General features: G+C 40.9%; 2 protein-coding genes across 3 annotated transcripts in view; one reads left to right on the top strand and one right to left on the bottom strand.

Moving 5' to 3' along the window:
• The window catches only part of SNX24 (sorting nexin 24), a 181,366-nt gene extending 153,884 nt beyond the window's left edge, over nucleotides 1-27,482 (top strand). For both annotated transcript variants that reach the window (XM_032629033.1, XM_032629034.1), the window contains 4 exons: nucleotides 18,485-18,579; nucleotides 19,951-19,983; nucleotides 20,507-20,571; nucleotides 25,946-27,482. In XM_032629033.1, the coding sequence (XP_032484924.1) occupies nucleotides 18,485-18,579; nucleotides 19,951-19,983; nucleotides 20,507-20,571; nucleotides 25,946-26,013 (261 nt within the window). In that variant the 3' untranslated portion in view covers nucleotides 26,014-27,482. The remainder of the gene's footprint in view (nucleotides 1-18,484; nucleotides 18,580-19,950; nucleotides 19,984-20,506; nucleotides 20,572-25,945) is intronic.
• Nucleotides 27,483-46,844: 19,362 nt separating this feature from the next.
• On the bottom strand, nucleotides 46,845-60,031 carry PPIC (peptidylprolyl isomerase C). Its single transcript, XM_032628324.1, has 5 exons — nucleotides 59,823-60,031; nucleotides 53,366-53,479; nucleotides 52,810-52,903; nucleotides 49,747-49,931; nucleotides 46,845-48,091 (listed from the first exon to the last, which is right to left on the bottom strand). The coding sequence occupies exons 1-5, from the start codon at nucleotides 59,937-59,939 to the stop codon at nucleotides 47,963-47,965; spliced, it is 639 nt and encodes a 212-aa protein (XP_032484215.1). The 5' UTR covers nucleotides 59,940-60,031; the 3' UTR covers nucleotides 46,845-47,962.
• Between the last annotated feature and the right edge of the window lie 12,058 nt (nucleotides 60,032-72,089).

Raw genomic sequence — 72,089 nt, 5'->3', positions numbered from 1 at the left:
TTGTTTATTTATTTGTTTGTTTGTTTATTTAATTTTGACTGTGTTGGGTCTTCGTTGCTGCCCACGGGCTTTCCTTAGTTGCGGTGAGTGGGGGCTACCCTTCATTGAGGTGCGCGGGCTTCTCATCGTGGTGGCTTCTCTTGTTGCAGAGCACGGGCTCTAGGTGCGGGCTTCAGAAGTTGTGGCACACGGGCTTAGTTGCTCCTCGGCATGTCGGATCTACCCAGGACTAGGACCCGTGTTCCCTGCATTGGCAGGTGGATTCTTAACCACCGTGCCACCAGGGAAGCCCACATGTCTACTCTTAATAAGGGATTCAAGTGAACTTCCCTGACGTTGTTGTTTGCAAGTGCAATAATAAGGTTGTATTTTGATTGTTCTTTAAATTCCATTCCTTTATTTTTTTCTCTTAAATATTACTTAAATTTTGCATGTCTTATTGACTTCTGTGTAACTAAAGGGCATCTTATAGTTTTTCTTCTCTTTTGTTCTTTGCCTGCCTTAAGGCAATTAGAACCTGTGATTTTTAAGCACTGTTGAATGTTTGGCTCTACCCTGTACGATATACATAAAATATAAATAATTTTCCTTAGATTCTGTTCATCTCAAAGTCAAATTCATTTGAGTCATTGATCAGAACAGACTTTCAGGCCAAGATCAGGAGTTAGCTTACAGCATTAGCATGACTGGTCACTCAGACTTCATCATGATCCTTCAAATACAAGCAGCAAAGTAATGCACAGTTATTTTAAAACTATGATTGTATTGCTTCTATTTTTATTTATAGTGAAGTAGGTATACTTGAAAAGGTATACTTTGGGGTTTGCTAAAATTTCTTATTAATTGTGGTAGTCATTCATCAAATTAATAACAGAAGGCCACTGAAAAATCATTGAGATCCGTTGGTTTGGTATAGCATCAGCATCAGTGTTTTTTCTAGAGTATCCCTCTTTGCATTAATTAGTGAAGAAATGCCTATTCTATCAAAACTGGGTTTACTGGTAGAAAGTTCAAACACAGATACAGATCCATCACCCTTCTCTCTGCAGCCTGTTCCCACCTTACACGTATATGATCATTGCAGCAATCTGTTGAAAGTCTCAACTAGAAAGGGAGGTTTTCCCTGAAAATATAATTAGTCAATTAGTTTTTAAGCACTTAAACATTTCAGAGTGTATTCTAAGATCAGCTACCGTACAGCAAAAAAAATTGCATTTTTTTCCATTCCCCCCCCACCAATTTATCAGATTGATCCTTCTTTTATCTCTGCACAAATGACACCGTTAGTGGAGCTGGGGATATCTAAGCTTAAAGAAGCTCCTAAAAGATGAGAACATTAACCTCAAGTGCACTGAATTCCCGGAATGTCTTGCATTCTCCTGCTCAGTCTTGAAGTGGGCACCTGCTGTTTAAAGTAATTAGTTTCAAAGGGAATGTCAGATCAGTCCTCAGGAGTTTACTCTGACCCAAAAACCCTCGTAAGAAAATATCAGTGAGACAAAACAAGAAAAGTTATCACAGTTGGGACGCTCCCTCTCACTGTGTTATTCGTTATTCAGGGGCATGTTTTAAGAGTCCTATTTGCTGTCTCGCTCAGTTATTTTCTGGTTGCAAAATTGTGCTCAAGGCAGAATTGCTCTAGCAGGTAGCTGTTTTCCTCTTCTCAAAATGAAGACGTGGTGGGCTGAGTACAAAAAAAATTAGAAAACATTTGAAATTTTAACAATAGTTTTTAGTATTTCTTATGATAATATTTAAAAATTAGAGACCAATTAAGCTTGTTAATTTTCAACTTACATTTTCCCATTAAAAAGTGTACTGAACAAGGCTATTTCCAGTTTCTCTTTTTATCCTTATTGATGTTCAGCATTATGAGCTGTAATAAAGAGGTTGAAAAGGGTCTCATTTGAGTAGCAGGATAAGTCTGACAACAAACGGCAGCATCACGATTCCGTTTGGTTTATTTTCCCTAAGACTTAGGTGAGCAATTGCTTAATTTGTTGGTGATTTGTAAGCCGCTAGTCTCATGACTCTCTTTGTTTATTTCCCTCTGTCATCCACCTTGGTTGAGTCTTGCTGATACATTCAGCCACACCCTGGCTGAGCTCCAGAGCTTAAGGGAGGGGCTACGGGCCCCCTTCTTGCCAGAGGGTGAGAGGGGAGCAGCTGACCCTTGAAGGACCAGAAGGTTATTAAAGAAGGAACTGCAAGTACCCTTTAGGGAGACAGTGCAACTGGGAACCAGTACAAGGCCTGGATGCTCAACTCACCTACCTCAAGGGGCACACTCTCCACCTTAGAGGACCTGGGCTTGGTGTTATTAACAGCTAGTCATTTAACATCACAGAATTAGTTTTCCCATAAAATGCTCTTGATCTTATCTACCTCAAAGGTGGTGATGAGAATTAGGTGACCCAGTATATGTGGGGACATTTGGCAATCCATAAAATATTATGCTGATACCAGATATTACTGTGTTTTTTAAAATTAATTAATTAATTTCTATGTTTGGCTGCGTTGGGTCTTCGTTGCTGCGCACGGGCTTCTCATTGCGGTGGCTTCTCTTGTTGCAGGGCACAGGCTCTAGGTGCACGGGCTTCAGTAGTTGTGGCTCACGGGCTTAGTTGCTCTGTGGCATGTGGGATCTTCCCGGACCAGGGCTCGAACCCATGTCCCCTGCATTGGCAGGCGGATTCTTAACCACTGCACCACCAGGGAAGCCCCAGTATTACTGTTTTTCTTAGCAAATACCTTGCTTAATTTCCTGACTGTCTATAAATTCTTGCTACAACATCCTGTAGCAGCTGGGCCTCAACTACTTTTGGTAAAGTATTTGCTGGGGTGGTACTTGTTATCTCCCAAAGTATAACCTTCCATCAGAGACTTCAGTTACAAAGTTTCTCTTTATATTAAGCCAAAATTTGCCTCCTCAGTATTTGCCTGTGTTGGGTTCTGCCTCTGGAGTAACCCTCATGCATGCAAAACACAGTTTTGGATGCAGAGGTAAAGGATGAATAAAGCAGGCTCAGTCCTGCCATCTTGGAGCTGGAGTTGAAGGGACAAAACCCAAGTAACCTTATAAATAAAATAATTGCAAGCGCTATAAGGGGAACAAAAAATAAGGGAGCAAGAAAAAGATGATCTGGGAGTGAGAGCAAGTGCTTGAGTTTGAGTGGTCAGGGAGGGCACCTCTGAGGCGACATTTAGACCAAGACCTAAGACCGAGGAAAGTTAACCATGTCGAGTATGAGAAGAAGGCTAAGGGAACAGCAGATGGAGAGGCTGTGGGAAGGAGCATAGGCCCACCGGTGGCTCTGAAGACAGCTCCGTCTGTAGCTTTATGAGCGAGTGGGAGAGGAGCTCCAGGTGACGTTGATGATAGGCTGAATGTGAAAGGTGAAGGGAAGGAAGCTTTCAGCTTTGGCAGCTGGGTGGGTGGTGCTCTCATTTGCTGAGGTGAAGAAGGTGGTGGAGAAGGGGATGGCAGGTTTTTTGTTTCTTTTTTAAGGAAACAGCAATTTCTGCTTTGCACATTTTGAATTGAAGATATCTTTAAGAAGCTCAAGTGGAGATGTTAAATAGGTATTTAGTTCTATGCGTCTGGAACCCAGAAGAAAGTTCCAGCCTGGAGATATGAATATGCATCTCATCAGCATAAAGGTTTTAAAATCCATGGCAGTTGGTACGTTCAGATAAGACTGGGAGACAAGAGGGCACTGGCTAAGACTTGAAAAATCCCAACATTAGGTCAGGTGGGAAAGGAAGAGGTAACAAAGGAGAGTGAAAACAAGATAGGAGGAAACTGGAGGGTTGCAAAAGCAGAGTATTTCAGGAAGTGGGAGAGGGGTTGTTTGGCTGAATGCTGGCTACTCAGAAGTTGAGTATGTTAAGGACAAAAGTGGCCATTGAATTTAGCAACACAGAAGAGATCTGTGACCTTGACAGGCTGAAAATGGTGGAAACCAAAGCCATTTTTGTAGAGGGTTGAGTAATGGATGAACTGGAGATAAGAAAAAGAAACAGCATCTGTAGAACAGTCATGAGAACGTATGCCATGAAAAGAAGCAGAGAAGTAAGCTGTGTTCTCTGAGAGATTTTTTCGATTTGCTTATTTTGTTCTGTGAGATACTAGAGCATATTTGTAAGCTGATAGGAATGATTCAGCAGAGGTGATAGAAAGATGGATGAATGGATGGAAGGAAGGAGGGCCGGAAGGAATTAGATAGTGAATAGGCAGAGGAGATAAGCGTTATAACTAAAGAAATATTTGAGAAAGTCAAGAGGTGGGCCGAGAGCCAGAGTATAACTAGAGGAATTGACCTCTGAGAGAAGGAGTGGCACTTCCTCCACTATAGCAGAAGAAGGAAGAGAGGATGATGGAAGGGTAATGTAGATAGAGATGGGTGAAGATAAGGGACATCAAGTCTGGTGGCTTCTGTATTCTCACTGAAGTGTGAAGACTGTTTCTCAGCTTAGGGGGAGGGTGGAGGAAGGGGTAAGGGAGACTCAAAGAGAAGAGGAGGAGGTATGAAATGGATGATGGTGGTTCCTCTAGAGCAGTGGTTCTCAAAGAGTGGTTCCTGGACCAGTAGCATCAGCATCACCTGGGAACCTGAGAATTTTTCAGAAATGCAATTTCTAAGGTCCCATACCAGACCTACTGGATCAGAAACTTGGGAGGTGGAACCCAGCAATCTGTGTTTTAACAAGCCCTCTAGGTGATTCTGCTGCTGGCTAAAGTTGGAGAACCATTGTTCTAGAGAAGAGTAGCAAGACAATATTTTGTAGATAAGACCTTGAATTTAATGTGAATCCAGTTTCTTTGTACTGTGTGGTTTTCTTGTGGTGTTTAACAGCTGGGGTTGAGGCATGGATAAGAGATGCCAGGATTCAGCCAGAACTGAGGGATTCTGAGCACACAGAGAGGGGGGCCTGATGGGGTTGGAGGCATTTCAGGGAACTGATTATGATGGTCAGTCATGGAATCTGAAGCTGGACAAGGAGGACTGACAAGTCAAAGGGGGCTGATGGAAGTGAGAAATCTCCAGATCAATGGTTTGGATGTTTCACTGATAGGGCCGCAGCACCATTGCAAAGAAGGGCTCTGTATAGCACAGCTAGGTCATGTCTAACCTCATTGGTCCACAGAGATAGTGCTTTAAAGATCTGACTAAAGGAGTTCTGTGTAAAAAATTCCATAAAACAGATACTTTGGCCTGTGTGCATGCATTAGTGTATGCATTAAGAGGCCAGGAAGTTACGAGATAGTTGGATCTTATGCAAAGCACAAGCTTTTTTAAAAAAATTAACAATGACACAAGTAAAACCATATAGGAAAATGTTTACTTTCTTTAAATCAGCTTTTTAAATTATTCAGCTTCTGTGATAGATTATTTTTGTTCATCTTAAATTACTGCTACTACTAAGAATCATAATAATAAATAATATTTATTAGGTACTTACAGTCCAGTAGGCACTGTAGCAGTTTCTTTATAGGCATGAGTCTTATTTCATCACGACTACAACCTCTGAGGTAGATAATATTATTGACCTTGTTGAAGCACGGAGGACCTAAGAAACTTACCTATGATTAATTTTAAACAATTTAAGTGAATAAATGTTCAAAAGTGCATAAAATTCTTATAAACAGAAACAACGTATTTACCATTTCTCCGTAACTATAAGATAATAAGGTGTAGTGTTCACTTGATCAGTGGCCACCCCCAGGTGATGACACCCAGCAAATGAAAAAGATTTGCTGGCAGAAAATAGGAGCTTGCCTGTCAGGTGCTCCCTGGTGCCTCCCTGGATCCCTCCCTGGGGCATAGCTGGGCCAGGGTGGGGGTAAACATGGTTGAGTAGACCACTACCTGGGATGGTTGGTCTGGTAGACTAGTATGGTTAGTGTGTAGGTCTGACAAGGTGTCCAGGCTGTGCATTGGTCCCTCTGTTGTATTTGTACCCTTGTGTTTCTCCTGTATCTCTGCCTAGCCCCAGTGATGTCTGGCTTCTCAGCAGGCTGTGTACCAGGGACAGTCATGAGCAGGAAGCAGAAGTGAATCCAAAAATGTTATCTTCAGAAGAGGCACATCTTCCAGGTTTTTCTTCTTCTTCTTTTTTAATAAATTAGTGTTTTACCCTCAAACTGCTAAGATCTTCAAAATATAAAACTTCTGCTTGAAAATGTATATAGTCATTTTAACTTGCTAGAGTATCAGCGTAAATCTTTGCTGTCTCCCTTTAATTGCTCTTAATAGAAAGCTGTTGAAAGATCATAAAATTTGTGATTAAAAAGTTAAAGTAGAATTGTATTTTCTTCCACCAGCCAATGCCAAATTATTCTCTCTGGGTCATTTTACAGTGATTTGGACAATTGTTTGTAAAATAAGTTTAATGAAACACTTTCCATTTCCGTAGGGATACTGTCTCTGATTTGGTAGGATATTTTTCTGGATAATCAGCTCACATTTTTATTTGTTTAGTCTCATTACCTATATGCTTGATTTCTTTACTATTTGGTAATGTGTGTTCTTGGCACCCGCTGTGTTAGGCAGACGAGTTTTTCATGTATTTGTCCTTTTCTTGCTTTTTATAGACACTGCAATGTATGTGTGAATCTAATGGCTTTTTGATTTTTCGTAGACTATTCTTTATGTTGTGGACTTTTTTAAAGTAGTAAGTTAAAAATAAAAATATCAGGGTTGGTTCTTTCCTCCCTTCCCCCCTTCCCTCTCCCCTTCCTTCCCCCCTTCCCTCTCCCCTTCCTTCCCCCCTTCCCTCTCCGCTTCCTTCCCCCCTTCCTTCCCTTCTTCCTCCCTCCCTCCCTCCCTCCCTCCCTCCCTCCCTCCCTCCCTTCCTCCCTTCCTCCCTTCCTCCCTTCATTCCTTCTTAAAGTATTCTACCCAGTACTAAAATAGTGAATTAAAAGTAAATAGCAGAGTTGGGTTTTTCCTTTTCTTCTCTCTATTTGTTAACATATTCTACCCAGTACTCTGCTCTTTGGGCCAAAAATTAGACTTTATGATCTGCAGAGGCAAGAAGTCTGTATCAGCAGGGGTTTGTGTTCTACCACAGGTAACAGTCCAAATAAAAGGACTTAACTAAAAGTGGGGTTTCTCTTTCTCAGGCATATTATTTCCTCAAGTGTTACCGGTGGTGGGTAATTGTGGGGTTTGTTTCCGTAGCTCAAGATCGTCAGGGATTGGATCTCTTTGATTCTTTTGGCCTTTCCCTTATGATCACAAGGTAACATATGAACTCAGAAGCTACACTCATGTTCCAGGAAAGAGGGGAGGGGAAAAGGGTGAATAGATGAGGAAAAAGATGAGGGCCAGCGGAGCCTGACTGTTCACTTTTAGGGAACTTTTTGGGTCTTTCCCATCCGGTGACCTCCACTGACATCTTAGTGCCCAGGTCTGCAACACGTGGCAGGGGAATCCGGGTAATGTGGGAGGGGTGTTATTGTCATTGTTTTTTGTTATTCCCGTTTGCTTTTTTTAGCTTGGCAATTTGCCAGAACCACCACCACCACCACCACCAAAACTTGGTGCTCCATTAATAAGGAAGAAGAGGAGCATGGATTTTGGGTAGGCAACCAACAGTCTGTGCCACAGCCTCCAGTGGCAGCAGGCAGGCAGAGAATTCAAGCTTAAGTGTAGAGTAGCTTTCGCTGCAGTCATTCTCTGCCTACTTCCTGGGAAACCTGGGAGCCTATCGGAAGAAGGCTGGTATAATCTGGAACCCCCGAGAAAAGGGTCCATGTTCACTGTTGAGTGTAAATCCCTAAATAGACATCGATAATTTAACTCCAAGTTATGGGAGGACTTATTTCAGCATCAGATTTGGGGGAAGGACCAGAGTAGGTGTGTTCTTCTTTCCATGGACTGAGAGCACAGGCTCCTGCTTGGACGTGATGCGGTGACTAGCAGCCAGGTGCATATAGACTCACACTCTCTTCTTTCATGCTGTCGTATTCCATCTCCCTTGGTGTAGTCCTTTTGGGCTACTGTTAACCCACCTGCGTATTTTATGTGAACAATTTCATTAACTGCATTTTTTGTTGCAGCCAAGAGGTCAAGGACCTCTTCCCCACTTCCTTTATTATTTCCTATATAGACTTGTTTTTAACTTTAGACCTATGAACCATCTCCACAAGGGCCACTTTTCATTTTTGGTACATTTCTCTGAGGACTTGCTACTGCATCTCAGAATAAGTCTCTGTCTCACTCTCTAGCTGCTTCCCACTAAGCGTTCCCACTGAGTACCATGCACTATGAACTTTCAAGTTCAGCCTCATTCAAGGTTCTTAAATTCATGTAAAACATTAGTTGCATAACTTTAGCATATAAACAGGAGACTCAATGCAGTGCTTATACCTGGACAAATATAAAATACTGTTGGTGGTCTTTATTCAAAATTTTAAAAAGATATTTGCCCAGTACACTATGTCTTAGCTATAGTGCAGTGAGAATGTGTATACCTCGGAAGGCCTAATTGATCTAAACTACAGCTCTTGAAACTCAGCTGTGCTGGAGCTGTGTCAAAGTGCACAGTATGTGAAGAAAGAGAATGCTAAATAAATCAGAGGAATAAAGTAGATAGTTGGGAGCATGTTTAAGGGACTTGAGAGAGCAAATTGTTTTCAAGCACTTTAAACACTTTAAAAACATCAATTCCTCAACACACATAGGCTATGCTAATTGTAAATCTTTCATTAAAAACCAATCTCCAGAGGCTCTCTCCAGGCAACATCTTACAAGCCTAGTTCTGATTTCTATTTCTTCTTTAAAGTAAAAAGATAGCGCTCCCATAAGCATATTCTATAATTTGTACTTCAATTGGTGTCTTACCATATTGTTTGAATAACTAAGTCAGTTTTGGTTTGCTTTGTAATACATGATTTTATTCAAATGTATTAGTCCCCTGATTTTAGTTTTGACTTATAGGTAAGTAGCTAGTTTATTATTGCTTTTAGAATGTTTTTCTCTCTATTTGAAGATCAAGAAAATGCCTCATAAATCTGGTGTTATCTATAATGTGTAATTGAGCCACATTGTTCTTCAACATATAGTTAGGTAATTTAAATGGATCAAAAGTATGTAAAATATGGCTTTAAAGCATTTTACCCAGTCAAAGAAGAATTGAACAGGTCAGAAGTTGCCAAATAGGTTTTGAAATGTTGTGAGGCCAGATAATTTTGGTCTTTGCTTTTGCTTTATCCTCAATTTTTTTTTTTTAATGTAGGACAGAAATTAATGGAATTTATTGTTCTTCTTCTTGGAGTCTTTATATACTTATAAGAATTAGTTGCGATGTTAAGCAAAAATTTAAATCCAAAGAAAATTAGAAATGTATTTTAAGGGAGCTAAATTTCAGTAGTTCCATTAAATTTATCTATGGGTTCCATTAAATTTATAAATACAGTAGAAATATGTATATTGGAAAAGATAAAGGATTCCAATAAAATTTACTAAGAAAAGAATTAAACTATGTAGCCCAGTGCTGTTGTGCATGCATAAACATGAGTAAATATTTATGGAATGAATGAATGACTCAGTGAATAGGTACATCTGTAGATCTGTACATCTGTACATCTGTTTTAGAGCTAGGGAGACCTAGGTTCCAGTCCTGCCTGAACCCTTACCCTTTAAGAAACCTTGTACAGGTGATTTAGACTTTCTGAGCCCCAAATTCTTCATAGGTAGAATGTGGATAATGAAAGTATGTCATTGTTTTGTGAAAATTAAATAAGATAAAGAGCCCAGCACAGACCAGGTGTTAAATAAATATTGTTGTGATAAACTATATGAAAACTGCCCTTTGTGGTAGGTTAAAATTGTTGAAAGTTAATATGATTCAGTCCAGTATTAATCATCACATCACATAAAATGATTCTTTTATTTCACACATAAAAAATGATAACTTAGCCCAACCTGAGGGTCTCAGGAATGTTTTCTAAGGGAGGTAACACTTGAGCTGAAACTTGAAGGAGAAGTAGGAGTTGGCCTGTTGAGAAGAGGTGGGAAGGGCATTTCTTATAATAGAGCTATACCCTAGTAAAAGGATAACCAAGGCTAAGGTAGACTATTTCAGTAGTGTTGTTTCGATAGATTGGGCCTTACTGGCTCTTATAAACTCTTTATGCACTGTAGTCAGAGTAATAGTCTATTGACCTAGGACTATATATCCTTATCAAAAAATAGTTGAGCATAATACTTCAATATATGCATATTTAATAATGTAGCATAATTTATAATGCTATAAACCCATTAAAATTAGAAAAGATAGGTTTTTTTCATTATTTTTTATTTTAAATCTTTTTCTTATATATTTTGAATCTTTTTTAACATTTGTTTTCCTGAATCACAATTAATTAACTTATTTAACTCTCCACATCTCTGTAACCCACTTTGGAGACCATTGGCCTATGAAAATCCGTTGAATATGGACAAAAGTTTTCCTAACAAAGTTTCTCAACCATGTTTCATGAGAGTTTAGGGTTTATAGTTTCTGTATCTGCATGATCTCATGCCTCCAATCTAGAAAATTAATATATCATTTCACAAAGCTGACTACATCTCATTCAGCGCTGTACTTCCTCAGAGCAGAAGCAAAACCACTTGTTGGGGTGGGGAGGGGCATTCCCTGAACCTGGCCTAGCCTTTCCCACAGATAAAGCCCTGCAGAAGATGAGCTCATGAACCTAAACTACAAAACAGAAGAAAATGAACAGCTATGAGTGAGAGACACAAAAACAGGATTAAATCCCAAGAAGTTCAAGTAAAAGGACAATTGAATGGAAACCCCAAATTAAAATGTCTAAAATAATTGAAAGCATAAGAAAAGATCATGAGCCTAAGAAAAACAGAACAGGCAGATTTGAAAAGGAACCAAATATGAAATGAAAATCTAATGGTTAAAATTAACTCAGTAGATTAAGAAGCTGTTTAGAGACAGCCAAAGAGAGGCTATAATGCAGTCACTGGATCCAAGGAACACCACTGCTGGTCCAGTTGTAGTCAAAATACAAGTCAGCCTTCACATAACGCAGAAGTCCTGCCCCACCTCTCCAGCTCAGGCTCTCCTACTTTATTGCTCAGCTTCATTGTTTCCTCAGGCACAGCCTCACTGGCCTTTCAGTTTTCCTAATGCCACGCTTCCACCTTCCACAAGTCTTTGAACACATTGTGTTTTGAACAGTGTGCTGTGCTTTGCATCTGAAATACCCCACTCCCTTTATCCTATTAGCTCATTCAACTCCCAGCCCAAGGGTCACTTTCCCGGGGAAGCTTTGTTAGTACTTCACAGGTTAATAGGGTGCTTTTTTTTTTACTGTTGCTTAAAGAAGGGATTTACTTCCCTTTAAGGTACTTATATCAGTTTGTAATCTCACATTCATCACTGTGATTATTTGAAAACCATCCATCTCCCCCACTAGATTGTAAGTCCTGGGAGGACAAGACCATGTTTGTTTGGTTCCCCATTGTGCCAGTGGTTGTACTTAGTACCTGGTAAACAAATGTCTTTTTTGTGAATAGATATTCCAGAAACACAGAGGACATAAATTTTGGTATTAAAATACTTCAAAAGATGGTTGGTTTTCCAGTTGCTATTGTTCCATGGTTAGTTTTATCTTTTTAGCCATATTATCAGAAATTAGATTTCTTCTGTCAAATCTTTCTGAAGCCAAATGACTTTGTTTCTTTGCACAGATTCTTTACCGTTTTAAATGGGCCCTTGTCAGCAGCCTTCAGCTTTTAGTGCAAGTCCTCAGATTTCTTGCAAGATAGTCTGTAAAGCCCTGTGAAATGATAGCAGATATCTATTTGAATCTGTGAATGGTGCAGTTTTCACCAGACACCGAGGAGACGTGTCTTGGGAAGGGTGGCACACACAAAGAAGGATGCGTGGTACACTGGGTTCTTCCAGAGCACATCTGATTTTTATTTTTTAGGTGGTCATGAGCCTTCGTTAGATCCATTTACCAGCTGACTTTTTTAAAAAGTGTTCCTTTGGTAACCTTACTGTGGTTCATTTCGTGAAATTGTGAGCAAGCAAGTGCTGGGGAAGGGTAAGTGGAGGACTGAGGACGGCAAAGCCTCTGTGAGCTGGTAGGTTTTGTTCCCAGAGGACAGGGACACGGCAGCCCACTTACTGCCGTGAGGAGGTATTGATTTTTCTCCCTCCCTGTTCTTAGCTGCACCTCAGAAGCAGGTGTGGTGTGAAGCATCTTTCCTGGTGAAGAGAGGAAAAACTGTCATGAACTTTGTCACCTCAACCGTCGGGCATTTCAAACCAAACAAGGGGGAATAGGAAAAGAGCTTTCAGGACTCTTGGAAACCTCCCCACTTAGTTCAATACCCTGGCTTTTGTGACTGAGAGGTTCCTTGCAGTTGTTAAAAAACCTTGATAGACAATGGGAAGAAATGTGGTGGGTTTTTTTTTTTTAATGTTTTGAAGAGAGAATAAAAGGATCAAATCAGTGAAAACAGCGCAGCTTTGTGCAGTGATCTTGGAAGGTTAGCAAAGTGGTCTTGTCCAAGTTTTCAGCAAGATGTTCCGTTCCTGTTATAATTGGCTGCTGGGTAGGTTTGGACCTAACTAGAATGCCAGCGTTCGATTTCACCGTGTCCTCGGTGGAGATATGTCACCGTTTATGCTAGCCTTAGTGACAATTTTCTAAAATGGAAACTCATGGGAAATCATTACAGTGTTTATATGTCTCCCTTTTCGGACGGCGTTATCCTGTGATATTTTACCAGTGTTTTCCACTGCATGATGGCATCTAGCGAAGGTTAAGGCAGAACAGGTCCCTCTGTAATTTTGTGACTACATTTTACTTACTGAAGGAGAAAAGATAACTGACAATTAAGTATTTGGGATGTCACAGAAAGAACATGTGCAACTAATCAATGGTATCCTTTGGGAACATGATTTTATAAAGCTGATAATGTAGAAAAATCGGGATTTTGTGATTTCTGTTACATGATGATAATTGCACCTTTTCAATAAAAGAGACATTTCTCCTGGAGTAAACATTGAGCTGGAGGAGGATGCTGCTATCAATGCTATTGTTTTTCTGCTCCCTTTAGGCAATTTTTTGGTAAATATTTTCATATTCTTTTTCTATTCTTTTTTTAGAGTGATATTTCTGGTCTATAATAAGGAAAGTTATTTATTCTTCTGTAACTGAGTAACATGGTTGTAAAGAGTAATAATTATTTTTTTCTTCTTACAAGGTACATTCAATTGCCCATTTTAATATTTATCAGAGTTGGATATAGTCTTAGCAAAGTGTGTTACATAATATATCACACACTTGTTACAGTTCTTTGATTTAGCCCCATTTCCTTTGTGCATCTTAATAACAACCTGATTTTCAACCTGTGTACTTCCTAAGTGGTAAATTGGCTGGAAATTACTGTGGTTTTCTGTTAATTCTGTAGCATCTCCAGTCTGCATGTGTATGAAAGAGCAACTAAAAGATGTTCAGAACCCAGATATTTAGAAGCTCTTATGATTCCTACTCTTCCCATGCATGTGCCACTTTTCCTAGTTTTATGGCACAGGCTTCAGCTAGAGATAGATTCCTTCTCTGCTGGTTTGGACAGTAGTTTCTTCTTGTTCCAGCAGCTTTGGAAACTGCCACCCTCCTTAACAGAATGGTTAGTTAACTTAAAGACCACATTATCTCCTTGGTCCTCCACCACCTCATTCCATGCTTGGTACCCACTGTTGAGTGACTTCTTCATATGGACACTATTTTAATCTTTTAGCCATTTTCATTGCTTGCCTCTAGCTCTTCCTGAGTTTATTCTTATTTCCCTTTACTTGGGGATTAAATAATATTGCTTTCAGTGGAGTGAGAGGATTGCTCAGCTCATTTTACACCTTTGTGGAAGCAGGACTTTCTTGCTGACCTACCACTTGTGACCTACTCTCCAACTTGCATCTGGAGATTAATTAATTCTGCCTCTTACAGTATTTGACTCAGTACTTTAACCTGTAAGATTTAATGGGATTATTTCCAACTTTTTCTTCAACTTGTTATGCTCATTTTGAATTCTGACGTTTTACTGTGTAAATTAGCTACCCAGCCATGCATTCCAACTTGCATGCAGTGTCAGGACTCTACCATCAGAGTAATTAGTTAATCAGTTAGAAAGCACCAGGCCTGGGACCTATCACTGCCCAGTGGTTCAAAATGCCCATCTCGTAACAGGTGTGGCGTACTAGTGCTTCATCAGCTGTACTCTGTAGAACTAGAGTTTAAATCTTACTTTCCCTCCTTTTTTGCTAACTTTGGGAACCTTCAACACCACAGCTTATTGAATTCTAGAGTTATATTTAGAAGACGTAGAAGCCATAAATATGAACTGCTTTCTAAATCCGGTACAGCAGTAGATTTTGGACTTTCAGAAAAAAATCCTTCACCAGACACGGCCAGACAAATATTTTCAACCACAGCCTAAAGCTGAAAGCACTCATGAATTCTAATGGCAAAGCAGCACACACTCCAGCGGGGTTCTAATTGACAAAGAGGTAGAAAACTGAAACAAGAAGGCTAGCGTGTCCTTTGGGGAGCTGGCATCCAGCACGGGCCCAGCAGTGCTTCAGGCTCCAGGCCAAATGAAAAGTGTGCCCAGCAGCGTTGCTGCCACATCAGAGCTACAAGCAGGCATCTTTGGCTGGGCTGTCAGGGGCCTATTGGACCCCCTACCAGTGGCAGCACAATTATATGTGTGTATTTTTCAGCAAGCAAGATTCTCAGCTTTCATCATTTTCAAAGGGATCCACGAATCGTAGAGGACTAAGAAACTCTGTTTGTTAGATAGACAATAATCCAAACCTCCAAAACCAAGAAAATAGATGGTTGAGAGTTGATACAACAAAAAAATTCAAAGGAAACATAATTAACATTTATCGAATGCTAATTGCATGCCAGAGACTCTTGGAGACATCACCTAATCCTCACAATGACCTTTAAGGTAAACAGAGGAGATACTCAAACCCAGGTCTTGCTCTAAAACTACATATTCCCACTACACCACTTGCCTCTGTAAAGAATGAAAATGACCATTCAATTTACCATTGAAGATAAATCAAAAATAAAGATAAGCAAGCTAAAACAACAGGGAAATATTATTTGATATTTAAAATGTTTATATATATATATATATATATTTTTTTTTTTAATCAAAAGCTTATCTAGTGAATAGGTCCGGTGATTTAGACCAGACTGGGGTCCCAAGCATGTGGGATGGCCCAGGGTGCAGCGTCAAGGAGTGGTTCTTCTTGAGCGGAAGCTTTTCAAGAAACTGAAGAGGATTTAAATGAAACAGTCGTGAGGCCCCACTTCACTGATGGGTCACTCATGGAACGTGGTCATGTGTTTCTGAACCAAAAGATTTGGTTGACCTAATACATTTTCTCTGTTGCATCTCTGTACTAACTAATGACAGTCATTTCACTTATACATATGTATTAAATTAGGTAAATTCTACTCTATTATACTCTGTCTCTGGGCTTAAGTATTAATTATTTTCTTACAAGCCTTCTTAGCTCAGTTTAGGAGATATTCCCTCCGCATAACCAAAAGCTTGACTAACACCCTCCCCCCGCCAGTGCTGCTTTCTTACAACTGTAAATCCTGAAATCCACATTGGTCATTGTTTTATAGAAACTATTATTTGAGAATAATAATTTAACAAAAATGCTCACAAATTTTTGAAGTTTTCGATATTCTTTTTTTCTAGTATATCTGACCTAAAACAACATGATCATCTATTTGGAGTACTCTGGGGAGGCTGAGCAGGATTAATTCCTGTCCTGGTGTTGCAGTGTAAACAGCTTTTTGCCTGTCTTTTGTCATTAATGATCACGCTGTAGATGTAGTCAGTGCATTGTAAGCCAATCTGTCAAGGCAAATAAACAATTCACCTTGTTAAAATTCCCTAAATCTTGCATTAATAAAACGAAAGTTAACCACCCCCCCCCCCCCCGAACACTCAAGAGATGTCTTCCTCCATGCTGCAGTGATGGATGACATGTCTAAAGATCCTGGAAATTAAGTAGTTCAGGTCATTAAAAGTGTCCCACACTTGTTATTGATTTAATTTATTTTAAAAGATGGGGGTGGAGATAATGGTTACCCCCTCCCCTGTTTTTTTTAATCTGAAAGCTACCACTTGTTCACATAATTAAAACTATTGCCAGGGTGAACAGGTCTGTATTTGTTACAACATTAAGCTTTATTATTCAAATAGGTATTATCCTCTTAAATAGATATCTACAAGTACAAGCTGATAATCACTGCAACTTGTATTATGGCAAAAAAAAATTCCTTGGAACTTCATATGTATCATGATTCCTAGAACCTTTGATTTTGGACACTGAAATAATGACCTTCTGGGCACCCCAAAAATATTCTCGGAGAGATAAAAGTTTAGATGAAAGCCAAATGGATTGAAGGGAAGAAACAGAAATAGTAATGGAAGAATGCCCCTGGATAGGGGAGGGTTTTTTTTTCTCTCCATTTTATGAATTTTTCATTTTTCTACTTTATAATCAAGAAAAAATAAACATTTTAGAAAGATGGAGGGATGGATGCGAAGGCATTTAGAGAGTACAGATTCTGTGTCACTGTATTCTAAGGCAAGTCTGACTTATGTGTGTGTTTACTTGTTTATCACTAATTTTCTCCACCAGCCCACATTCTACTGACCTGTAGTATTCACTGCCATATCCCAGTGCCTAACATAATAGGTGCTCCGTAAATATTTGTTTAACGAATAAAGTATTACCCCAAATATCTTTATTTTCCTCTTTTTTATTTCTTAAACTTCAGTGGGCACAATGGCCATGTAAGGAATAGTAAGAGCCCCAGACAAGGCTGGATCTCCAGATTACCCCTCTCCAGGGACTGAACAGCAGGACGGTTGAGCTCTAGTATAGTACAGAGGTCAGTGTGCTAGCACTGGTGATCTCTGTAGTAGCTTATTCCATTTATATGTCCTGAACTGGGTAACAGAATTCCAAAACATGGTAAGAAATGGGGCAGCTCCAGATGTAAATTATGGCTAAAAACAATACATTATATAGAATTATGTGTATACAAGAAACACACAATTTGACCTTTTTCACGTGTTATGTATCTTTTGCATCACCTTGCATAGCTGTTCCTGATCAGCTGAGTGAATGACATTTCAGCATCAATTCTTATTGGGTTTTCTTTTGTTTTTTTTTAACATTTTTATTGGAGTATAATTGCTTTACAATGGTGTGTTAGTTTCTGCTTTATAACAAAGTGAATCAGTTATACATACACATATATCCCCATATCTCTTCCCTCTTGCGTCTCCCTCCCACCCTCCCTATCCCACCCCTCTAGGTGGTCACAAAGCACCGGGCTGATCTCCCTGTGCTATGCGGCTGCTTCCCACTAGCTATCTGTTTTACATTTGGTAGTGTATATATGTCCATCAATTCTCATTGTTTTTTAAATAATATGTACTTACTGGGGGAAAAAAAGCCATGGTAAATTATAAAAATGACCCTTAAGAATAGTTACATTAATTTTAGAGATTATTGCACAACGTCTGATGCTTTTCCCGTGGTCTTTGTAAAAAAAAAAGGACAGGGGGAGCAAAGGTACAATCATTGCTCTGGCAGACTCTTTCAAAACTAAATATATATGAAAATGCACTCTTACAGTTCTCTATTAGATTTCTCCTTGAAATTGCATAATTTGGATATCTGAGAACTGGCATGGTTATGCCATTATGGCAGCTGTTTAGCAGAGCTCCCTAAATGGAAGAACTCTATAGATTTTTTTTTCAGCATATACACTGATTTACACTTAGTGGTGAAACTGTTACTGACCCTTTAAGTGGAGCTGTCCAAATAGCAATAAATGTCAGTTGATCCTATTGCTGAAACAGGTGTTAGCTGAAGAATCTTGACTAAATCTTCCAGTTAAAAAAGCCATGTATAGTATTTCCTGAACAGTAGTGGTTTCTTGTAGATAGACACACACACACACACACACACACACACACACACACACACACACACACACAATTTCAGATCACTTTATCACTAAATAAGGAAAACTTGATGTAACTGTCTTAGCAGTATTATTGATTTTCCCAGGTTTTTTAAATACTCATTCTGGATTAGTACCTCCATGAAGGCAGGAACCGTGTCTACCTGGTGCCTGGCTGTCTTGCCCCCCGTCAGCATCTGAGGTATATATAGTAGATGCTCCGTAAATGCTGCTTGGGTGAAAGAATAGATAAAATGGAGCATTTGCTGACACTGAATAACGTGTGTGTTGGCCTAAATTCTTGGTGGGTGAAATGGGTAATTTTGCTTTGGGGTAATAATGCTGGTAAGAACTTTGATGGATGGTTATGACTTTTCAAAATAGTTTATTTGATTGATTGCCTAGCAAACTTCACTTTCTAATTGTTTTCTGCTTTCACAGGCTGTCATTTTAGAAAATGAAGAACTTCCCAAACTGTTTCTTGATTTCCTAAATGTGCGACATTTGCCCTCTCTACCAAAGGCAGAGAGCTGTGGGTGAGTTGTTTACCTATTGGACGTGTATCTTAAGTTACTCTTCAATCACTTATTGGCCTAACAGATAACACAGGTGGTGCGGAGGGCCAACCTGGCCACACCCATTCTTTTGGCTTGGGACAGCACTCGCTCTCCCCCTGCTTGTAGTCAAAGGAATTGCTCCTGAGTCTTGTGGCCAGGTGACCAACACTCATTAATTCAGGTTTAAACTTGAAGAATTGACTTTTTAAATTATACTTTTATATGGAATGGTGTTACATGATGGGAACTATAAATCTAGATAGCTTATTTAGAGACTAATGTTTATTTGTGAATACTTGTGCCAAGTCTGTATCCCCTTGGCACATTTATTCATATAATTTTTAAAGCTGTAAATGATCTTAGAAGTGATTTTATCCAACTCGCTTCATTTTAGAGTTGAGCAAACTGAGACACAGGAATAAAGTGCCTTTCCTAAGGTCGCTTACCTTGTAGCTGGCAGAGCCCAGGCCTCTGGTGTAAGCTCTTTCCCCACTGTCCTGCTGCCTCTCCCTCAGGAACTTCTAAATGGGGGGGCTGCAGATCCTAATCCCTCTCTACCAAGAAACCAGACATCTGATATCAGCAGCAACTGGGAAAAGTTCTTCTGAAGAATTAACTCTGAAACAAGCCACTCGCCCAGCTCTGGGCACCTGTGTTGATCTGGCCTCCAAAGGCAGTCGGCAACATCTCTTACATGTTAAATCTATTTACAAAGAACCACGTCATCACAAAGTCTCTGCAGATCCAAGTTGGGGAGGGGGTGCTATCCATTTTCTTGCTGCCTCCAGACCTGCCTGAATGACTCACACTAACTACAAGATGTTCAAGCTAACCACACCCAAAGCTGTGTTAAAACCCAGCCATCCGCTGGATGAGAGGCTAACACCTGTCACAGCTCCCTCACCAGCAGTGTTTACTCGGGGCCACTTTTCAGTCACCTCAGAACAAGAATCGTACACCGCACTCACCAAGTCATGTGTATGGTCAGTGCTTCCTGTTCCAGCTTGGTGCATTTGCTGGGAGGTTGGGCTTCATATGTAGTTGTGTATTTTTTAAGAAGAGATAGTGGGAATGAAATGAGTGAAATCTTTTCGCCATTATATAAGTCCAAAAGCAAAACCATAGGATTTCTGAGTCATCTCCAGGAAAATTGAAATTCAAGAATATTGCAGCCTTGGGGTTCCTTAGAATGAGGCATCAGCCACGCTGTGACTCTGTGAAAATACCTAAGTCTCTTTTCAAAATGTCTCCCAATTCAGAGCTGTAAGAATACTGGCTCTTTCTTCCTTTGTTGACATAAATACTGACCCAACTTTTATGGTCTTCTTTTCTTTTTAAAAAAAAATTTAGATCTTTTGACGAGACAGAATCTGAAGAGTCAAGGTAAGAACAAACACCAGTCAGTCAGGAGTTATACAAACCAAGAATAAGACTAAGGTTTTGTTAAACATTTACTTACCATCATCTAATTGTTTCAAGTCAAGGTTTTCTTGAAAACCTTTGCTAGAGAATTGATTTTAAGATGATAAATATTTGATGGGAAGTTACAGAAGTAACCGTTCTATTTAAGGCTAGAGGAATAAAGTCCTACATTATTTCATACAAGTAATAAGAATACATTTCATCAATAATCGTACTACAAGATTTAAAAAAAAAATCACTTTGCAGCAGTGATTTATGGTATAGATTGTCTATCTGCTTCGAATTCCACAAAGACATGTTTGGAAGATGAGCGCACTGCTGGTTTGTCCCTCCAGCTCTGCTTGCTATTATTCACCCGTACCGTTAGATACATAAACCTTGAGGTGTCCCCGCACAGCAGTTTGATCCCCTCAAAGCTAGTTTGTAGTGTTTTCTGTTTACCATCGTCCCCTGATGCTGACATGCCTGTTCTTGACCTTTCCAGCAAACTGTCCCACCAGCCGGTGCTGCTGTTCCTCAGGGATCCATACGTCTTGCCTGCAGCCAGCGGTAATCAAACCTGTCATCTGCTAACAGCTCTTTACTGATCTGACCCTACACCACATAAACCACGTTTTTAATACAGGTCTAACAGAGTGACATTGGCCAGGGCTTAATAATCTGCCAATAAACCAGTGCTCTTGGTGTAAGAGACATTCAGAATTTTAATTGGGGCAGGCCTTTCAGGAGGAAATGTAATTTTTCTTTCTCTTGCCAGGCTGTTTTGAATTAGAGTAATAAGAGGGAAAGGGATTTATTGTCCTTAATTTTGGGGGTGATGTTATTTTGGCTTCTGCTGGTTTTTATCTAGGGTTTGAATCCAAGGTTCCAGTCCTTTTTTTAAATGCTTCTTTCCTCAAGCTGTGTATATACGTTGCATGCGTATCTCCATTTCCATTTAGATTACAGCATCTTTGAGAGTCAGATACACATTTTCAAAGTTGTATCTTTAAGTATAATGAATTAATTTAAGCGTACATGTAATTTGGTATTTTAGCCCGAGTCCTTTCTTTGTGCCAAGAAATTTAAATGATTCGGAGTCCCTCTCAAAGTGTTCTGATATGCAGCTCTCCATGAGTACGTTCTCAGACATTAGCTCATTTAATTTCCTTAACAACCTCATGAAATAGGCAGGGCAGATATCATCATTCACTCCTGAGCAAACCGGGGCTCAGGGAGGTCCCTGATTTGCCCAGTCTCACAGGTCTGGTGGGTGGATCCCTTTTTGCCTAATCTCTCCTTCTGTGCTCTTTGCATATAGTGAATTTTCAGCCTTTGTTTCTGAGGGTAACTAAATAGCATAGCAGCTAAATAGCAATAGATAAATTATCTATGGACACCATTCCTACGTTCTGACAATAAAACCTTATCACCAGCAAGAGAGAGGGGACTGTTCTCTGTGGCAGGGATGCTTGTGTGCTCAGATCACCCACTTAGCTATCAGTTTAAAGAAGGCCGACTAGGACGCAGCCCCGCTCTGTTGAGGGACCGTTCTAGAAGAAAGCTGCCTTTGCTATACAACCACACATGAATATGGCCTCGTAGTATTTTCTCTATAAAATCCCTTCAGTGAGGAATAATCCCCTTTCTTTAACATTTGCTTCCCATGTGTAAGAAATATACCTGGTGTGTTAGTTGATATTATGTTAATAAGATGTTACATTTAACAAATATTCATGATGTAACCTAGTCTAGATTAAGTGGGCGGTGGTCTTTTTTTCTCAACCAAATGAACTTCCTTTTTTTTTTTTAATACAGCAGGTTCTTATTAGTCATCAATTTTATACACATCAGTATATACATGTCAATCCCAATCTCCCAGTTCATCACACCACCACCTCCACCCACCGCCCACCGCTTTCCCCCCTTGGTGTCCATACGTTTGTTCTCTACATCTGTGTCTCAATTTCTGCTCTGCAAGCTGGTTCATCTGTACCATTTTTCTAGGTTCCACATATATGCGTTAATATATGATACTTGTTTTTCTCTTTCTGACTTACTTCACTCTGTATGGGGCAGTGTTTTATGAAGTATTCTTACTAGCTTTTAAAAATGGTTCCACAAGTACTTTCTCCAGGTATTGTTTCTGCTCAGATATTTTAAGCATTTGACTGAAATTCCTATAAAAGTGTAGAGAGTAGAACGATCACTGTGGACTGGAGTAGCCAGGATGCTTCCTGGAAGAGGGCAGATATTTTATGATCCTTAAATCCGATTCATCCACCTTCTTAAGCAGCATGTGCTGTGCACTTGGCTTGACCATGAAGAACGGGAGGAACTTTCTGGGAAAGAGCCTCAGGGGCAAATGTCTGGAGTTAGAAAGAATAAGAGGTATGGATCATTGGTAGGATATTGATGTAGTTGAACAACTTGCACAGAAAGGGGATTCCTCCTTGAGAGTAAATGTCAGTCATGAATTTAATGTAAAGGACGGAACGAAGTATGAGAGAGCCAGCCACTACATCTCCTTTTGTGGAACTTTGGCTGAGCCCATGTCATAAATCAGATTCCTATTGTCTTAGAAGTATTATACTAGTGATACATTATTGCAACTCTTTAGCATTTAATTTAAAGATAAATTTTACTTGCATCACATGTTCGTGTTCTAAGCCCTCTTAACAAAATGTTGAGGTTTCTGTTCCAGGTACAGAATCTGGAAGTACCTTCACAGATACACTGACACCCATAAAAATCAGAGGAGTGTCTGTCTTTAAAATTCTGACAGTTAAACACTATCCTCATATAAAATGCTAAAAATAAAACATTATTCTCTTAGCATATGCTTTTTGGCCTTCGTTTTGAGTTTTCTGGGGAATTCAAAATAACTTTGGCTCAGGTCCCCAGCGACTGCAGTGTGGCTAAACTCCGTGGACTTTTCTCAGTCCTCCTCCTTGACCTCTCATTAACTTTAGCCACTGCTGACCACTTTCCCCTCCTTCAGACACCATTTCCCCTTGGCTTTCCCACCTTCCTGCTTTTCTTCCAGGCTCTGGCAGCTCTCCTGAAGGCTGTCTGTCCTAGACCCTCTGCTCTTCTCATTTTACTTTCTTTGGAACAATCTCCTTGCTGTGGCCTTGATGGCCTTGAGTATACAGCTGAGTCACAATACTATTTTTCTATCCCAACCCTCTCTGTGAGCCCCAGACTCTCACCGTGGTTGAAAAGGCCCCCCGTGGGCTGGCCCTGGCCCACATGTCTGCCGGGACCCCCTCACACACTCTGGTCCAGCCACACTGCAGTTCTTTCTGGGCCTCAGATGCGCTGAACTCATTTCCCGCAGGGCACTTGCTGTTTCCTCCTCCTGGAACCCTCTTGTCCTCACACATTGTTGGCCCTCTCCTCTTTCAGGTGCATCTTCAGGGAGCCTTTGCTGGCTCTCCTTTCAAGTAGCCTCCAAGAGCCCCTCCACCCCCTTACTTTTTTTTTTTTAAGCTTCACAATAAATGTTTATAAAAATAAATGAAAACCAACAAAACCTTTCCCAAATCACATTCCTTCTCATCACCTCTCAAAGGGAAGCAAAGGCAAGGGCAGTTTTCTGAGTAATTTAAGCAGTGATGGACATTGTATCAAATGATACATGGAATGAAGCCAAAATCCAGTTTAGAGTGGAGTAAACTGTAACAGATGAGAAAAAAAAAAAGACCTCTGACTATCTCATCAGTTACTAGTTGGGGGACCTCATTATAAAATATCTCTATTCCATTCACTTTTATCAGAGCGCCCTATTTGCTTCCTTTAGAACAATGATCACAAATTGTGTTGCCTTCTCTCTCTCTCTCCTTCTGTCACCTTCACCCTCTAAATCTCCAGCATCTAGCATATGCTTAGCGCTTGCTGGACGGTGAGCACAGGGCCTGGGCATGCTCTGCTCCCTCTGTGGGATTGCTCTTCATCCAGACACCCTCACAGCTGGCTGCTACACCGCTTTACTCAAATGGCATCTTTGCACAAAGGTCCTTCTTCACCTTCCCGTCCCCTATCACTCTCTGGCCCCGTGCCCTGCTTTATTTTTTCTCCTTGCCTTTAAACCACTGCTTGACCTATTAGAGTGCTGTAGAATTACCCAAAGTATTTCATGTTATTTTCCTTTTTGTCCTTTTTGCTGAACTTACTGATTTGGATCAAAATGTTTACACTAAATAAGCTTATGATATCACTAACCTTAAGCAGACTCTTATATTTTGAGTGGTAAAGGATAAATGCATATATGCTGATGCATGTAATATGTCTAATTTGGGCATTTTATTGAAAATTAATCAACAGTTTCATTTATGGCTATTGGTATCAATACACGTCTGCGTGTGAGAAATGTGTTTGGAATTAAAATTAACTTAGCTGAGTCATGGCTTTTGATCGGTATCTAAGCATGTAGGTATAAGTCCACTGCAAACTTTTAAAGATATGTTTTATTAAAAATTATGTGACTTAATGTTGGGTAAAAGCAAACATTAAGAAATCAAGTGAGTGTCATCAACCAAAAGTAATTGAGTACTTGCGTATCGGAGATATTTTAAAAACACATTTTATTTGTTTATTCACTTGTCTCCCTGACTAGCATGTAAGTTCCATGGCAGGCACTGTTACTTACTTATATTCCCAGTAATTAGGCAGTGCTTGGTATGTGATAATAGCTGGTACTTACCATGTGCCAAGTTCAGGTCCAAGCACTTTGTTTCATTTATTTAATTTTTACAACAGCCTGTTAAGTAGGTACTGTTATGAAATCCCTCACTACTACCATGGAATCCATCACCACTCTGAACTTGCTCCAGTCGCTCTTTGAATGGCAGCCACAGTCATCTTTTCAAAACAATTCATTGCTGTCTCACTCTGCTTGAAATCCCTCAGTAGCTTCTCATTGCTTTTCATATAAAGCCAGAATTCCTGTCCATTCTTACCAGGCTTGAATTGCCCCCCTGCCCTTACAGCCACTCCACTTGCTACACTAGCCTCAGGCTCCTGCCTGCCACAGACTTTCCACCTCGTCAGCGCCCTCTCCTGAGCCCTCTCCTCCAAGAGCCCGATGAGGTCCAATCCCCTTGCAAGTGGTTTTATGTAGTAGGCACTCTGTAGAGGTTGAATTAATCCGTGAACATATTATTTGGAAGCTCAAAGTATTGGGCCACTTAATTTCCTTATATATTAACTATATCTATTTAAATCCTAGATATAATTATGTGCAGACTAAAGTTTATAAATGAAAATTCTGAACCGTGTGATAGATTGGTTCTCCCGTTCAAGTTATCTGTTCATATTTTACCTGCTGTGATGACTAAACTGAGATACAACATAACATACGCCTCTGAATTTCCTTTGCATTTCCTGTAAAAACGTAGCTGATTTTTCAACTTTGACAAGTGTGGCTTTTGTCAGGAATCTGCCCTTTTACGTTAGGAAGGCAGGCCCCTGTCCTCCTGCTCTCTAGAAGCTAGTATAATAGAACAAGCATACTCAAGACCACTTGGACTAAAGGCCACTGTAAACCACAGCGGAAAAACTGCAGCAAAGTATTCCCAGTAGAAATCTTGGAATTCCTTCAAGTATATTGAGATTTTGTTAGAAATTGAATTGCCAGTGTAATCCATCTTCCTTGGGAGAAAACATTCAGATAAAGAGCTGGGGCCTAGCAGCATTAACCATTAGAACATCCCTTAAATCAATAAGCTACAAATCTGGCCGTGTATTCCTGCAGCGCCTGGTGGTACACTCAAGTGGCTCGAGGCCGAAGCAGCATGACTGATGGCACATCCGAAACAAGGGCAAACTGTATGGTGATGCAGATCCCTGAGTTATGCCTAGGCCTTACCTTGTTTCGTTCTACGAGATGCACGTATGTTTTATTGATGTACATAAGAACAGCAGTTTTACTTTTGTTTTTCAGATTTTCCAAATGTGGTTATTGAAGGCGTTCTCCATGGGATATTTTACCCTCATCTACAGCCCAGGTAGAAATCCTCCATGGCTAGAAGAAGCTGAAGCAAGTTTCGAAGTCGTAGTCAAGGAAATCGATACCTACCAAATTAACCTAAACTCTATGACATCATGGCTCTCGCTAGTGGTAAAATTCACAGCAGCAGCTTAATTCAGAGCAGGGACATTTCCATTAGAATGGTGCTTTTAAAAATAGAAACTGAACCAGGGCGGTGCTGAGGTTAAGGCCAAGTGTTTAAGAAGTAGAATGTAGCTGCCAATTTAGAAACCCAGGAAAAGAAAGCTAAAGAAGATCTTTGGGAGCTCCGAGTGTAGCAAAACAGTTACTCTCTGCTTCAGTCACACCATTTGCTAATTGAAAATCTTATCCCGAATCATAGTGAGACTGATCAACTTTGGTGGCTGTTTTGTTCAGATTTTATGACACACTAATCTTTTCATCATGAGATTTTTCTCTGCCAGTGATGGATAACATTCTGAAGTGCTGGCACCAGGAGAGCATCACAGAAACACACTGTGCCAAATGTGAGGAAGGGACTAAACTGGAAATGAAATTATACTGACAATATTAGGGCATTTTTTAAATCATGGCATTTTAATTTACATTATAGTGGAGCTGCGTCATATCCAGGGGTTAGCTTCTAATGTCGGCACATAAGATAAAATGGGGTCTCAAGATTGTCCTTGAAAGCCCTTTAGAATGGTGCCATATTGGAAATCCCCATCCACGACAGCCGGTTTTTCCTCCAGTGTTGGAAGAGGTAGCTCTTTCTTCCGTTGAAGACCAATTGAAGTTGTTGGTGTTTAGGGGCTATTTTGTAGGAAAAAACACATAACTTTAAACACTAGAATGATACTTAGCCTTGCAAGATGCTTGCCCTCTAAGAGACAGATATGAACTTACAGTGACTGAGGGAACACCAGACTGACAACACTCATCTTGGTTTACTTGAGGGCATCCATTCATTGAATAGGTGGTATATAATTGCCAGATTGATTGTTATTTTCCTTATTCCTTATCGTTTCCTTTTCACTGATCTCATGTACTGAATTAAATTAAATGTGTTTATGATATAACTCCACTGTACATCTTACAGACATTCAGATTTTGAGTAGTAAAGGATAAAAGCATATATGCAGCCTGTATATATGTGCCATATTTGGACATTTCCTTGAAAACCAGTTAATAGCTAGACTATTTATGGTTATTAGTTAATAAGCTTCTGTGCGGGAGAAAAATATTTAGATATAAAACTAATAATTAAATCATGGTTTTTGATTAGGATCTAAATATACAGGTTTAAAGCTTGCTGCAGACTCTTAGAGATTTATTTATGATAGATGTGTTACTACATGCTGGAAATAAGCAAGAACTAAATAATCAAGTGTCATCAACCAAAAATGACTGAATAGTCAAGTGTTGGAGATATTTTTTAAATGTTTTTGTTATTAGCTATTTTGAGTTAAATAAAAATGAAGAACAAGAAGTGTTTGGATATGTCTTGTACTGCCAGGATTTTATTGGAAACATAAATTGTGGCTTGTCTCTTTATACACACACACACACACACACACACACACACACACACCTTCTCACATATTCATATAGACATTTACTTCTAATCTGACAAGGTAACTGTTAAATTACCTCATCTATTAAGCCAATAGGTACTCATTAAGTAGTTGATTTACCAAGATAGATAGTGAGGGTTTTTAAAAAAAATAAAGCCCAAGAATCTTTGGTAGCACACTGCTCAAGAACTTTGGTGGCACTACTACTCTTCTTTGAGAATTGAATTTTTTTTTTTTAGTGATGACTTTCTAATTTTTATTTAAATGTTTAATATTCCATTTCAATTCCATTGCAGGAAATAGAAACCACAATAAGTATTTTAAGCAGAATGGAATAATAAAAAGCAGTGCTTACAGAATCTTTTGGAAGGATGAGGGGAATGAACTCCTGGTGGGTCTCTAGGCACGACTTCCAGAATGCTCCAGCAATTTCCAATACCCGCCTGCCAGGGGAGCTACAGCCTCTGTCTTTAGCAGGAATTCAGGGAACTGGGAGGCTGCTACTGAAGGTATTGAAGTCAAAAACGGCACATGTAGCTTCGGTCCAGGGATCAGCACGTAGGATCAGGAGGTAACTTACTACCATAACTACCTCATGGCAGCACCCAGGAAGCTGGTGACTGGGCACTAGAACAAAGTGTTCAGCTGTCACCACCTATACCACAGTTGCCTCTCAACGCCCATGACTTTGCTTGTCGGCAACCGCAGCCTAAAGCAGCAGGAAGATGGCATTCATCCACTTCCATCTTTTACAGCTCATGAAAGCACATGTTCCAACTCTGGGAAGGAGTTGGAACTTTCTGGTGTCAGCACCTCAGAAATGCACATTGGAAAGAGGATGGAATATATTTCCAGTCAAAATTTTAATAAAAACATATGAAAGGATATATAAAAAGAAAAGTCTTCTCCCATCCAGTCTCCTAGATTCCCAGTTCCCCTCCCAGAGACAACCACTGTTCTTGGTTTACATGTATACTTCCAGAGATATTTCATCCACATGCAAGCAAATAATGTATATTTACTGTACATATATTCCGTTTCCCCTTTTTTATGAAACATGGATATTTCAAAGCATGGATTCATAGCCAATAAAGAAGTAAAGAATAGAGGGAAGAAAACAGAATAAAGAGGAAAAGAAATCCTCTTACCACTTAAGCCAGGATATGGGGACAGCCCTCACACTCCCTTATCCCCTGGTTCTTGGATTTGATGGTTTGCCTGGGGCTGATCTCAGAATGTCCCCCAGTTGCTGTTGTATGCAGAGTCTTTCTCAGGCCTAACCTCCATCACCTGGCAAATTTGCATATGGCAGCCCCGGTGTCCTTTCTCCTGGTGTCCTCCTCCTCTCCCCCATTTCAAACAGCGGGCCATGTATACAAATGGCACCAATAACACTGTGACTATCCCCACATGGTAAATTCTTCGGTCATTTCACTTTGAAAAGTATAGAAATCTCACGATCACAGTTTAGGAATAGCAAATGGCTTTTATCTCATTTGTCAACTCTGATCAATTGATAATGGCTCATAAAGCACTCAGGTAAGGATTCTGACACACCAATTTGAGTGGATACTATCCAAAGAAAGCAGAAAATAACAAGTGTTGACAAGGATGTGAAGACTTTGAAACCTTTATACATTGCTGTTAGAAAGTAAAATAGTGCAGCCTCTGTGGAAAATGGTATGGCAGTTCTTAAAAAAATTAAACATAAAATTACCACATGATTTAGCAATTCCACTTCTGGATATATACCCAAAAGAAGTGAAAGCAGGGACTCGAGCAGTTATTTCTACACCCAAGTTTTTGCCAGCATTATTCACAACCAAAAGGTGGAAGCAACCCAAGTGTCCACTGATGGATGAATGTCTAAAATGTGGTCTATACATACAGTGGATTATTCAGCCTTAACAAGGAAGGAAACTCTGACACCTGCTACAACATGGATAAGTCTTGAAGACATTATGCCAAGTGAAATAAGCCAGTCATAAAAGGATGACTACTGTATGATTCCACTTATCTGAGGTACCTGAAATAGTCAAACTCATGGAAACAGAAAATAGAGTGATGGTTGCCAGGGGCTTGCGGGAGGGGAAAATGGGGAATTAGCGTTCAGTGGGTTTCAGCTGGGGAAGATGAGAAAGTTCTGAAGATGGATGGTGATGGTTGCACAACAGTGTGAGTGTACTTAATGCCTCTGAACTGTACATGGAAAAAATGGTAAATTTTATGTTGTGTAATTTTACTACAATTCTTTTAAAAAGCTTTTTTAAGAAAAGGATTTTGAGTGAATACAGGCTCAGTGAGTAAGTATAGCAGCCAATTAGTGATACTTGTCTAGGGTGCAGGAGGAGTTTGGGCAGACATACCAGGTGCTATTCTTGTATCCCTGACAACCTCTGAGATTCTAAACCAATAGGACTAAACCAGAGATGTGCATCAGAATCACCTAAAATTCTGAATCAATAAATCTGGGCTGGGGTCTGTCCTTGGGTACTTAGAGAAACTTCTCAGTTGATTCTGATATACACATAGGTTAGGAACCACTGTTCGAGGGGTGTGATAGATGGTTTATGAACTCCCCTTCTTTGGTGATTATTGGCTTTCCTACCTCCTGCAGAATCTACTATGAAAAGAACGGCAGTTCAACTCTCAGAGTATTGCATGTGGCCATGGGGAGGAGGGACTTGTCTTAGTCTATTCTGGCTGCTGTAACAAAAATACCATAGACTGGGTGGCTTATAAACAACAAACATTTATTTCTCACAGTTCTGGAGTCTGGGAATTGCAAGACCAGGGCACTGGCACATTTGGTGTCTGGTAAGGACTCTTTTTCATTGTGTCCTCACATGGCGGGAAAGGCACCAGGGATCTCTATGGGGCCTCTGTCATAAGGGCACTAATCCCTAATCACCTCCCAAAGGCCCCACCCCCAAACATCATCACATAGGAGATTAGTTTTCACCATATGGATTAGGAGCGGGTGGGGGGAGCAGACACAAACAGTCTATAGCAGGACTCTTTGAAGAAGCAGCAAGGGTGGCAGACAAGTTTGGGTAGTGGTTTCAATAGACACCCTATGTGAATATGTATTCATTTACTCATCCACTCATTCAGTGAAATGCCCTTGAGATTTCTTGCTGCACTAAGGCATGGTGTTAGTTATCTAAAAATAGAGGGCTTCCCTGGTGGTGCAGTGGTTAAGAATCTGCCTGCCAATGCAGGGGACACGGATTCGAGCCCTGGTCTGGGAAGATCCCACATGCCACAGAGCAACTAAGCCCGTGCACCACAACTACTGAGCCTGTGCTCTAGAGCCCGCGAGCCACAACTACTGAAGCCCGCATGCCACAACTACTGAAGCCTGTGCACCTAGAGCCCATGCTCTGCAACAAGAGAAGCCACAGCAATTAGAAGCCCTCACACTGCAACAAAGAGTAGCCCCCACTTGCCGCAACTAGAGAAAGCCCATGCGCAGCAATGAAGACCCCATGCAGCCAAAAATAATATAGTTTTTTTTAATAAATAAAGAATAGAGACAAAATCCTTGTTTTCTGGAATTTTTGGCCATTTACTAGGGAATGTCTTTCCATTTAACTGAATTGGATGTAGAGTTCAGTGATTAGGACTATCTTCTCCAGTCTCTCTACTCAGCTTCAAAGCAATCACTTTCATCTTGGCTTTGTTTTGGTTCTCATCCTTGATGATAATTATAGATTTTGAACTCAGCAGCAGAAACCCAGGGAAGCAGCAGACACTAACTCAAAACAGAAAATTCTGCAACATTTATGTTTTCTGTCCATACAGATGCAGAGTGACGGTCTGGATTGGTGATGAGGGTGAAGAGGTATTTATTTTTGTGTGAGCGGGAGGAGGGTACATTGAAATGTTAAGCCTTTGAAGTACATGTAATTGACTGTAGAAAATTTTGTTTTATATTCTCAGAGTATAATTGTAAATCTGACCCATACAATGTGAAACACTTTCTGCCTTCTTCTACTCTAACATCAGCCATGGTGCCATCAACAGTGTCTCCAGCCCTGATATTCTCTTCACTTAGATGCTGTTACGTAGTGAGCTCCTCTGGGCGCCACATGTTGTGAGACTAAGGCCATTATAACTGGACAAAGCTTTTACAAACCTTTATAGAAGAAGAAAGCAAAGATCGGAGTGACTAATAAGTAGCTAACATGATAAAGCACTAATTTGGGCTAAGTTCTATCCACAGATTATCCCACTGAAGCCTCAATCATCTTTCTGAGGTATGTATTCTTATTTTTTCCACTCTACAGTGAAAAAAATGAAAGTAGAAAGGCAAGATAGCTTGACTAAGGCCACCAGTTAATAAAGGGGATCAGGGTTTGCACTGTTGATCCACACAGTTCAGGCTAAGCTAATCCACCCCACCCCCGCCCCTGTCAGCCTCACGTTAGAACTGTTTGTATTTATGTGCATTTTTTTTTTTTTTAAAACATCTTTATTGGGGTATAATTGCTTTACAATGGTGTGTTAGTTTCTGCTTTATAACAAAGTGAATCAGCTATACATATACATATGTTCCCATATGTCTTCCCTCTTGCGTCTCCCTCCCTCCCACTCTCCCCATCCCACCCTTCCAGGCTGTCACAAAGCACCGAGCTAATATCCCTGTGCCTTGCGGCTGCTTCCCCCCAGCTATCTACCTTACTACGTTTGTTAGTGTGTATATGTCCATGACTCTCTCTCGCCCTATCAAAACTCACCCCTCCCCCTCCCCATACCCTCAAGTCCGTTCTCCAGTAGGTCTGCGTCTTTATTCCTATCTTACCCCTAGGTTCTTCATGACATTTTTTTCCCTTAAATTCCATATATATGTGTTAGCATACGGTATTTGTCTTTTTCTTTCTGACTTACTTCACTCTGTATGACAGACTCTAGGTCTATCCATCTCATTACAAATAGCTCAATTTCATTTCTTTTTAAGGCTGAGTAATATTCCATTGTGTATATGTGCCACATCTTCTTTATCCACTCATCCGATGATGGGCGCTTAGGTTGTTTCCATGTCCTGGCTATTGTAAATAGAGCTGCAATGAACATTTTGGTACATGACTCTTTTTGAATTTTGGTTTTCTCAGGGTATATGCCAAGTAGTGGGATTGCTGGGTCATATGGTAATTCTATCTGTAGTTTTTTAAGGAACCTCCATACTGTTCTCCACAGTGGCTGAACCAATTCACATTCCCACCAGCAGTGCAAGAGTGTCCCCTTTTCTCCACACCCTCTCCAGCATTTATTGTTTCTAGATTTTTTGATGATGGCCATTCTGACTGGTGTGAGATGATATCTCATTGTAGTTTTGATTTGCATTTCTCTAATGATTAATGATGTTGAGCATTCTTTCATGTGTTTGTTGGCATTCTGTATATCTTCTTTGGAGAAATGTCTATTTAGGTCTTCTGCCCATTTTTGGATGGGGTTGTTTGTTTTTTTGTTATTGAGCTGCATGAGCTGCTTGTAAATTTTGGAGATTAATCCTTTGTCAGTTGCTTCATTTGCAAATGTTTTCTCCCATTCTGAGGGTTGTCTTTTGGTCTTGGTTATGGTTTCCTTTGCTGTGCAAAAGCTTTGAAGTTTCATTAGGTCCCATTTGTTTATTTTTGTTTTTATTTCCATTACTCTAGGAGGTGGGTCAGAAAGGATCTTGCTGTGATTTATGTCATAGAGTGTTCTGCCTATGTTTTCTTCTAAGAGTTTGATAGTTTCTGGCCTTACATTTAGGTCTTTAATCCATTTTGAGCTTATTTTTGTGTATGGTGTTAGGGAGTGATCTAATCTCATACTTTTACATGTACCTGTCCAGTTTTCCCAGCACCATTTATTGAAGAGGCTGTCCTTTCTCCACTGTACATTCCTGCCTCCTTTATCAAAGATAAGGTGTCCATATGTGCGTGGGTTTATCTCTGGGCTTTCTATCCTGTTCCACTGATCTATCTTTCTGTTTTTGTGCCAGTACCATACTGTCTTGATTACTGTTGCTTTGTAATATAGTCTGAAGTCAGGGAGCCTTATTCCTCCAGCTCCTTTTTTCGTTCTCAAGATTGCTTTGGCTATTCGGGGTCTTTTGTGTTTCCATACAAATTGCGAAATTTTTTGTTCTAGTTCTGTGAAAAATGCCAGTGGTAGTTTGATAGGGATTGCATTGAATCTGTAGATTGCTTTGGGTAGTAGAGTCATTTTCACAATGTTGATTCTTCCCATCCAAGAACATGGTATATCTCTCCATCTATTTGTATCATCTTTAATTTCTTTCATCAGTGTCTTATAATTTTCTGCATACAGGTCTTTCGTATCCTTAGGTAGGTTTATTCCTAGATATTTTATTCTTTTTGTTGCAATGGTAAATGGGAGTGTTTTCTTGATTTCACTTTCAGATTTTTCATCATTAGTATATAGGAATGCCAGAGATTTCTGTGCATTAATTTTGTATCCTGCTACTTTACCAAATTCATTGATTAGCTCTAGTAGTTTTCTGGTAGCATCTTTAGGATTCTCTATGTATAGTATCATGTCATCTGCAAACAGTGACAGCTTTACTTCTTCTTTTCCGATTTGGATTCCTTTTATTTCCTTTTCTTCTCTGATTGCTGTGGCTAAAACTTCCAAAACTATGTTGAATAAGAGTGGTGAGAGTGGGCAACCTTGTCCTGTTCCTGATCTTAGTGGAAATGCTTTCAGTTTTTCACCATTGAGGATGATGTTTGCTGTGGGCTTGTCATATATGGCTTTTATTATGTTGAGGAAAGTTCCCTCTATGCCTACTTTCTGGAGGGTTTTTATCATAAATGGGTGTTGAATTTTGTCGAAAGCTTTCTCTGCATCTATTGAGATGATCATATGGTTTTTCTCCTTCAATTTGTTAATATGGTTTATCACATTGATAGATTTGCGTATATTGAAGAATCCTTGCATTCCTGGAATAAACCCCACTTGATCATGGTGTATGATCCTTTTAATGTGCTGTTGGATTCTGTTTGCTAGTATTTTGTTGAGGATTTTTGCATCTATGTTCATCAGTGATATTGGCCTGTAGTTTTCTTTCTTTGTGACATCCTTGTCTGGTTTTGGTATCAAGGTGATGGTGGCTTCGTAGAAGGAATTTGGGAGTGTTCCTCCCTCTGCTATATTTTGGAAGAGTTTGAGAAGGATAGGTGTTAGCTCTTCTCTAAACGTTTGATAGAATTCACCTGTGAAGCCATCTGGTCCTGGGCTTTTGTTTGTTGGAAGGTTTTTAATCACAGTTTCAATTTCAGTGCTTGTGATTGATCTGTTCATATTTTCTATTTCTTCCTGATTCAGTCTTGGCAGGTTGTGCATTTCTAAGAATTTGTCCATTTCTTCCAGATTGTCCATTTTATTGGCATAGAGTTGCTTGTAGTAATCTCTCATGATTTTTTTTATTTCTGCAGTGTCAGTTGTTACTTCTCCTTTTTCATTTCTAATTCTATTGATTTGAGTCTTCTCCCTTTTTTTCTTGATGAGTCTGGCTAGTGGTTTATCTATTTTGTTTATCTTCTCAAAGAACCAGCTTTTAGTTTTATTGATCTTTGCTATTGTTTCCTTCATTTCTTTTTCATTTATTTCTGATCTGATTTTTATGATTTCTTTCCTTCTGCTAGCTTTGGGGTTTTTTTGTTCTTCTTTCTCTAATTGCTTGAGGTGCAAGGTTAGGTTGTTTATTCGAGATGTTTCCTGCTTCTTAAGGTGGGCTTGTATTGTTATAAACTTCCCCCTTAGAACTGCTTTTGCTGCATCCCATAGGTTTTGGGTCGTTGTGTCTCCATTGTCATTTGTTTCTAGGTATTTTTTTATTTCCTCTTTGATTTCTTCAGTGATCACTTCATTATTAAGTAGTGTATTGTTTAGCCTCCATGTGTTTGTATTTTTTAAAGATCTTTTCCTGTAATTGATATCTAGTCTCATGGCGTTGTGGTCGGAAAAGATACTTGATACAATTTCAGTTTTCTTACATTTACCAAGGCTTGATTTGTGACCCAAGATATGATCTATCCTGGAGAATGTTCCATGAGCACTTGAGAAAAATGTGTATTCTGTTGTTTTTGGATGGAGTGTCCTATAAATATCAATTAAGTCCATCTTGTTTAATGTATCATTTAAAGCTTGTGTTTCCTTATTTATTTTCATTTTGGATGATCTGTCCATGGGTGAAAGTGGGGTGTTAAAGTCCCCTACTATGAATGTGTTACTGTTGATCTCCCCTTTTATGGTTGTTAGTATTTGCCTTATGTATTGAGGTGCTCCTATGTTGGGTGCATAAATATTTACAATTGTTATATCTTCTTCTTGGATCGATCCCTTGATCATTATGTAGTGTCCTTCTTTGTCCCTTTTAATAGTCCTTATTTTAAAGTCTATTTTGTCTGATATGAGAATTGCTACTCCAGCTTTCTTTTGGTTTCCATTTGCATGGAATATCTTTTTCCATCCCCTTACTTTCAGTCTGTATGTGTCTCTAGTTCTGAAGTGGGTCTCTTGTAGACAGCATATATAAGGGTCTTGTTTTTGTATCCATTCAGCCAATCTGTGTCTTTTGGTGGGAGCATTTAGTCCATTTACATTTAAGGTAATTATCGATATGTATGTTCCTATTTCCATTTTATATATTGTTTTGGGTTCGCTACTATAGGTCTTTTCCTTCTCTTGTGTTTCGTGTCTAGAGAAGTTCCTTTAGCATTTGTTGTAAAGCTGGTTTGGTGGTGCTGAACTCTCTCAGCTTTTGCTTGTCTGTAAAGGTTTTAATTTCTCCATCAAATGTGAATGAGATCCTTGCTGGGTAGAGTAGTCTTGGTTGCAGGCTATTCTCCTTCAGCACTTTCAGTATGTCCTGCCACTCCCTTCTGGCTTGTAGGGTTTCTGCTGAGAGATCAGCTGTTAACCTTATGGGGATTCCCTTGTGTGTTATTTGTTGTTTTTCCCTTGCTGCTTTTAATATGCTTTCTTTGTATTTAATTTTTGACAGTTTGATTAATATGTGTCTTGGCGTGTTTCTCCTTGTATTTATCCTGTATGGGACCCTCTGTGCTTCCTGGACTTGATTAACTATTTCCTTTCCCATATTAGGGAAGTTTTCAACTATAATCTCTTCAAATATTTTCTCAGTCCCTTTCTTTCTTTCTTCTTCTTCTGGAACCCCTATAATTCGAATGTTGGTGCGTTTCATGTTGTCCCAGAGGTCTCTGAGACTGTCCTCAGTTCTTTTCATTCTTTTTTCTTTATTCTGCTCTGCAGTAGTTATTTCCACTACTTTATCTTCCAGGTCACTTATCCGTTCTTCTGCCTCAGTTATTCTGCTATTGATCCTATCTAGAGTGATTTTAATTTCATTTATTGCATTGTTCATCGTTGCTTGTTTCATCTTTAGTTCTTGTAGGTCCTTGTTAACTGTTTCTTGCATTTTGTCCATTCTACTTCCAAGATTTCGGATCATCCTTACTATCATTATTCTGAATTCTTTTTCAGGTAGATTGCCTATTTCCTCTTCATTTGTTAGGTCTGGTGGGTTTTTATCTTGCTCCTTCATCTGCTGTGTGTTTTTCTGTCTTCTCATTTTGCTTATCTTACTGTGTTTGGGGTCTCCTTTTTGCAGGCTGCACTTTCGTAGTTCCCGTTGTTTTTGATGTCTGTCTCCAGTGGCTAAGGTTGTTTCAGTGGGTTGTGTAGGCTTCCTGGTGGAGGGGACTAGTGCCTGTGTTGTGCTGGATGAGGCTGGATCTTGTCTCTCTAGTGGGCAGGTTCACGTCTGGTGGTGTGTTTTGGGGTGTCTGTGGCCTTATTATGATTTTAGGCAGCCTCTCTGCTAATGGGTGGGGTTGTGTTCCTGTTTTGCTAGTTGTTTGGCATAGGTTGTCCAGCACTGTGGCTTGCTGGTCGTTGAGTGAAGCTGGGTGCTGGTGTTAAGATGGAGGTCTCTGGGAGATTTCCACCGTTTAATATTATGTGGAGCTGGGAGGTCTCTTGTTGACCAGTGTCCTGAAGTTGGCTCTCCTACCTCAGAGGCAGAGCCCTGACTCCTGGCTGGAGCACCAAGAGCCTTTCATCCACACAGCTCAGAATAAAAGGGAGAAAAAGTAGGGAGAATTAGTAGAAGTATGAGTAAAGAAAGAAGGAAAGGAGGAAAGGAAGGAAGGAAGAAAGAAGCAAAGAAGGAAAGAAAGGAGGGAGGGAGGGAGGGAGGAAGGAAGGGAGGGAGGGAGGAAGGAAGGAAGGAGGGAAAGAAGGAAAAAAGACAGAAAGAAAGATGATACAATAAAAATAAAATAAAGTATAATATAGTTATTGAATTAAAAAATATTTAGAAAAAAAAAAAAAAAGGGACGGATAGAACCTTAGGACAAATGTTGGAAGCAAAGCTATACAGAGAAAATCTTACACAGAAGCATACACATACACCTTCACAAAAAGAGGTAAAGGGGGATAAATCATAAATCCTGCTCCCTGAGACCACCTCCTCAATTTGGGGTGATTCGTTGTCTAAAGGAGGGAAGGAAGGAAGGAAAGAAAGAAAGAACGAAGGTAAAGTATAATAAAGTTATTACAATTAAACTTAATTATTAAGAAAAAGAATTTTTTAAAAAAAGTCATGGACGGATAGAGCCCTAGGACAAATGGTGGAAGCAAGAGTATACAGACAGGATCTCACACAGAAGCATACACGTACACATTCACAAAAAGAGGAAAAGGGAAAAAAATCATAGATCTCGCTCCTAAATTCCACCTCTTCAATTTGGGATCATTCCTTGTCTATTCAGGTATTCCACAGATGCAGGGTATATCAAGTTGATTGTGGAGCTTTAATCCGCTGCTTCTGTGGCTGCTGGGAGAGATTTCCCTTTCTCTTCTTTGTTCTCACAGCTCACAGGAGCTCAGCTTTGGATTTGGCCCTGCCTCTGCGTGTAGGTCGCTGGAGGGCGTCTGTTTTTTCGCTCAGACAGGACGGGGTTAAAGGAGCCGCTGATTCGGGGCCTCCGGCTCACTCAGGCCGGGGGTTGGGGGATGGGGGAAGGAGGGGCACTGCGTGCGGGGCGGGCCTGCGGCTGCAGAGGCAGCGTGACGTTGCGGCAGAGGCCGTCTCTGGGGTCCGCGGTTTTAGCCGCGGCTCGCGCCCGTCTCGGGGGCTCGCGCCTTCAGCCGCGGCTCGCGCCCGTCTCTGGGGTTCGCGCTTTTAGCCGCGGCTCGCGCCCGTCTCTGGAGTTCCTTTAAGCAGCGCTCTTAAACCCCTCTCCTCGCGCACCAGGAAACAAAGAGGGAAGAAAAAGTCTCTTGCCTCTTCGGCCGGTGCAGGCTTTTCCCCGAACTCCCTCCCGGCTAGTCGTGGTGCACTAACCCCTTCAGGCTATGTTCAAGCCGCCAACCCCAGTCCTCTCCCTGAGCTCCGTCCAAAACCAAAACCCGAGCCTCAGCTCGCAGCCCCGCCCGCCCCGGCGGGTGAGCAGACAAGCCACTCGGGCTGGTGAGTGCCGGTCAGCACCGATCGTCTGTGCAGGAATCTCCCCGCTTTGCCCTCCGCACCCGTCGCTGTGCACTACTCCGCGGTCCCGAAACTCCCCCCTCTGCCTCCCGCAGTCTCCGCCCGCGGAGGGGCTTCCTAGTGTGCGGAAACTTTTCCTCCTTCACAGCTCCCTCCCACTGGTGCAGGTGCCGTCCTTATTCTTTTGTCTCTGTTTTTTCTTTTGCCCTACCCAGTTACGTGGGGAGTTTCTTGCCTTTTGGGAGGTCTGAGGTCTTCTGCCAGCCTTCAGTAGGAGTTCTGTAGGAGTTGTTCCACGTGTGGATGTATTTCTGGTGTATCCGTGGGGAGGAAGGCGATCTCCGCGTCTTACTCTTCCGCCATCTTCAAGGTCCCCCCTTATGTGCATTTTTGAACAACACATGAATACTCAGGTCGGAAAGAACTAGTATTGGGACAATTGCTCATCTTTCTACACTACATTATAAATCAGAGTGCTGTCCCATCTCCCTTGATTAAACCAGGCTCTGTGCTCTCAGCTGCAGCCTCCTCCCAGGTCTCTCTGCTTCCACTTTTACTCTAGTCCATCCTCCACATGAGAGCCAGAGCCATCTTTTTAACATGTCCGTCACGTCATGTCACTGTTGCTCAAAATTATCCAGTAGCTTCCATCCCCACTTAAAATCTAAACTCCTGCCACCCTCTCCCAAGTTCCTCGCCCTCTTCTTCCTGGTATTTATCTCACTGGCGACATTGGTCTTTCTCTTCCCAGGACTTGCCAACCTTGGTTCTCACTTAAGCCCTTTGAACCTGCTGGTCTCTGCCTGAAATACTCTTCTCACCTCTCATCAGAAGACTGGCCCACTCTCACATCAACTTAGATGTCCCCTCGTCCAAGAGCCCCTCCACGTCACCCAATCTTATGTGGCACCCCAACTCTCACCCTGCCCCATTATTCTGTCATAGCACACTCGTATTCTGTCATAGCAGTTACCACCAGTCTGTAGTATTCTGTTGATTTGTTTAAGATCTTTCTCCCCCTCCAAAGAGCATGAGCTCCCTGAGGGCAGGGGCTGCTAACGACTTGTTTACCCTGTTTCTCAGTGGGGGTGGGGAGGTGCGGGAGTAGATCCCAGAATCGCTGCTGAAGGAGTGGGTGGCCTGCAGCCTGTGTTCCCATCAGCCAGCTCAGAGCTGGCTACACACTTCACAGCAGGGCCTTCAGAAACGTTTGCGGAGTGAACGCTCTTGCAATCAGGGTTTACTAACATCTTCCCAGATTTGCGTAATGATTCGTTACCTCCTGATTGTGTAAAACAGTGGTTTTCTAAAGTTTGCTCACCAGTTTGATACATAGAATGGTGATGGTTTGAATGATTTCTTAAACGTCTATCCTTTGCAAATGAGTTACTAAGCTAATTCAGTGGTTTAAAACACATGGTTTTGTGACATCTCAGGGCAGTGGTTTTCAAAGTTTGAACCTTGGACCAAGGTGATGGTTCAGCGTCACCCAAGAACTTGTTAGAAGTTCACATTCTCAGGCTGTGCCCCAGACACTCGGAGAATGGGACCCAGAAATCTAACAAGCCTTCCAGGTGATTCTGATGCACAGTCAAGTTTGAGAACCGCAACCCTTCATGTTGCACATTTTAAAAATATTTTAACTTTTTTAATTAAAAAAAAACCTCACTACTTCTAGGAGAAGCGGGCACAAAATCAAACAATGCCAGATGGTTACTGCAGAAGGCTGATAATACCTTTAAGACACCAGCCCATCAGAAACTCAACAAAACCAATAAGGTATTTTAAATGAAATAAAAGAGAAGAGGTATCTTACCCATAGAAATTATCTTCTTTTGCATAAGCTTTTATATCTGGTATCATGGTACTTTTTTTTCATCACAGAAGGCATCATGGTGTCATTCTAAATCATTGATATCTTTAAATGTGAATCTGAGTAAACTAGAATCCTTGACTTCATGGAACTTACAGAATAATGTGATATTAGATGGGTAAACATGCCCCCAAATGTCATTATAAAGTGTGTTACATGCTATTAAGGAAAAATAAGGAGGTTTACTTATGTGCAGGGAAGATACGTAACTTAGGTTTGGGCAGGTCAAGAACCTTCTCTGAGGTAGTGACATTGAAGTAGAGACAAAGGATGTTGGAGGAATTAACTGGCAAGAATGGGGAAAGGGAGAGGGTATCACAGAGACATCAGAAGGTTCCAAAGCCCAACCCAGGAGACAGCTTCAGTCAGGGTCCCCAAGGAAACGGGTGAGTGTAGAGGATAGTGGAGGGCTGGGGCTGGATCCCACAGGGCCCTCCTTGGGACATGGCATTCAAGGCTTATAGCCTATGTGCAATGGGAAACAATTCACTGGTTTTACACAGGAGGGATTTGATCTATTATTATTTTATTTTATTTTATTTTATTTTATTTAGCTTTATTGAGGTATAATTGACAAATAATGATTTATTTTATTTGTTTATACCCATTTATATTTCTTTACCAGGCATGAAATTTATATTTCGTTACCAGGCATGAAATTTTTAAAAACATGAATTAAAAAAAAATCCTCCAAACAGCTCCCAGTGTCTGCAGCTGCATAGAAGCAGACTCGGTGCAACACTCACTGACCAGCAGAAGGAAGCTGAGCTAGATTTTTCTCATTGTGGTGATAGATTTATGCTGCTGAACTATTTCTAACTTCGTGCCTTGCTCACGAGGGTCAGGAATACGCTCCGTAGCTGGGAACAAAGCCAAGCACAGAGAGCAAAGCTGTGACTTTGACCACAAAGGGCATCATGTTATTACCTAACTGGGTTTACACGTGGTGGAGCCACGTGACTGTGCAGTTTTCTCACTGAGCCACATAAATCGCCCAAGAAATGAGGATTCAAGTGTAAAGGTTTCCAAATTGGATACCATGACTTCTGCAGTACTTAAGACTCGAGAGAGAGTGGTTTCTCATCACTTCTCGGGTCAAGTCCACACTGCTCAGCTCAGGGCTGGGCCTCACCGACTGCCAGCAGCTTGGCACGTTCATGACCAAGGTGTGTCACCCAAGCCAGCTGCCACTCACCACGGACACTGCCACTGAAGGCTCACCGCCACTTGGGGCTTTTCTTCTACTGTTTGACACCCACATCATTTTTGCCAGTCTACTTCTATCATGCCCTTCTAACCTCAACTCAGAAAATAAAGAGGAAAAGTTTATTTTTTTTGAAAAAGGGAACAGTCTTTGAAAAAGAGTAGAAACAGTCAAAAGACAAATGCCAATGTTTAACAATATTTCTAGTCCTGAGAGAGTTTAAATACCTCATAGTGTAATTGTAGGTGGGTTATTTTTGGTTACCGATTCTGAACATACTTACTGAGCATCAGATTTGTGTGAAACACTGTCTCAGGGGGAGATGAGTATGATCTAATCCTTGGCCGAGAGCAACTTCCAGTCCAAGGAGGAGACAGGAGACACCCAGGAAGCAAGCAGTTAGAACACCGGTGTGAGGAAGTTTCCAGTGAAGGCTCGTCGAGGGAGGGATCCCAGGTACTGAGTCCTGAAGAATGGCAGGGAGCAGATAGGGTGGCGGGGGCTCAGTAGGCAGAGAGAGCAGCTTGTACAGGCTTGGAGGCAATTCAGAAGTCCGTAGGGGGTTTCCCTGGTGGCGCAGTGGTTGAGAGTCCGCCTGCCGATGCAGGGGACACGGATTCGTGCCCCGGTCCGGAAGATCCCACATGCTGCGGAGCGGCTGGGCCCGTGAGCCGTGGCCGCTGAGCCTGTGCGTCCAGAGCCTGTGCTCCGCAACGGGAGAGGCCACAACAGTGAGAGGCCCGCGTACCGCAAAAAAAAAAAAAAAAAAAAAAAAAAGTCCTTAGGTCTTTATAAGGGAGGTGTACTTCCAGGACAGCAGGGATAAATCAAGTCTTGATTTTCTCTGCTCCAGGCTGACCAGTTCTTAATCCTCTCCTCAAGACAGTCTGTCCCAGTGTAGGTCTTGGTGTCCAGAAGAGGCACAGGCAGGAGACCTGTGTTTTGTGTCCAGGTTGGAAGAAAAATGTTCAGGTTTTCAAACTGAGATATCTATCCAAATGACAGGACATAATATTTACCACCTAGGACAGACGGTGACCGTAGTTTTAATAGCACTGTAAAGGCCCAGTGTGCTTCAGGAAGAAAGTCCTTCACACCCTCTGAAAAAGTAATGGATGTGGAAACTTACATGACTCCTAATAAAACTTTAGAAGTAGGCAATAGAAGGGATATTGGCATGTTGAGTCCCTTCCAAATCCTCCAAATTTGTGACTCCCAAGCATTGTGATGAAACTAGTGATGGGCTTACAATTCCATTTATGGATTTGGTAATGTATTTTGTTTTGACTCTTACTGTGTGTCAGATGGACTTCTTTTTCCCCCCAGATGGGACTTCTGTGACTAGTCACTCTAATTCTGCATCAGTGCCAGTTGTTTTTCCATCACTCTAGAATATCAGTAACACTAGCAAATCTCCAAGCAGGTGATGTTGTATCACACCTAACACTTAGACTTGGCCAAAATCAAGTCCATGAGATGAACTGCCCACAAGTAAAAGCCATTATGTACTTAACAGCACCAAAATTTTCCATTACAAATACTGTTTTTACTTTTTCTTACTTAAAAAAAAAAAAAAAGTGCCTTGAGGGGCTTTGAATTTCTAAGCCTTTGAGATCAAAGATTTCTTCAGCTGCCTGAATTATAGGAATTTTGAAAAACAAAAACAAATCCTTTTCCTGCTATAAAATCCTTGCCATATTTTTGTCTTTATGTAATTCAAAACAGCTGAACTAAAAAATGAGGTTAATGAGTTCTAAAAACTCATCGGAAATGGAGTAGTCAATAATTTTGCAAGTGTCATTCTAATTAATCTGACCCAAGAATAAATTTTACTAAATTCTTACCTGATATTCCAGAAAATTGCTAAATAGCACTTGGAATTAAACAACTTGTGGCTAAGGATACCAAAATGTTTAAATTGTTTATTAAAGTGATTCAAGACTGAATTATAATAATGTGGGCATGGCGGTGGTAGCAGCCAGTGTAATTTTCCTGTGATTCCACACACACCCTTGGCTACGTTTGTGTCCTTTTAGCAGCATGACTGGCTAAATAGTGAGCTGTTTATTTCAAAAGCCTTTGCAGAAAACATAGACCTCTTTATAAAGCAATAGTTTATATGTAGTTATCAGTTTGATGATGTTTTTAGTATACAGCCCGACCCTCAGGATAAACTGCTTTTAGCAGGGGGGTGACGTTAGCTCATAGATCATCTGGGATAACAGACACCCTGACGGTTTGCTACCTGTGCACTAGTGGTCTCAGAATTTCAGCACTTCCAAAATGAACCAATTTTTGCTTTATCACAAGAGAGATCTCATTATGTTCATACTCATGAAAAAGCTAGATGGCAAATATGGTAGAAACTACATGTCCTTATGCATGGGGGCGTAGCAGTGGCTTATGTGCTTTCTGACATTTGAGACTTAAGGCACTTTATATGTATGAGGACATTTGTTTCCAATTTCCTCCTGTGTTACCTTTAAAAAAAAATTTCAATAAGTTTTTTCCCAAGTATTGTATTATAAAGAAATACACTCTAGAGAAAAATTTGAAGACAAAAAGTAAAGAAAATATAAACATGAGTTTTAAAAATCCCACCACTTGCATTTGTTTTTATGTCAATCTACATTTTGTTGATTTTGCTTTATGAGAATGTATTTACATAATTGAGATCGTGTTGCATACAGAATTTCTACTTTTTTCTTTATAACACGGTACTCTAAGTTTTGTAGCATCAGTCTTAATGAATGCATACTACTCCTTTATAACCATTTTGGGACATTCAAGTTGCTTCCAGTATTTTGCAATCATAAACAATTCTGCAGTGCACATCTTTATACGTACAACTTTTCCAATATTGCTGTATTAGACAAAGACTTTAGGCTGTAAGTCACAAGAAATCAATTCACCCTGGCTTAAGCAAAAGAGGAACTGTAAAAAAAAAAAAAAAAAAAAAAGAGGAACTGTATTAGCTTCGGTAATTAAAAAGCTAGGGATAGAGATTGGCTTCAGGCATGGCTAGACTTAGGGGCTCAGCAGTGTCTTCAGGAATCCATCTTCCATCTCCTGGACCAGCTTCCCTTTGTGCTGATTTCATTCTCACGCCTGCTCCTTTACCTCTTCCCATAAGAAACAGCAGCTCTGTCCTAGCATTTCCAGCAGAACTTCCACAGTTGAAGCTCACTACTATGACTGGGGTCAAACATGTAACTCTGAGCCTGTCACCGGGGCCAGGACAAGGGAATGTTCTGACTGGCCTATAGGACCCCCTGCTCCCTTTCCCACCTCTCCCATCTGACTCCTTCACTGCCCTCACTCCACACACCTGGACCCTTTGCTGTTTCTTATTTTTTTTATTTTTTTGCGGTACGCGAGCCTCTCACTGCCGTGGTATCTCCCATTGCGGAGCACAGGCTCCGGACACGCAGGCTCAGCAGCCATGGCTCACGGGCCCAGCCGCTCCGCGGCATGTGGGATCTTCCCGGACCGGGGCACGAACCCACGTCCCCTGCATCGGCAGGCGGACTCTCAACCACTGCGCCACAACTAGGGAAGCCCCCTTTGTTGTTTCTTGAACCCACCAGTCTGCCCTTCATCCGGGGCCACTACTCTTGTCCCCTCTGCCTTGCTCACACTTCCCCCAATGTCCCCATGGTTTGCTGCCCTCTCACTTCCTTCTGGCCCTACTCAGGGACTGCCCTGATCCCCTCTTCACTCTCTAGTCTCTCTCCCTGTTTCTCTTTGTGGACGTATGACTACCTGATGTTCTGTTATATATTCGAATGGTGTATGTACGAATTATTTGTCTCCTTCCATGGGAACCACGAGGGCTGGCAGTTCCGTTTGCAGCTCTCTCCAGCATCTAGTATTTATCAAGTGAGTTAATGAATGAGTTTGCCAGGCCAGGCATGTACCCATCTGTAGGGTCAGCCCACCCTAAGGATAAGAGGTGTCTGAAAGGATGGTGTGATTCCTCAAAGAAAACAGGTGGCCATCTCCGGACCAAGGGGGACTGGTTGCCAGACCGTCCACAGCATTGTCATGCTTTCAAGTTCAGATCATCGTCTACAGCAAAGTCCCAGGAGTGGGATTCCAAAGGATACGAATGTTTTGAGTTTCCTGGTATGTACTTCAACCCCCTATAAAACTCCTCCTCGTAGTAGACAAAATAGTCTTAAATGCAGATCATATCATGCCCCGCCCCCCCACAACTTAAACCCGATAGCTCCCCACTGTACTGGGAATAAAAGAAGAGCTCTGCCCTGGCACCCCAGGCCCCAAATGCTCCATTATCAGCCTTACTCTCTGACCTCTCAGGCTGCAGCACACTGGCTTTCTCTTCTGCCCTGGAATCCACACATTCCACCTCAGGACCCTCGTGTTATCTCTCCCTTCTCTGCCTGGAAGGCCTGGATCACAGATCTGGCCTGACAGCCGCCTCTTCTCTCTTCTCAGAGCTCAGCTCAAATGTCCCCCCATGAGACCACCCAAACAGCGCCCCTCTCCCTCACCCGCACCTGGGCCTTTCCAGCAAACCTGGTGTGTTTTCTTTACAGTGTCAACACCCTTTTATTTGTTACCTCATTTATTCTGTCTTCATCACTAGAATGTAAGTTCCATGATGCCTTTTTCTCGCTGTCCACTGCTGTATTCCCCAAACTCAAAAACTGGTACCTGGCATATCAAAGGCCTTTAATGAAGTTTTTTGGAAAAAAAATAACAAAATGCTCTTCAGGAGGATTGTAGCAATTAACACCCCTATCATCAGTAAGAATGCTCATTTCACCTCATCTCTCATTGAAGCGGTTTTCTTATAATACAGCTCAAGGGATGTAATTTTGGGGAGAAGCAATGGGGCCGTTTAACAACTACCACTCCCATTTGAACAGAGATCAGGCACATTCTGGTACAGCCAGGTATGTTACAACAAGGCCCCACCCATAAGATTTTACTTTCCCATCTAGTTTAAGTACAGCCCGAATCTTCATCCCCACTATGTAAGTGAAGAAAGACTCCTTTTTGTTGCAACTGGACTCAAGGGAAATTTCTAAACATGTTACACCCAGTAAAAATTAGTGAATAATCAGCTCAAGTATTTGGGATATGGATGGGCATCATTTCTGTGCATTCCCATCCCAAATTATCCAGCTGTGCTAATACTTTGACTTATAGAACCTTCGCTAATCTTTCATTATTAACATTAAAATGCATATATTTTGTACATTACTTTTCGTTTTAAAGCACTTCAGGTTAAAAGAAAGTCTTGCAAAAATAACTGATCTACGTAAGAAGTATTTAATATAGAGAATACCAAAGCACCTTTCATCAGGTAAAAGTCCCTGCGACATATATCAGATAATACTAATCAAATCTCCCTTTACCTGAAAAGAATTTCTGTTTGAATACAAAGTAATAAACTTCTTGTTCCCATCTTTTTTCAGACAAATCTTCAGCATCACTGAATTTGGGGGTCACAATTAATCTAGGAAAGAAATGATTGTGTTCTTCAAAAGAAAATAGCCAATACAAAGTTTTCTAGTTTAAAAACAGCACCATTGGAGGAAAGGGATATGTCTTTTAAGTGCAAAGTCCCTAAACAAGTGATTTACCAAAATTCATGCTAACTAAACTTTGAGTGGTTGCTTTCTATAACCTTCCTGTGCTCCGGGATAGAAAACAGAATAAAGTTAAAAAACAAAGCAAAACAGTAACTTTTAAGAATCAACACACAGACACACACACACACACACCCCTGGCAGAGTGTGTTCTTCTTTGTTTTCTGCAAATTGTATCACCAGTCAGCGACCTCTACCACAAAGGGCGTTTTCACATCTATCTTGCCACTGTTGATGATGGAGCAGTTGGTGAGTGGACGGTCATGCCCATCAGTTGCCTGCAGTTCTATGGAGTGGACCACTGTCTGGTGAGAGAAAAGTAGACCCATGGATCACTTCTGACCAGCAACTGTGGTGATCAAGAGGTAAAATCAATGTGAAGTCTGAAAGCCCTAGTGGGAAATAAGTTGTTTTTGCTTTTTCTATTATTACGAAAACCATGCAAGATAACTATGGAAAATTTAGTCAGGAAATTTATGTATAACAGAATAAAATGTACCCACTAGCTTGCTAATCAGAGAGCATATTTGTGTATTTCCTTTCTTCTTTTTATTAGCATTTTATATTCTAAAAAAAATTAGATATTTTTGCAAACATCTAGCGCTAATAAAAAGTATTTCTATTCACTTGTTACAACCCAACTTAAGAGTTAACATGGAGTTTGAGACAATTTCAGCTCCACTCTATAAGAGGTCTAGGCATAAGAAAATGAGCCAGAAAGCAGATTTAGTAGTGGAGCTAGTTCTGGGTTTGTCCATTTTAAAGCTGACCCCAGCCAGTAATCTACAGGTTGAGTCTGCTACTAATGTAACCCCAACCCCACAGTCGTGTAAAAGGCCCCTTTCTCTACTCTGGAAGGCTTCACAAGCTCATGGACTAATTTATATCACATATTGGGCCAGGACTAGGCAAGTGGACTTCTGAGGAGTTTCCCAAACAGCGCTGAGACAAAAATAGCAACAAAGTCTCTGAGCGCTTTGGACATGGTGTCAGCTAATCCAGTCTCTGTCTGACTTAGGTTAATTTAAGATAAACGACCAGCATTCTTCTAATAATATCAATAATATATATTTCTAAATAGATTGTGTGTGGGGATTCATATGTGCACACGTGTACCTAAAGCAGCAGCTACACATCCGAATTACCTGTGGCACTTTAAAAACTGCTTATTTAATGGTTAAAATGGGAATTTCTATGTTGTGTACATTTTACCACAATTTTTTAACACGCTTATTCGCGGGCCCACCTCTGGAGGCTCAGGGGTTTTAAAAATAAACCACATGGGGCTCAGGGCTTTTAAAAATATTTTATTTTGAATTGTGGTAAGAAACACATAACATAAAATTTGCCGTCTTATCCATTTCTAAGTGTACAGTTCATTAGTTTAAGCATATTCCCACTATTGTGCAACTAAACTCCAGAACTTTTTCATCTTATAAAACTGAAGATCTATAGAGATACCCGCTGGAACTAGGTCCCGGTTTCCTCATCCCCCCAGCCCCTGGCAACCGCCATCCTGCTTTATGTTCCCATGTATTTGACTACTTTAGATACCTCATTTGAATGGAATCATACAGCCTTTTTGTGACTGGCTTGTTTTCTTTAACATTCCAAAGGTTTATTCATGTTGTAGCATGTAACAGGATCTCCTTCCTTTTTAAGGCTGAATAATATTTCATTGTATGTACATATGGGATTTTATCTGGTTACTTTAAAAAGAGTTTCCACTTATTTCAAGTGTGAGATGAATTAAGTACTCAACTTCTCCCTGTCAAGTCCCCAGCTTCTGCCCCAATGCTCCTAACAATTAAAAATACCACACCATATATAATTTATTCACCTTTGAAGAGGCCAGTTAGCGTATAATTATGGCTCTCTAACAAGCACATTTGGAGATTAAATCACTAAGAGTACTCTCATTATAAATCTTTGAATGAGAAAAAATAATACATCAAGTTACCATTCCATCAATGACTTTTCCAAATACCACATGTTTGCCATCCAACCAGGTGGGCTTGGTCAAGGTGATAAAGAACTGAGAGCCATTGGTGTCAGGCCCAGCATTGGCCATGCTGACCCACCCAATGCCATAATGCTTCAGTTTGAAGTTCTCATCTGGAAATGTCTCGCCATAAATGCTTATACCTGAGTGAGACAAAACAAAAAGGGGAGAGACAACAGATGTTCTATGAAAGTAAATTCTTCAAAGGGGAATATAAGGTTTGAGTAGATTGGTTAATAGAACCCTGTAGGAGGTGGGGATGGGGAAAAGATGGTCAAATGTAAGGAGAAATAAAGCAGAGGATAAAATTAACGGGGACTTCCCTGGAGGTCCGGTAGTTAAGATCCCATGCTTCCACTGCAGGGGGCATGGGTTAGATCCCTGGCTGGGGAACTAGGATCCTGCATGCCGCACAGCACGGCCAAAAAATTTTTTTTAAAAGATTAGCTCCTTAAGGAAACCGGGCATCAGGGACCAAAACAAATAAACAAAAGCCTTAAGTATGACACAAGATGGGAGGATGCCCTCTGGCCTCAAACCAAGACCCAAACCCTGAACAAGCAAGTCAGTGATTTCACTCTGAAATGAGAAGGAACTGAAGGACAGGATGACATTGTGAAGCCCAATGGAAAGGTGGATTAGCCAACCTAGTGGCTCCACCTCTGTCCTGAGGTTCAGGTCACTTGCCCTGGATCACTCCTACCTCTGCAGCCAACCAGAGTACAATACGCACTTAATATACACCCCGAGTTAATTCTCACAACAATCCTACAGAATAGGTTTTCTCATTCCCATTTTGAATGGGAAACAGAGGTTATCAAACTTGAAAACAGCAGAGTAGAACTTGAACTTCTGGCTCTAACTCTGGTTCCCTAAGCACGAAGAGCCTCAGCACTGAGAACAACAGCGCAAGCCTGGAAGTCATTAGGCTTGATGACTTCAGGGCTCATCAGGATACAGAGGGTCACAGCAAGTGGCAGCACCCAGGGAGCCAACCTTGAACGGAAGAACCAAAGGCAGGCATGGGGGCTGGAGATGAAGCACAGCAGCAGGGAGAGCAGAACACATTTTTCCTATAAAACAACAATACAGATCATGAAAAGTATCTGCTCTATCCTCTAACACCCTGAGTGACCGTCACACCCACCTCCTCCACTGCAGGGCTCCTTATCCACTGGTGGCCAGCCTTAAAGTCCTGGCTCAGTTAGCTCCTGTGTTATCTCCTTTCTTACTATGCAGTACTTGTGAAGGACCGGGCAAAAATTCTACTTCCTTAAGACTTGGGTCTCACATAGGCGTTTTTCTTCATTTATATACAACCAAAACGTCTTCATAGCTAATGTAGTTAACTTTTAAAACACAATATCTACAAAGTGTTGCAGTAGAGGAATTAGTAAGGACATTCTGTGAATCCTAATTATTTTCCTTCTTAAGGTTTACATCTTGCAATATATGGCTTTTGAATGAATAACTAGATATTTTAACAACTTCACTCCTTTGTAATTGTCTTATTTTATACTTATCTGAGTAATTAATACAATATTTAATAATTTAAGGAAACCTGACTTTTTTTTTTTTTGTAGACTAGATCAAATATAATTCATCTTACCCAGAAAAAAAAAAATCCTGGCTCAGTTAGAAGGACCAGAAGTGGATACCAAAGGCAAGCCATTTATAGCTGGTTGGTAAGTGACATATGAGGTGGGCTGGTAGCAAAGTTTTGCTTACAGAGAGGTCTAGGCTAAATTTAAATGATCCAAAAGGTCCTATCTACAAAACTCATGTGAGCCCATATACACACACAGAGCAGGGATAGCAAAGAGAGAGAGGGACACAGAAAAGAGGACACAGTAGAGCTCCATCACCATTCTTGCTGGGCCCCAGGCAGGACGGTGGGGTGCCAGTCCTGAGGGGACCCGTACTGGAGCTGCAGGCTTTTCCACTGAGACCCAGCTCCGCAGCAGCTGGGGTTGCTACCCTGAGCATCCTCACCAACCTCATGAAACCAAGTAACCTGAACATGTTCCTGTGCTCCATTCTACATTCCCATACCCAGCAGCATTTCTGCAGGGGCTAAAAGTAACCCTCCTGAAGTGTCTGGCAAATCCAAACATTTAATGGCAGCCATTTTGTTATTTTTAAAATTGCAATAAACATAAAATTAACAATAGTGCTTGAAAATGGCTTGTTTCTTGAAAAAGTTAGCAATTTAATATCCACCAAAACCAGTATTTGCTGAATTAAAAAATCTTAAACCTGACGTAAATTTAAATTCTGTGTGGTTATATACTGTGTGTGTGTTCAGGAATTCGCTACATTTCTGAGGAAAAATAGTCCAGGGAGCTGGGTAGCTGGAATCCTCAATGAGAAACAATAAGCTCAGAGATACTTAAACTCTATAAATTGAATTATTTGTACTTTATAGAATTCTAACTTTGTTGATAAAAATTAACATATACTGTAATTTTGACAAGTTGTCTATTACTTAATTTTTTTATTATTGAAAAAGCTGACAATTAAAATGAAAGAATTTTGAAAGAAGGAGGTACATTCACCTATAATCCTGCCACCTAAATACCAGCCTCATCATTCTGGCATGATGTCCACAGACCCCCTCCACCAACGTGCACATCTGCAGCTGGCTGCCACCCCAGGGTACAGTTTTTCAGTCTACCTTTCCTTGCTATGACAGACATCCTTCTGTATTGCTACATACCAGAAGTCTAGGATTTTAAGCACTGCAAGACAGCCTACTAAATGACTATATCTCCACTATGGAAAGATAATGAACACCAAAGCAATACTGTTACAAATTAGGAGGCTTCACTTATTCACACCTACCAAGATTTTGTTAGATAAGGCCCCCCACCCCAACTCAATCCTTCTTGAAAAATTAGTCTGGTTGTCTTTATGACTTTGTTCCTTAAATCTGGGAATTCAATATGCTGGGTAAATACATCATCTTAATCTTAGGTTTCACCTGGGTAAGCAGGAAAGGAAAAATGTTAGAGACAACATTACCGCCAGTGCCATCTCCACTGGTGAAATCTCCTCCTTGAATCATGAAATCTTTGATGACGCGATGAAATTTGCTTCCTCTATATCCATATCCTTTCTAAAGAGATTATGTCAATTGAATATACAAGTAGATATAACCCATACTGTAAGATAAACCCCAGTGTTTATCTGGAAATGACAAAATGAGAAAATTACGCAAAATATCTACAGAACTAGATTAGGTGCCTGCAATAATTTACTGATAGAAATTTATCATTAGCTGACTGAAAAGTAAACACATAAACTATAGAGGTAAAGTATTAACCTGCACAAGTAAAAAAAGAGAAGTCTGCATTTTCACTTGATGACTGTTTCCTGTCAGTTTCTAGAACCCTGAGGAAACTGAGGGCTTGAAGAATAGCGATTTTCTAGGAAAATAAAGTAAAATATTGTTAGATGTCTCAAGTTCATCTCATCTACGAATTTAATACTTATTTTCCCAGAATACATCTTTACGTTTGGCTTAAAAGAAGGAAGATCTACTTCTGCTCAGTTAAAGGGAATAAAACTGAGACAATACCTCTCCTGTTGCCAGAGCGATAAAATTTTCCACAGTCTTGGGCACAACTTTTCCAAAGAGACCAATCACAATTCTGCCAACATCTTTATCTCCAATCCTCACATCAAAGAAGACCTGCGTGTGGTTGAAAGGCAGAGCAGAAGGTTATAATGTGAAAAAGCCACAATACAAGGTAAGGGAACATGATAATCTGAGAACTGATCCACATGCAAGGGCCCTGCCCACCAGTATTTTATAAAGGAGCACGAAGGAGCTATTTTATGAAGGAGCATGTTATAAATTAAAGGAGCTCTGAAACCATCTTGTGGGTACATTTCACTCACAAATATTCATTCACCAAACAGTTACGGAGCACCACCTCTAGGCCAGGCACTGTACTAGAAACTGGGTTTAAAGTTGGACTCAATACTGTCAGAGTCAGCCAGTAATGTCTTCAAGAATTCCTCTCCCCTCCACAACCCAGACCAGCACTGCTCTGGCCTCCTGTTTCCTAGCTCTGCGGACACGGGTTAGAGTGGAGACTGTTGGTCTCCTGAGAGGTAATACTCGCCAGTCTTGGCAGGAGGAAAAAAAATGGTGAGGAGAGAAACAGTCTAGCCATCCAGATTTATTTTTTCATAACTTCGAGCAGTGCTAAATTCCCAATGAGTTCTCAGTAGACATCTGCTGTCAAGGGGACCGTGAAAGATTATCACAACACACAACACTCCTCCAGAAGGCCTGCCACGCAGGTCCAGGCACACTAAGGCACCAGGGCCACAGCTGCACCCAAAATACAACAAACATTACACTCAGGTCCTGACAGAACCATTTACCCTGTAAACTCAGACACCAAATTCAGTCATCATGTCCCCAAAGTTGCACATGTACAATGTGTCCTTACTCTGTCACAACAGTTTAGAACAGAAAAGAGCAAGCACACATCCAGAAATGAGTCACTTTTTTTTTGCAGATAAACTTTAAAAGCTCTCTTGGACTTTTTTTTAACTGTTTCATCTGAAATGAAATTACATACATCTTGCTTCACAAATCACTGTGTTGAGATGGTTCTGAGATAGAATGCTTGAAAAGGCCATGGAGTCAAAGGGCATGCTATTAGCGAGTTTAGATTATACGAACCAATGTGCTGTTGGAATGGGTAAAAAAGACATTCAAGAGATGGCTTTAAAAAATATAAGAAGGGTTGTCAAAGAGAAAAGATGTCGTACAGTTTAGAAAAATCACGAAGTAAAGACTGTCAAGCTTTAGTTCAAGACAGAGCTTCTGTCAATACGTCAGGACGTCTGTCACAGGATGATGTGGTATTTTGTAATTTTACACGGCCAAAGCAGCGAAGACTGTATTATTATTTATATGGTAAAACTTCATAGAACGCACAGAAGACGGTGCCCTTGAGAATGGGCAGTGCAGTGGAGTAGGACAATTCAGGAAGCTGCATTAACACCTGCGGGAGCCCAGCATGCAGAGCTGGGATCAAAGAGAAGCAGGTTCTCCAAAGGGATTTCTGAACCAAGGAGTAAATTCAATGACAGGCAATAATGAAGCAGCACCGGGACAAGAATTGGGTATGTAATCGTAAAGAAGCACCCTATAAGACACTAGAAGAGCCTATCAGACTTTTAAAATAAAGAAGAGGAAATAAAGCCTGTGAACACTTCAACAGCAAAGAGAATCAGATATGGGAGGGCAGCATAAGAAGATGAAGCAAAAGTGTCTGTCACCCAGCATAACTCTTCAGTAAAAATCTTATTTTCTTACACGCAGCCTAGCACACATATTAATATGATTTTTTTCCAAACCACAGCATCCTTCAACTTCATGCGTGATGGCAAGAAAATATAGCAGAGTTTCCCTAACTCTAATGGAAATGATGAAATCAAATCTTATTGCCAACAAGTACTTGTCAAAGATCCATGCAGAAGGCAGCGTGAGGGTACAAGCTACTGGAGGGAGTCCCTGTCCTAAGGAAGCTTATGTAAACAGGCCAAGTAAACGAACAACCATAGCACAAGGCCCCAGGTTACAAATGCCCCAAGAACACTGTACACCCCCTGTTCTGGAGGAATGTTAAGGCTGAAGGAAGGCATCCTGGCAAAGGTGTGATGGGAGGCAGGCCTGGAAGGAGGGGAGCAGCCTCCAGGGACAAGGATGGGCAGTTCTTTCTGGGACCAAAGCACTGAGTCAGGAAAAGTGATCCATGTGCAGAGAAGCAACACAGCCCTTCTGACCGCAACCGGCTGGGAAGGGAGACTCTCACCAGTTCCAGAGGCAAAGGAAGGATGCCAGCTGAGAGATCCAGCTTTTGTTAGGCAACACTAGGAGCATGAAAGACAAAATTTCAATTTGAGGCTGCGTTCACTTGGACTGCGATTTATGATGAATATGGCTCTGTCTAGGCAGGGAACCCTTAAGGGGTAGAAACGGTGTTTTTAGATTCCCAGTGCTCTGCAGTGTCAGCTCACGCAGGTACTCAAAAAATCCTAAATAGTTCAATGCCAGTTGATACTAAATGAGGACCAGGGCGCACACACACCTAGACAGAGGGTGAAGGTGGGCCCAGGGTGGCTGCCAGGCAAACCCTCTCACCCCGATATCGTCTGTGACTTGGCTGCGTGTCCTTGGGAACAGGCCCCGTGCTAGACAAGGGGTGGGGCTGCAAAGTCCCTACCCTCCTGGAGCTTAGCGTCCCACAGAAGAGAAAGCACGTAGATACTCGCTATAATATAATGGGAAGTCAGGTTTCACGAGAAGATATGTACAGATAAAATGTCACGGTTAGAGGTGATGATTATCTGTGGAGATCAGGGCAGGCTTCCTGGAAAAGGTGGCACTTGAATTCCATGTTGCACTTCAGCAGCTGGCCCCTCAGTCACTCCTTTTTTCCCTTGAGGCTGCCCTTGAAAGTCATTTGAAAATTACGGGGGGACTTCCCTGGTGGTGCAGTGGTTAAGAATCCTCCTGCCAACACAGGGGACACGGGTTCGAGCCCTGGTCCGGGAAGATCCCACATGCCGCAGAGCAACTAAGTCCGTGCGTCACTGAGCCTGTGCTCTAGAGCCCGCGAGCCACGACTACTGAGCCCATGTGCCACAACTGTGGAAGCCCACGTGCCTAGAGTCTGTGCTCCACAACAAGAGAAGCCACTGCAATGAGAAGCCCACACACTGTAACGAAGAGTAGCCCCTGCTCGCTGCAACTAGAGAAAGCCCACGCGCAGCGACGAAGACCCAACACAGCCAAAAATAAATAAGTAAATAAATTTATTTATTTTTTTAATTACAAGGCACTGGAGGTGGGGAGAGACAGGGGAAGAGGCAAGAGGCACTCACATAGCCTGGCCCAAACCCTGTAGGGTTAATCCTGCTTCCATTTCCAAAGTAACTGGGGAAGACACCAAGGACACGAGCTGTGAGGTCCAGGAAACTGTTCTGAAACCAGCTCCAGCACTAACTGGCCATGGGACCTTGGGCAGTTCTGAGCTCCTGTTCGTCATCTGTACCCAGATGATGATTCCTCTCAGGGCTGCACTGCCACAGGAGGATTAATAACATAACACAAATAACACTAACAGTTGACCTCTTTAATCAGGAACTTCAATCAGGGCTAAGCATTTTACATGCTTTATCACATCTAATATGCAAAACCCTGCAGGTAGGTATTATTTCTCTTTCCACTTACAGAGGAAATAGAAATGGAACAGAGGAGGAGCCTCAGACATTAGGTAACTTGTTGTTACCCCAGCTGAAGCCTCTTGGCCACTCCAAGAGCTGCGGGAAGTGCCAGCAAACTGTGACATGAGTGCAGCTGGAAAGGTGGCAGCAGTATTTTCTACAGTCTCGGTGTCTGACCCTGCACAGAGCCCATGGCATCTGCTGGAAAGTGCAGGGCTGCAAACGCTAATTCGGTGGATTTTGAGACCAGTGAGCTGGAGCCCAAACCTGAGGCTCCACGGATGGGCAGGAGGCTGAGGTGTCCAGCTGGCAGCAGGATTCATGGACAAGGTGAGTGCCATTAAAGGGCCCTGGGGGGAATAGCACTTCACACCTCTCATTTACAGATTCCTGTTTTTAAACAAAATCAGAGGAAAAGGTAAAGACTGCTGGGGAAAACAATAAACTAGAGTGATGGCCAATTAATCTACTTTTCCACACTCAGAGAAATCATTTTTTAATGTTTCCACTTTCCAATAGATTAGTTGTTTTAAAATGTCCACTGAAAAAGTAATTCAACAGAGTTGAAACTGTGGAAGGACATGCCTACACAGTTTTTAGAACGTAATGACAAATGGGGTGGGAAAAAAGGAGATAGATTGAGTGACTGTTCCAAAAGTAGAGTCCTGAAAACTCCCTCAGTGACAGCACCCTGGACTTGGGGCTAAGATGCCCCAACTCTTCCCCTCTTGCAGCCACCAGCTTCCTCCCCTCTCCTCGAGGTTCCCAACCACAGCTCCACACTCCCAGAGACTGTGATTACTGATTACTTGCTCTGGGGTAGTCTCTGCACACTGGTAGGTCTAAAAGCTTCCCAGGTAAGCCTGTTCCCAAATACTATAGGTGACGTTCTCACAGTAACAAATTATTCGTTGCATATCTGAAATTCACATCTCACTGGGCATCCTGTATTTCATCTGACAGTCCTACTCCCTTTCTCCCACCCTTATCTAAACAGTCAGCAAGTCCTGTTAGTTACACTTCAAAAGTCGATTTCTAGTCCCTCCCTGGCTCCCCATTTCCACCATTACCCCCCCTAATCCAAGCCACCACCATCCAGATTCTGACCTGGAGCCCTGAAGACCTCCCAGTTCACTCTCCACTGAATAACCACAGTAATTGTTTAAAAGCATATATGAGATCATGTCAATCCCATGCTTAAAACCATTCAGCAGCTATAACTGCACTTAGAATAAAACCTCAAATTATGAGAATAATTGCCTTAAAACCCATACTCCGAACTGTGGCCCGGAAGGCACTACCTGATCTTGCTGCTGCTCACCCAGAACCTCATCTCAAGCCACTCCCCCTCTCATCCCTGGGCTGAAGCCACACCATCCCTTCTCCATCGTCTGAACATACTTTTCTGTCTGGAGGCCTTGCATATGCAGTTCCCTTTGCCTCCAAAGTCTTTGCCAGGCTTTTTTTTTTTTCTTACCCTTCAGGTATTTTTAAATGTCACCCAATCTATTTCCGGGTTTATTTCCTTCATCATTTCAACTTCATGAATTTTATGTTTAAGGCTTATCCCATGAGACCCAAATAGTATCTGCAGATTGGAAGAAACCCCCCCCCACTTCCCCCCCTTCAGCTATGTGGCTTTGTATAAGCAGTTTCCCAAAGCTAGATAAGCCCCAAAGATCAAGGGGCTGGGAGGAGAATCAGTGCTCAAAGCCAGCAAGCTCAGTTTATCACCACACATACTTCGCAGCACGGCCTTTCTGTTCACTCTTAGGCTACGACAGATGTTGGGCTGAACCTCCCCCGCCCCTTGTCCTCCCCCCTCCTCGGGTGGGGTGTGTGGTAGAGGATTTAAGCATCCAACAGTATCATTTCTACTGGCAGACACCGGACCGATTGTTAAGACCACCTGCAGCTGCCCCTCCTTCCAGATTCCAAGACACCCCTGCCACTGGGTTTTCTAGAAGTGGTCATCAAGGGCCCCAAATCATCCCCTCCCTCCCTCCCTCTATCTCTCCCTGCACCCTCCCATTATCCTCTAACCTTGGCTAAATATGGTGGGGAAAGCCCTGAAGCTGTAAAGACCCAGTCTATGGCAGATGTCCCCCCACCCCACCCCCCAATCGAGAGCAAAAGGCTGGCCTCAGTTATAATGGAGCCGCCTGTGCCTTGCTAGCACCGTCCCCAAGCCCTGGGGTCCACCCACCAGCCGCCAGAGTCTGAAAAGCGCACCTCTCCCTCCCCGGGGAGGACGGTCGCTCCTAACTAAATACAGGAAAAGGAGGATAGCCCTTGGTTTCAGCAAGGCCACGTAATGCCTGCCCCGACCCCACCGCGACAGGGGCTGGACCTGGGATCTGCCAGGTCAGGTGACACCCGCGGCGGGCGGCCCAGCTGCAACCCCTCCGCTCGCAACGCGTCTCCTCCGCCAGTCCCCGTCCCTCCCGCATTCTTCCTGCTTCTATTCCCCAGTCCCTGCCAAGGCGAAGGAAGTACTCGGCGGTCTCCTTCCTGAAGAAAGGGCCCGCCGGTTCCGGAAGCTTCTCCCAACTCCCAGGCAAAGTTCAGACAGCCGGCGGCGGGGGCCCAGCGCCCCCAAAGTCTCCCGGGAGAGCGCGGGCCCCCGCGCGCGGGCAGCCTCCTGCCACCTAGCCCCCCGGCCGCCTCCCGTCCTCTGCGCCCGGGAAGCCCCCTCCTCGCCGCCCCTGACCCTGAGGTTCCAGTCCCCAAAGCTCTCCATCCCCTCGGCCAGCACGAGGGGAAACTGCTGCCCGCCGCCCAGTCACCTTGGCCGTCACCGAGGGGCCTCGCTTGCGGACGCCTGACGCTCCCGCAGGAGGTACGAGAGCGCTGAGCCCCACGCAAAGCACCAGAGGTAGCAGCAGCCGGGGACCCGGGCCCATCGTGAGGGTGGCAGCGGGGGCAGCGCCTCGGGTGCAACCGCAGGCTCGGGTACCGCTGGTGGGACTCTCGGCCGGCTGCGCCTGCGCGCTCCCGGTTCGGGGCGGGGGGGGGGGGCGGGGGTGATGGGGATGGGGCAGTCTGGGCAGGCCCGGAACCGAGGGCGCCTCCTCCCAAGTTCAGCCCAGCGACCCGAGCTAAGGACTCGGGAGTGGCGCGCCACGGAGGGCGCAGCCGAATCCAGCCACCCAGAGGCTGCTCTGGGCCCCGGGATCCGGAGCGAGCCAGCGCTGCTCGGGTGCTGCGGGCTCGGCCGGGACCCGGGAGCTGAGGGGTGTGCGCTGGGGTATCGCCAGGAACTTACAGCGTAGACGCGTATTAAACCTGATGGAAAGTCGAGGACTCTCCGGGCTCCGGGTCCTCCTGGCAACTTACGCGCCTTAGGGCTGGGGACTCTGCGGACGGGTCCCGGTCTGTGACCGCAGCTGCCCTTGGAGCAGCCTCCGCCGCGCCTGCCAGGTTCCAATGTTCCATCAGAGGCTTTAGCTAAGTTTTGGACGCCTCTCAGAACTCTGGGACCCCGGATGTTTCGACTCGATTACACATGATGAATGACCTCTCATTGAGATGATTCAAGTTGGGGATATAATTTTTACAAACTTAAGAATTATGTTTAGGAAAGTTATTTAATGACATGGGGAAATGCTCATATTTTTAAATGGAAAGCTCAGTTTGCAAAATCACATAGAAATTCGGATGTCAACTGTGAAAATAAATGTATAAAGGCATTTTAAAAATGGCAAGAAATGTACCAAAACATTTACAGTAGCTATGGTGATAGAATAATGGATTTTTGTTTTCTTTGTAATTTTCTGATTTCCCAGATGTTCTACATTGAGCATGTATTTTATAATCAGGACAATGTTGTTTTAAAACTCAATGCTTTTTGCATTAGAACTTCAAAGAACTTTTTTATTTTAGTGTAATAGCTCCAAAATTAACTGCAAATTAATAATAGTACTCTCTTGGTTTTCTTAGGGGCTAGTGCCATGACTTTCGAGACAAGATTTTACTTAGGTAAGCAGATAGGATTCCTATGTATAACTAAGTGTAGATCTCAAATTACCCTGGAACCTTCCAGTGTATACAAAGAGTAACCACCACTTTTGAGGGTTGGACAGAACACTTCTGAACTATTTTGATGTTTCAGCCCATTGAAGGATCTAATGGCTTTCCTTATCACCTTCACCCCACATAAAGAGGGAGTCCCCCTTTCGTAGCAAGCTAAGGGTATCACAGGGCTTATGCCTGTATTTATTCCTTTTGATTCAGATCTAGTACAATGTGTGGTGTATAGTGATTTCTCAATAAATATTTGTTCAGTGAGTGAATGTGTCTACTTTTTAAAAATTTTATTGGGAAGATTAATACAAATAAAGAAAAGTGCACAAAATGTAAATGTACAAATCAACGAATTATCACAAAGCAAATGCAGCTAGAACCCCACCCATCTAAAGAAATGAAATATTCACCAGCTGTCTAGAAACTCCTCTTGTACCCACTCGCAACTACTAACACTTTTTTCTCCCTAAATTAACCACAATCCTGACTTCTTCCAATATGATTTAGTTTTGTTTTAACTTTGTGTGAATGGAATCTTATGTATTCTTTTGCTCAAATTTGTTTGTGAAATTCATCCACGTTTTTGGGTGTAGCTATTTTGGTTCATAGCACAAGCTAGGGGTCGAATTTTTTTTTTTCCATATGCATTCCACTTGTCTCAGCATAATTTATTGAAAAGTGTTTTCTTTACTTACTGCTCTGTAATGCTACTTCTGTCATGGAACAAGTGTCCCTACATGCGTGGATCTGTTTGTGGGCCCTCTTTTCTGTCGCATTGGCATGTTTGTCTATCTTTGTGCCAATACCACACTGTCTTAATGAAAATAGCCTTATAGTAAGTCTTCATTTTTACTAGTACAAGTCTCAGCACTTTGTACAACAGATTTTTGGCTATTCTTGACGCTTTCTGTTTTCATATAAACTTGAGTTCATATCAGCTTGTCAGTTTCCATAAACTGGGATTTTGATTGGAATTGCATTGCATGTATACATCATTTTGGAAAGACTTGGCATATTTGTAACATTGAGTCTTCCAGTTCATGAATGTGTCATATTCCTCTATTTATTTAGATCTTCTTTAATTTCTCTCAGTAAGATTTCATAAGGTCTTACACATGTTAGATTGATTTCAAGGTGTTTGGTTTTTGGTTTTGTTTTGTTTTTTGCTATTATAAATTATATCTTTTTAAACACTTATTTTTGTTTTTTGGTATTACATCATAGTAAAATAAATTTTATTAATCTTGAATAGACCAGTTTGTTATACTTATTAATTCTAATATTTTATCTGTGAATTATTTAGGATTTTCTACAGAGACAACTATATTATTCATGAATAATGACAGTTTTACTTCTTCCTTTCTAATCTTTATACCTTTTATTTCTTTTTCTTGCCTTATTGCACGGCCAGGACCTTCAGTACAAAAAGAAGTGACAATAGGGTGAGTCCTTGTTTTTTGGATTAAATTTTGCCCCCAAAAGTGTACATTGAAGTCCTAAACCCCAGTATATGTGAATGTGACCCTATTTCCAAATAAGGTTTTTTGCAGATGTAATCAAGTTAAGATGAGATTGTGCTGGAGTAGGTTGGCCCTACTGCAATACGACTGGTGTCCTTGTAAAAAGAGGAGTGTCAAAGACACACACAGAGGAAGACACCATGTGAAGACCCTAGGAAACTAATAATAAACTTGTCCGTCCTAATGCCAGAAGGAAAGCTTTCAATATTTTATCATTAAGTCTGATATTTGCTGAATGTTCTTTTGGGTGGGGATACTCTTTTTTGACTTAAGAAAATTCCTTTCTTAGTCCTAGTTTGTTAAGAGGTTTTATCATGAATTAAATCAACATCATGTATTGAAATCAACCAAAATAATCAGGTGATATTCCCTTAATCTGTAATGTGGTGAATTGCATTGATTTTTAAATCTTAACCTATCCTTGCTTTCTGGAATACGCCCAACATGTATTGACCTTTTTTTCTATTGCTGTGTGTGTATATATATATATATATATATATATATATATATATAGAACAAACTTAACAAGAACTGAAAAAAGGCATTACTTCTGAAATGAATTTCAGGAAAACAAAAACAGTAAATAAATTGATTCTGACTTTCCAGTTCAGACCAAGCAAATCACCAACATTCCATTTTTATGTTAATGGGTAAGTTTGTTATTCTTAAGTTCAGGATATTTGCATCTATATTCACAAATCAGACCAGCTTAAAAATTTCTTTTTTGGAATTTCCTGTCAGTACTTTTTTTTTTTAATCAGGGTTATTCTAGCACCTTAACATGAATCGGCAAATGGTAGGTATTTTTCCTGTTCTCTGAAAAGACTTGTGAAAGATTGCCGTTATTTCTTCCTTGATGTTTCTTACAAGCCATCTGTGCCCAGAGTTTTATTTATTGTAAAGTTTTAAATTATAGGTTTAATTTTTTAAATGGTTGAAGGATTATTTAAATTTTCTATTCTTCTGTCAGTTTTTACATGTATATTTTGAGGAATTTGCTTCATTTATATTTTAAAATTTACTTACATAAAGTTATTTAATATATCTTTTTATAATTTTGTAGGTCTGCAGAACTTATAGTCAGGTCTTCTTTTTTCATTCCTGACCTTGGCTATTTATTTTTCTTTTTTCTTCAACAGCTCCATCAATGGAGCTGATGATTATGTTTGGTTTGATTTTATTTCATTAGTTTATGTTCTTAACTGTATTTCCTTCCTTCTCTTTCTTTGAGTTTAATTTCCTATTATTTTCTATGTCCTTGAAGTAGATTCTTTTTTTTTTGCACTTAGCAGTATGCATTTATATTTCCTTCATGTCATTTAATGGCTTAATAACTCATTTGTTTTTATTGCTGAATAACACTCCATGGTATGGTGTACCACTGTTTATGCATTCACCTACTGCTTCCAAGTTATGGAATTATGAATAAAGATGCTATTAACTCTGTGTACAAGTTTTTGTGTAGGTATAAGTTTTCAACTCCTTTGGGTAAATACCTCTTAGAGTGATACCTGGATCATACGGTAAGAGTATGTTTCATTTTGTAAGAAACTGCCAAACTGTCTTCCATAGTGGCTGTACCATTATGCACTTCCACCAGCAATAAGTGAGTGTTCCTGTTCTTCCACATCCTTGTCAGCATTTGGTGTTGTCAGTGTTTTGGATTTCAGCCATTCTAATAGGTGTGTGTGTCGGGGGCGAGTATTTTAACTCTCACTGTTGTGTAAGCCAAATTCTTCTTTTTATTAATCCATGAATAACAACATTCCTGAGAAGAAAGAATCCTGAAAACTAAGACACAAAGAACTTAGGTTATTTTTTTCAATTTATTTAAACTAAAAATAAAACCAAAAAACTAGATACCCATTTCTCCCATCCCTAGCTGCCACCTCTGACAGTCACCTCTCTTCTCTGTATGAGCTTAGTTGTTTTTTTTTGTTTGTTTGCTTGCTTGCTTTTTTTTTTTAAGATACCACCTAGAAGAGATCATATGGTACTTGACTTTGTCTGACTTACTTTCCTCAATTCATCAACTTTTTTAGCCTTTCTTCTTTTATTGCTCTATGTGCAATTAAAATGATAAAATTCCCCATAAGAAGCACAACTTTAGATGCTTTCCACATCTAAAGTTTTGATATGTAGTATTTTCATTATCATTCAGTTAAAAATAGTTTCTAATTTACATTTTAGAAAAAAGCCATGTTACTTAGAAGTGTAGTACTTTATTTCCACAACATAACATTTAAAAAATCTTTTGTTAGTGATTTCTAGCTTAGTTGTATTGGGGTGAGAAAATATACTTTTTATTATCTCCTTCTTTTAAAACATATGGAGAGTTGGTTTATGACATTGGATCTGGTCGATTTTGTGGGGGAAACTGTTTCCCATGTATTAAGTGCATTCTGTCCTTGCTGGACTCAATATTCTATGTATTAGATCAAGTTTGTCAATCCTGCATTTCATCTCTATCCTTACTGACTTTTTATCTGCGTGTTATAAGGGTTATAAAAGTTACTATAGGAGTGCATTAAAATCTCTCATTATGACTGCAGATAGTCTATTTCTCCTCATAGATCTGTAAATTTTTCTTTATGTGTTTTAGGCAACTTTATTGAGTGCAAAAAAATCCAATATTATTTTTCAATAAATTGAATTTTTTTGTAATTATGAAGTGTTGCTCTTTCTAGTTATGTTTTTTGCGTTAAAGCCTGATAGTGCTATAACTCACCATCTTTCTTTTGGCTACTGAATGCCTGCTTTATCTTTTCCTATGATTCTACTTTCAATCTATCTGTCCTTATAGCTTAATATATTTCTTGTAAATAGCATAAATTGTTTTTCTAATGAAGTTTGGTCATCTTTATCTTACGTAGAATATGTAGCCTGTTTACACTTAATGTATTTACTTAACATGTTTGTGTTTAAATCTAATGTCTTCATATTTTATTTCTCTTGGTACCCTGTTTTATGTTCCTCTTTCTCTCTCTTCTTGGCTTACTCTGAGCTGATGGAACAGATGTTAGTATTCTCTGTTCCTCCTCTACTAGTCTTTTACTCATCCTTTTAATACTGTTTCAGTAGTTTTACTAGAGATTACAACATGCAGTCTTGATTTTTCAAAGCCTAGTGTTGCCTGTTAGTCTTACTCTCTTTCTGGATAATGTAAACCCTCAGGACACTTTACTTCTATTTGCCTTCTCTGCAATTGTATGCAGGTCTTGTCATGTATTGTATTTTTACCCCCACAACACATAAAAATCAGTATTGCCTAATAAAATCTTACACATTTAGATTTATCCGCACAATTACATTATCTTTGCTCTTCATTACTTCCTGTATATCTAACTTTATACACTGACCATTTTTCTCCTGCCTGAAGAACTCCATTTGGTATTTCCTGAAGTGCTAGTCTGCTGATGAGAAGTTATTTAATTTTTATCTGGAAATGTCATTCCTGAAGGATATTTTTTTTCGGTATAAAATTATTTCCTTTCAGCAGTTTGCATATGCCATTTCTTTTGACTTCTAGTTTCCATTATCTCTACTGAGAAATCTGCTATTACTCCTTTGGAAGTAATCTATCTTTTCAAAATCTGGATGATTTTAATATTTTTCTCTCTATATTAGATTTTTAAAGCAGTTATACTAGAATTTGCTTAAGTGTACATTTCTTTTTATTTATCCTGCTTGGGATTCATAAACCTTCTTATTCTGTGACTTGATGTCTCTTACCAGCTTTAGAAAACTCTCAGTCATTAACTATGCAAAAGTCACTTACAATCAGTGTTACTACAAAATACAGTTACTTTCATTTGTGTGCATTCTTTATGGTCTCTTTCACATGTTTCAAGAGCACTTGTGTGATATAATCATAGTGTAAATTGTATAATTAAAATTACTGATAAAATGTAAGATTAATATAAAATGTATACATTATGTATTGCATGTATGGATTATAAAAGGGATCAGCCAGTCTGTTGGCAGTTATCTTTTGTAGTGTCAAAATAAACAATGGAGGTATATATTTATAGCTTGCCACTTTTGTTGTAGTTTTGATTCATCACAAAGAAAGAGTGCTTTCGCGTGTGAAATTTCACAATTATCTAACTTAAAGAGTGCTTACTAATGATTTATGAGTACCAGAGACTACAGTTTTATCATATTTAGGTTTTTTTCTAGTATATCATAAGGAAGTTTTACATTTCTGCTGCTTTTAACATAAATGTGGCTCTTAAAGCTACATTTCAGTGTCATTCAACCCTTTATGTTTTATCCACTGTGTTAACTTTTTTCCTCATTTATAAATAATGCCTTAGTTGAGTCAAATATTACCTTCCCTCAAACTACAATGAAACTTTGCTAAATTAAATTCATGTTTAGCAAATAAATGCCTAAGGCTTTTGTTGATTATAGCATTTGAATGGTGAGTTTTTGCCTGGAAAATTTCTTTCAAGTGTTAAGATGAGGTGCAGTCACCTTAGATCACAGAGAGGCACTGGGGTCTGGCTAGGACTCAGTATTGGAATGAAATTACTGGGGCTCTCTCCATCTTTAATATGCATAGCACGTTTTTTTCTAGAGCTACATATTTACTCAAAGGTTCTCCCCTTGTGGACTGCCCATGCCAAACTTCAGTGAAAAAGTCTTAAAGGAGTTAAAAAGTAATCTTGCCTTTATTTGCTAACCAGGATGCCCCATTCGCACCCTCCCAGACCTCCTTCGCCAACCAGAAGAGAAGCAGTAGCACTGACTTTTGTTGACACTTACGCACGCTAGGAACTGGGGTACAAAAATGAAGATTCGAAGATGCGTGATTCCTGCTCTCAAGGATCTTCAAAGGTAGGATGAGTATATGAAATGGGTTTAAACTATGTAAAGTGACTTTTCTTTCATGCCAATCAATGTCCCTGAGAGTATGAGGTGGAGATTCAACCCACTGAGAAAGACTGCAGAAGGGAAATCTCACCTTCATTGAGTTCCTACTATGTGCAAGACACTTGCTTACAATATCCCCTTTAACCGTGTGAGCTAAGGTTGTTAGGAACAGATAAAACTGAGGAATTGAAGTTCATCTGAAACTCTAATATGCCTGTTTCTATGAATTTCGAGTGTGAAATTTCACAGTTATCTAACTTAAAGTCAGTGGTCAAAAATAGTTACTTTAGGGAACATAGGAGCATAGTTGGGTTTGAGTATGATGACTGGGAAGGGAGGAGAAGTGGAGAGCCAGTGAATATGATTCTTGCAACTTACAGTGAAATAGATTGATTAAACACTGATTATATTCCAAAAATTAGGGAAAATCTATTTACTTGAGAGAACTAAAGTTGAATGCTATGAAACCCTAATGATTCCTACTTCATCCTGCATTGACCTGAGTGCTGGATGTGTCTACCTCGACAGGCAACCTTTTAAAAAATTCTTTGGAGGCAATCTGTTATTTAATTGATCTGCATATTTATGTTCACTCCTATTCACTGTTATTTACTATTCACCAAGGCTGCCAACCTTTACAGTCTTGGTATAAATGTTTGTTCCTAAACCTTTGCAGATAGATGTGTTTTATGTAACAGTTATGGAGTCCATTAACATGAAGCACTAAAGCACAAAAAAGAAATGAAAGAGATTTATAAGCATATGAAATGCCCTCACCAGAGACAGTTGAAATAATAAATCCAAAGTCAAAGGAACATTTGTGAAGTTACTACAAGCAGATTTATCTACTTCAAAACATGTTTTGTGGGACTGAATCATACCATCTATTATGCTTAATTTAAAAGGTAAAATATACAAATTGACTCTCATTTACTGGTTTAACGATATCTCACTGTATTAAAGGAAACCTTACTATTGTAGAAGAGGGAAATCTCACTTTAAATACTTCTCTGTCATTTGCATTCTTGGTGATAGAAATTGCCTTAATGATTTTTCTTTAAAAATTGGAAATTTGGGAAAGCTTAAAATATTTGTATTTTTAAGTGATGTTAAAAGACTTCCAGCACTACTGTTTCACAAAAATACCCAGTTATGAGCCCAAGCGCTGGTAGCAACAGTAGCCTAGAGGGCAACTTTTCCTAGGCTGCAACTTGAGATATAATTAGTATCTTCAGAAACAATATCGTCCCCCCCACCAAAAAAGAAAGTTGGCAAAGTAAAATGGTGGCATCTATTTCCTCGTTAAAACATCAGATTGACAAAGTCCATGTACTACTCTGTTTCAAAAAGTTCCAGCTCTTTTAAACACTGGCATTCTTATCATTTTGTGCGTTCAGTGCTGGCCACTGGCTAACAGTGTCTGCATGGATTTCTCCTTGAATATCTTTCTTCCATCAACTGATAAGCCAGTCTCTCCTAGGATTTCTGGTCAAGAGCACTGCTCAAAAAAGAAAGCTGGTAGTACATATTTGAAATTGTTGCAGACAACATTCCTTCTCTTCTTGTTCAGTTTGTTTGTTTCTATTTGAAGGTAAGTCCAAAGGCTACTTACTGAGCTTTCAGGTTGAGATGGCCCCGGCACCAGAGTGGGAGTTTAATATGCTTTCCTTGGAGAAGAAAGACACTGACATTGTAAATCTAGCCTGTATTTGCTGTCGTAGGGCTAATCCCTAGCCATAAAATTAGAGTCAAATATAAAATAAACGGCAAGCCACTGTTTTCACATCAATCTATACAAACAAGCTAATGTATTATTTTAGGAGTGAAAACAAAATTCTTAATTGCTCCTTAAACATGTGGTAAAATTCCTGTATGTACAAATTTATTTTTACAATAAAAATGTTAAAATTCAAGAAAAGAGAAGGAAAAAAATCATCAAAGTCCTAATCTCCCCAAATAAATACCTATAATGCTTTGTTGTTTTTCCTTTCAGCCTTTTGGTTATTCTGCTCATCCAACTTTGCATTTTATTTTTTCATTGAGTTCAATTAATAGAATGGTCTCCGGGATGTCTTTTATGATGATCTGTAAGTGATGAGTTTAAAACACGTTTTTGGAAGACATAAGACGGTTTACAGAAATGAAAAACTGTTAAATATTGTCTCTCCTGCCACAATAAAAACATTGTTCAAAAGAAAAGATTTTTGAATCTTGTAACCACGGCACAGTCATTTTCAAAAGTACCAACTGAAAATCGAATTTGAAAAGAAAGTGGGAAGAAGGAAAAAGAATCCCCAGCCCAGGCAGGCACAGGTGTGGAGAGTCACACATTTCTCAGGTAAGCCCTGTGCCCTCACCTGCTCTCGGGATGATACCAGCTCCTTGCAAACCTCAGCACTCCCTCTGTGCTGCTGCCCCCGACCAGGCCCAGTTTTAATCCAGTGCCTCTCAACTGGACAGATAAGAATGGTGATGGCTGGGGAAGGGAAACAACTCTGTGCAGGGCTGGCTCTGTCACCAGCAGCCTGAAGGGGAGCGGCCCCTCAGGGCTGCCAGGAGGGCACTTCCCTGCAGGGGTGGCCACACTCAGTCTGTTCTCAAGCATAAGCCAGGTGAAAGTTTTGAAATAAGGGAGAAGGGAGGATTTTTACCTTTCTTTCTACGAAGGGCCCATCATAAACTCATTTGAGTGATCTGAAAAGCCCCTAAGATTTCATTCAATGAGGGAGCATGCCAGAGACACTTGAAAGCTATGACATTTTCAGTAACAGGAGCCAATGGAGTCCTTTGAGGCTTAATGTAGGTCCTGGAATTCTAGACTCTTGGGGCTTGGAGGGGTTTTTTTTTTTTTGTTTTGTTTTGTTTTTTGTTTTTTTTGCGGTACGCGGGTCTCTCACTGTTGCGGCCTCTCCCATTGCGGAGCAGAGGCTCCGGACGTGCAGGCTCAGCGGCCATGGCTCACGGGCCCAGACGCTCCACGGCATGTGGGATCTTCCTGGACCGGGGCACAAACCCGTGTCCCCTGCATTGGCAGGCGGACTCTCAACCACTGCGCCACCAGGGAAGCCCTGGAGGGACCTTTTGAAGGTAATATTTCTGTTACGAGTGGATTACTTTTAAGCTACAATTTAGAAAAATTAAGGAGCTTATTCATTTCATCATGAAGTGGTTACTGAAAAGTTCTGCCTTCAACTACAGTAGTGCAAAAATCGTCTTTCAATTTTTCTGAATTTCAAGAAAAACAGCGGGAAATTATTAATCACAATGAAGGTTGTGTTTGCCTTGTTAAGAAGATTGGTATTGAACTTGGAATTTCTGTATCATCACTGAATCCTTAATTATTGTGTCAGTTCTGAATTTACCTCCTGTGTGTGATGGATTGTTTAGTGACAACAGATCCTGTCCCCTGCCCCTCCCCCACGCCCACATCCCAGGAGGCACTCCCTTTTTTAGTGTGACTTTGGGGCTCATCTCATCCAGAGGTAGTGTCCACTTCTCCACTCCCTTGAATTTGGACTGGCCTTGTTTGCTTTGACCAATAGAACATGGTAAAAGTGAGGTGGCTTGAGTTCCTACATGGCCTTGCAGTGCTGCCCGCACTTTCCGGAGCACTGGGAGAGATGGGTCTCTGTCAACCTGAGGCAGTGAATCTAGCCTACAGGAGACTGAGAGACCAATGGAGCAGAATCAGGCAGTACCAACCAACCAACCAGTACCAACAACCAGACACATGAGGGAGGCCAACTTAGACTGCCCGCCCAGCCAACCAGCCAGCTGCATGCAGCTGCGTGGGTGAACAAAAACAAGACCAGCAGAGGAACTGCCCAGCCAACTCACAGAAGAATGAGAGATAATAAGTTGTTGTTTAAAGGCACTAAGTTTCGGGGGTGATTTGTTATGCAGTACTAGATAACTGATACAACCCATCAAACCTTTTAACCTGTAATTATGATATAGGAGCTCATTTGCTTAAGGGAATCCTTTGTAATTCCTCTGCAATTTTCTGTTGTTCCTCAGGTAGAGAGACAGGCTCCCTGTGTAAGGAAAACTATTCACTTTCTTCCTCTTCTTTTTTTTTTACTATTTTAAAAATTGAAGTATAGTTCATTTACAATGTTGTTTTAGTTTCAGGTGTACAACAAAGTGATTCAGATATATGTGTATATATTATTTTTCAGATTCTTTTCCATTATAGGTTATTATAAGATATTGAATATAGTTCCCTGTACTATGCAGTAGGTCCTTGTTGTTTATCATTTTATATATAGTAGTGTGTAAGTCCAAACTCTTAATTTGTCTTTCTTAAGAAAAGAATACTCCAATCTTCCAAGGTTAGTAATAGAGAATGTCATGCAGGAAGGGCTACTCCTCCCCTTCTCTCTCATCACTGTCACCACCTTAGCATGGATACAGACCCATTACCAGGGAAAGCTGGACCTAGACATACACAAACACACACATGCACACACACATACACATGCACGACACACATATATACGTATATAAAACCGAAGGTCACACAGCTAATAAGGGTGGATCTTGCATTCAAGCCCAGCAGACTGGCTCCGGAGTCTGTACTGTTAACAACCGTACTCCACTGTCACAGAGAGTCATGTATGGTGTCTCCTAGATGTG

Source organism: Phocoena sinus, chromosome 3, assembly GCF_008692025.1.
Source record: "Phocoena sinus isolate mPhoSin1 chromosome 3, mPhoSin1.pri, whole genome shotgun sequence".
NCBI classification, from domain to species: domain Eukaryota; kingdom Metazoa; phylum Chordata; class Mammalia; order Artiodactyla; family Phocoenidae; genus Phocoena; species Phocoena sinus.
This window is presented reverse-complemented; position numbering and strand designations above follow the sequence as displayed.

What these genes read in the sequence shown, in the direction of transcription:
- PPIC (XM_032628324.1), bottom strand. Translation starts at nt 59,939, where the DNA reads ATGGGCCCGGGTCCCCGGCTGCTGCTACCTCTGGTGCTTTGCGTGGGG. An exon ending in GCCCCTCGGTGACGGCCAAG is followed by an intron (nt 53,480 to 59,822) that starts GTGACTGGGCGG and finishes AACCACACGCAG; the next exon opens with GTCTTCTTTGATGTGAGGAT. An exon ending in GAAAAGTCATTGATGGAATG is followed by an intron (nt 48,092 to 49,746) that starts GTAACTTGATGT and finishes TTCTCTCACCAG; the next exon opens with ACAGTGGTCCACTCCATAGA.